Source organism: Gymnoscopelus microlampas, assembly GCF_963454915.1.
Source record: "Gymnoscopelus microlampas genome assembly, chromosome: 11".
NCBI classification, from domain to species: domain Eukaryota; kingdom Metazoa; phylum Chordata; class Actinopteri; order Myctophiformes; family Myctophidae; genus Gymnoscopelus; species Gymnoscopelus microlampas.
Window position 1 is genome coordinate 51,394,106 of NC_139948.1, and position 72,089 is coordinate 51,466,194.

General features: G+C 40.7%; 3 protein-coding genes and 1 pseudogene across 4 annotated transcripts in view; 1 reads left to right on the plus strand and 3 right to left on the minus strand.

The window, feature by feature from the left end:
• Window positions 1-13,668: 13,668 nt before the first annotated feature.
• On the minus strand, window positions 13,669-30,264 carry LOC311054854 (annotated as a pseudogene). The gene is made up of 8 exons (XR_014602907.1): window positions 30,015-30,264; window positions 27,870-29,278; window positions 25,412-25,482; window positions 23,142-23,231; window positions 20,894-20,983; window positions 20,755-20,780; window positions 16,327-16,630; window positions 13,669-15,137 (listed from the first exon to the last, which is right to left on the minus strand). The product of XR_014602907.1 is annotated as an uncharacterized misc_RNA (transcript).
• Window positions 30,265-34,984: 4,720 nt separating this feature from the next.
• On the minus strand, window positions 34,985-49,180 carry pex12 (peroxisomal biogenesis factor 12). The gene is made up of 5 exons (XM_084071195.1): window positions 49,073-49,180; window positions 47,561-47,718; window positions 43,258-43,559; window positions 40,169-40,423; window positions 34,985-35,856 (listed from the first exon to the last, which is right to left on the minus strand). Exons 2-5 carry the CDS (start codon window positions 47,684-47,686, stop codon window positions 35,463-35,465), a joined length of 1,077 nt encoding a protein of 358 aa, XP_083927321.1. The 5' UTR covers window positions 47,687-47,718; window positions 49,073-49,180; the 3' UTR covers window positions 34,985-35,462.
• A 12,421-nt stretch (window positions 49,181-61,601) lies between these two features.
• LOC311054855 (uncharacterized protein) lies at window positions 61,602-63,306 on the plus strand (the record flags this gene model as incomplete). Its single annotated transcript, XM_084070853.1, has 2 exons — window positions 61,602-61,747; window positions 62,889-63,306. 2 exons carry the CDS (start codon window positions 61,602-61,604, stop codon window positions 63,304-63,306), a joined length of 564 nt encoding a protein of 187 aa, XP_083926979.1.
• A 6,531-nt stretch (window positions 63,307-69,837) lies between these two features.
• ube2z (ubiquitin-conjugating enzyme E2Z) overlaps window positions 69,838-72,089 on the minus strand; it is an 18,930-nt gene continuing 16,678 nt past the window's right edge. The window contains exon 9 of the mRNA XM_084071186.1: window positions 69,838-70,968. Within this exon, the coding sequence (XP_083927312.1) occupies window positions 70,759-70,968 (210 nt within the window). The 3' untranslated portion in view covers window positions 69,838-70,758. The remainder of the gene's footprint in view (window positions 70,969-72,089) is intronic.

Genomic DNA, 72,089 nt, shown 5'->3' on the forward strand with positions numbered 1-72,089 from the left:
ATGCATATGATATGAATGATGGCCCTACATCTCTCCCTGTTCTGACCTACTGTAAACAACGGCGTGTACCTCGCCTAAAAGAAAAAATTGCCGACCGATGTGAATGACGAGCCATCCGCAAATGTTGTGAAATAATCACAAAATCACATAAATCCACATCACATATAACCCTAACCCTACGACCAGTAATGTGATGTTATTATTATTATTATTATTATTATTATGTGATGTGGATTGACGTGATGAAGCTTTACTCGCAAATAGCCTGAAACGGTACAACGGCAATACAATTACGCGAAACGACACACGACGTAAAGGACGACATGCATCACATACCTCCACATATGTTCATATGTGACGTGGAGTAACGTGATGATGTTTTACCCGCATATGTTGTGAAATGACACAACACAAGACATACATCACATCAATGCACATCACATACGGCCCCCGTGTACGGTCATATGTGATGTGGGCTGACGTGATGAAGACTTACCTGCATATGACGGAAGCGACGTGAAATCAAATGTAATTTTTACCCGCATGTGTTGTGAAATGACAACACATACATCACATCAATCCACATCACATACTACACTACACTACACCACACCATGGACTTATGTGATGTGGGCTGACGTGATGAAGACTTACCTGCACGGATATGACGTGAAATCCTGAGACGCGACGCAAATCAAATCAAAACGCAAATGACGTGAAATGCTACGAGATTTAAATCACACAAACGCTGGCTGTGACCCAATAAAAAAAAACTGGTCCAGTCCCTTACATATTCTTCACGAATGACGGGCATTGAACGCAAACGACGCAAACCGCTGGCCCGCCACCCGTTAAATGACGCAACGCAAGCGGCGCTGATAGTGCAAATTTTACAGTTAAAGCTAAAAAAATGTTTAGTTGATACTATGACAGGGCAAAAAAAAGCTATATTTTTAACTTTATCAAACATAGATAAAGCACAAATAGGTTTAACTATGTGAGTTTGCTATGTGACCAAGAGCCACATATACTATATTATACAACCTAGTATACATATACTGTACCCTGTCACTATATTATACAGCTTAGCGTAAGCCTACATATACTGTACCCTGTCATTACATAAACAGCCTGGATACGTATACTGTCAGTACTACAAATAGAACCAAATGGACCAGGGTCCATTTGGTTCCATTTGTAAAAAACTCAAAGACACACTAGAAGGAAAAAAGTTATAACTTTATTCAAGCAAATAATGAAGAGAAAAGAGGGGAAGTTAAAGTATGGAGGTCAGGCAGAAACCTTGTATGTCCAAAATTGTTACTTTTTAAAATAGACACAAAATAACCTGTGTGCCAATGGATCCAATGTAATTATCATGATCTTTTGCGTTGTGAGCTTGTAGATCGGCTGTTTGTACTGCTTTAGTGTGTGACACCGTCACACGGTATGACCAAGTAAAGAAATGTATTTACGACAAAAAAATAAATTATATATATATATATATATATATATATATATATATATATATATATATATATATATATATATATATATATATATATATATATATATAGATATATATAGATAGATACAAGGTTTCTGCCCGACAACCAATGATAGACCGTGTCACTACTATCACTTACCTCGAACAGCAGCCACGACTCAGACAACAGCAAATGAAATTGAAAAACACTAAGAAAGAAGCAAATGACACGTCGCACATCATTTGCTTTCTCTTTTAGTTTGCACAGACCTACAGCATAGATGACTGTAAACACAGTGTTAATGGGGCTACATGCTACCATAATGATACCAGACATAAATCACATAGCTCCACATCACATACATTTGTACACACAAACCACTAGTGAAGAACTAGTGCAATAGACAGGCAAGAAGAAAGAAATGTGTTTGTGAAAAGAAAGATAGACAAAAATAAAAAATCGATCAAACAACTCAGACACAAAAGTAAATAAAAACAAATAATCTTGTTATTGCTTTATTAAAGCAAAGAATAGAGAAAAAGAGGAGAAGTTACGACCACATATGGTCGTATGTGATGTGGACCGATGTGATCAAAGCTTTGGGTGCAAATTACGTGAAACAATAAATAAAATCACATTAATCCACATCACAGAAAGGCACATGGTCCTATGTGATGTGGACCGACGTGATGAAGCTTTACCCACAAATGACGCGATGCAAATGACATGAAACGATAGACGACGCAAATGACCACATACATGGTATATGGTAGCATGTAGCATGTAGCCCCCTTAACAAGCAGCAGCTGCAATCAAAAGGTTCCTACCTTCCTGCCATCTTCACTTACGGACGTCTTCTTCTTGTCATCTTCGTGTTCTGTAAAGACACAAAAAAGAAAACAAAAACGTTGAGTTGAGCAGGCCTTACAGGGTGACATTTTGGAAGCCAAGATGGTCTGTAGAGCCATAAGCTGGTAACTGACAGGGCTGTGTCACCATTATGGCATTTTACTTGAGTAATTGTCACAAATAATTGTGATAAAGGATTTAATTGTATTGTACATGAACATTGAACATGTTTGAAAATAAATCAACATTTTGTAACTAGAAGAGTGGGCACCCGGGAAAAGTGGGCACTTCAATGTGTAATTGGCCATTTCTATTCCTCAAAGTAAGTAATTAAGTAACTTAAAGGAGTAGTTCACCCACAAAATTACTTATTTTCTATCAATTGCACACGCCATGAAGCCTTGAATTCATGGATTTGTTTTTGTCGCATTCCTATGCCAATAATTAGATTCCCGTCTCCTACCGGCTAATGTATCCGGTAGGAGACACAAAGTAAATTATTTGTGTCTCCTACCGGAAATACACCCCGTCATCAAATTATTGGCTTAGGAATGAGACAAAAACTAAATGATGAATTCAAGGCTTCATGGGGTGTGCAATTTATAGAAAATAAGTCTTTTTTTGGGTGAACTACTCCTTTAAGTACATCTTTGAAGATGCTTGACTGGCCTACAGCCACTGTGGGCATAAAACAATATGTTTTAGGACTGATAATGATGTACCCACCCATACATGTTCACATCATGTATACTTTACATTACTTAAAAGGGGATAGTTCACCCAAAAACACACTTTTTTTCAATCGATTAGTCACCCCATGAAGCCTTGAATTTTTTGTAATAAAAATGTCAATTTCCTGTAGATTTTGCCATTTTTAATAAGTAGAAAACCCGGACTGGATCGGCGGATCCGGATCCAGATCTTCAAATAGTAAAATCAACAGTAAGTTGACATTTTTATTAAAAAAACAAACAGTACTGGGTTTGGTGATGCTCTATATTGTCTGAATCAACATAGAGCTGTTTTACCGTACAATGTAAGTCAATGAGGAGCATATTTTGAATTATCAATTTCTAATCAATGGAGCAATTATTTTTTATTTCTTGCCCACCTTTGGAGTTACATCATGGCAAGGTAAATACACAACCCAAACCTCTACCAAAGTGGTCTTACCCTTAAACTATCCCTTTAAGACAGGGGTCTTCAACGTGTTCAGGCCAAGGACCCCCTAGCTGAGAGAGAGCTGAAGCAGGGACCCCCTCTATATTGTATAAAATTATGTTTGAGATAAACTTTTGCTGCTATTTTTTCCCTCTACACCTATAACTCTTTGCTAAAAAATAGCCGATCTACAAGCTCACAACGCCTCGCAGCGCGAGGTGTTGTGAGCTTGTAGATCTGCTATTTTTGGCTTAAGTTTTCCTCAGCAAAGGGATGCTAGGGTTCAAGTGGTTAATGTAAAAAAAGATTTGGCGGACCCCCTGTAGTAACTCTGGGTCCCGGACCCCCTGTTGAAGACCCCTGCTTTTTTGCAATTTTTTTATTTGCTTTACATTTTGGGAGAAACATTGCCAATTTAGCAAAGAGGTGCCGTCTATTCCTGTATCAAACACCATGTTCAAGTAAAGTCTACAATGCTTATCATTTCATCAAGTTTCAGAAACAACTAAAGACATTGGCTCTCAAATGTTTTCATATCAAGGACCCCCAGATGAATATTCATTTGGCCAAGGGTTACAGTGAAATTGGTGACCTTCAGAAAACATGCGACCATCTCGTGGACTCCACAAAAACATCACCATGTCCAAATGTAAATAACAACCGTTTGTTTATGAACAGAGCAACTCTGTTCATAAACTAACAGCAGTGATTTACTTTGGATGTTTGACATGTGATGGACACGATGGACACATCTTTTGTCAGGTCACCAATTTCTCCATAACACTGGAGGAGGCAGAATGTTGAGGGTTGGGATTCGGCTTGAAAATAAAACCACAGACGTCTTGGTTCAGCTCTGAGCCGCTAGACCAGTGGCTCTCATACCAGTCATCAGTTACCATGAGTATAAACCCTAGGGTTTATACTAGACCGGTCACAATTATTACGCAATAGCCTAATTGCAATTATTTGAATTTGCAATTATGTTTTGCATAATCGTCATAATCATTACCATGTTGAAAATGTTCATATATTTTCAAACATTTTGTGGAAATAGCAGATCTACCAGCTCAAAACGTGTTGCGATGCGACACGTTTTGAGCTTGTAGATTGGCTATTTCCACTCTGCTAATCCCACTATAAATGTATTTGTTGTAATTAAATGATGTATATTATGTGTCATATCTACCTTGTGCAACTTTTGTTTACGAAGCCCTAAAAGCCAAAAATAAATTACATTTGTATTCATAATGTTCCAATGCTCAACGTCAAACACAATTCAATCTTTGATCACAATCAATCATGTGACAATGCATCGTCAACTTCCATTTTGTAATGGTGACACAGCCCTAGTTTATAATGGCCAGCAGTGGTGGAAGGAAATACTGATTTGTTTTTACTTAAGTAAAAGTATCACTACTGCAATGTAGAAATACTCTGTTACAAGTTAAAGTCCAGAATTCAAAATTCACTTGAGTAAAAGTACAAAAGTACTGGTATCAAAATGTACTTGAAGTACCAAAAATAAAAAAGTACACATTATGTAGAATATCCTGTTTCACAAGTTTTCAAAATATATTAAAATCTTTTGAAAATAGCCGATCTACAAGCTCACAATGAGTCGCATCGCATTGTGAGCTTGTAGATCGGCTAATTTCAAATGGCCAAAATGTATGGCTGAAGTGGTTAATACATTTTTTGTAATTATAGTCAAAATCTACAAAGTAACTAAAATAAAGTTTTCAAATAAATGTAGTGAAGTAAAAAGTACAATATTTGGATCCGAGATGTAGTGGAGTAAAAGTAAAAGTATTGAAATTTGGAAATACTCAAGGAAAGTACAAATCCCTTGAAATTGCACTTAATACAGTACTCAAGTAAATGCACCTAGTTACTTTCCACCACTGCTGGCGAGGTGTGATCCAGGTACGTACCGTGCGGGGCCTCCCGCCGCTCGGTTGAAGATAGCCGGTATTAATAGAGCCGCGTAGGTTGTATGGCACCACGTCCCGAGCACCGTACGCCTTGTATCTCAAACGGAGAGCGTTCGTTGGCACCGTTATACGTTTCAGCTCTCAGGGCCTCGTTGCTGCGTCGACTCCATCGAGGTTCCATCTTCAAGCCCCTTGTCCTGAGTTACAGACACTCTATTACCAGCTATCTCCTGATGACTCCATCCATCCTTTGAACCTTCCCTGAAGCGTTCATACAGTGAGTCAAACGCTGAGTCATAGCTAGGAGTCATGACTCAGCGTTTTTAACTCACTGTATGAAGTAGATTTAGTCCACTCTGCAGAAGGTCACACGATTAACCTGCAAGACACAGATATATACCAACATTAAATTTAATATATTGTATAATAATAACAATAATAATAGAAAATACAGTTTTTAAGTAGGCTATAGCAGTGGTTCTCAAACTTTTCCGTGCCAAGGACCCCCAAATAGACACTTATTAGCCTGCGGACCCCCATTTGAAAAGATAAGCCAGGGACCCCCATAATAGAAGATTTTTACGGCGTCTCTAGCAGTGATTTTCAACCATTTTAATTTCAAGGACCCCCAGAGTGACATGCATTAGGGCTACGGACCCCCATTTAATGGCATGTATGTCTCTGGGACCCCAATTCATATTGTAAAATCAATGTTAATTTAACTCTGAGAGTGTACAAATGGAACCAAATGGAACCGGGTCCATTTGGTTCCATTTGTACGCTCTCAGAGTTACAGACCCATAAGGGTCCATTTGGTGCCTAATCTATCATTTAGCTGGGGACCCCCTGGAACTCCCTCAAGGACCCCTGGGGGTCCCCGGACCCCACTTTGAGAACCAATGGGCTATAGTGCAGGGGTGATGCAACTTTGGTGGTGTAGAGAGCCACTATATTTCCACACTCACTCCAGACGGACACATTGCATATTATTGTTGCTGTCGCGGGCAGACACGTCTTATCTCCATATTTTTTTATACTTTTTTTGTAAATTAAATTCGTCATTCTAGTATGTCACACAAAAGTAGCTGAGCTCAAAACGCGTCGCGTTTTGAGCTTGTAGATCTGCTATTTTGGAATTGGAATCCTGAAGTTTTTTTTAAATTTAATTTCAAATGGATTTGCTTATAATTAAAGGTAGGTGATTTGCGTTGGTTAAAATAAGTGCTAAATAGCTCTATATTCTGATAGTACTCATTGCTATAGAGTGTTTGTTCAGTATTAGGAGTCTCCTTGTCTCTCCAGCTCTTTATAAAACAGAAAATGCATTTTCGTTTCAGTTTCATTTCCAATTTTATCCAACCAGGACAGAGAACTCAATCAGGATACAGATTAAACAAGTGAAATTGGAAGTGATGACACTAAGAAATGAGCAGACAAAATTGGAACTGAAACACTATACAAATTAAGCTTAAAAATTGGTACTTTATCCTGATTGGCTGAGATTTTGACACCTACCGGAAAATGTATTTTCTGTTTATTAAAGAGCTGGAGAGAGACAGGGAGACATCTGTTACTGAACAAACACTCTATAGCAATGATTACTATCAGAATATAGTATTTTAACCTTTTAACAAAATACTTTTTGTTTTAACCAAAAAATATCACTTACCCTACCTTTAAGTTAACTTTATGAACTTAAATACAAATACATTGGATATAAAGTCATTGAACTAATAATATAGACTGAAGTAATTAAAGCGGGTCATGATTGTATGTTTGGAATTGGAACAGCTGAAATCAATAATATATATCACCATTAACCTGCGGGACGCATTAAGTTAAGGTGAGGGCCGCCAGTTGCCCGTGTATGCTATAGTGTTAACCCTTTAAGATCGGGAACGCGTCAGTGTAAACACTTTAACCATTATCTTATACTTTGGCTATTCAAAAATAGCAGATCTACAAGCTCATAGCGCGGCACCGTGTGCGGCGCTATGAGCCCGCATATCTGCTATTTTTTGAAAAATTGTGAACATTTCTGAATTTCTTTTACTCAAATGTTTGCTTCTGGGGGGTCCCTGGAACAAATATACATATCATTTTTGGGTGGTCCTTGTCCTTGACATGAAAAAGTTTGATTATAGCAACATACGTTTTTTTCAAAAAATGTATGATTTAGAACATTGGTTCTCAAAGTGGGGTCCGGGGACCCCCATGGGTACTTGAGGGGGTTCCAGGGGGTCCCCAGCTAAATGATGGACAGGAACCAAATGGACCCGTTAGGGTCCATTTGGTTCCATTTGCACACTCTCAGAGTTAAATTAACATTGATTTTACAATATGAATTGGGGTCCCAGAGACATACATGCCATTAAATGGGGGTCTGTAGCCCTAATGTATGTCAAACTGGGGGTCTTTGAAATTAAAATGGTTGAAAATCACTGCTAGAGAGACGTAAAAATCTTCTATTATGGGGGTCCCTGGCTTATCTTTTCAAATGGGGGTCCGCGGGCTAATAAATGTCTATTTGGGGGTCCTTGGCACGAAAAAGTTTGAGAACCACGGATTTAGAAGACATTTGTAGAATCCCCCCAGAAGCAAATATTAGTGTTAAAAATGTTCGCTTTAAAAAAACAAATTGAAAAATGTGGACACATTTTCAAGTAGTACCATCAACAGTAGCAGATCTACAAGCTTGAAACGTGGCACAAAGCAACACATTTTGAGCTTGTAGATCTGCTACTTTTGCCATTGTTTTAATCCTGAAAAGTAACAGTTTGGGACATTCTATGGTTTCCTCCCGATAGTAGAGACGATATTATAGTTTCATCTTAGCCTTCGATCAAGACTCAGATTTCTTATCGATTTTGATATCGATATTTAGTCTAGATTACTTATTATCCTGCCTGAGTGTTATTTATCTTATGTTACAATTTAGCTCAGTTTAATCTCTATCCTTAGGCTTTTACATTTGTTTTATTTCATGAAAAGTATGAAATGTGAAAAGTGCTGTACAAATAAAATGACATTATTATTATTATCCTATCTTTGACATTCTTAACACTCTCCAAAAATAGTGTTTGTAGTTAGTTCCATGTTAAAGTCTCAAACATCTTGATAAATGTATGTTACTCTAAATATAACGTGTTTATCCCAAACCCACAGATGTTATCCCACCATACAGACCCTTTATGTTCAGTAATATTCCGTATTATTCAATAAATAAATGTTTCAATCTGGTCTGTCTGAACATCACTGTATATATCATTCAATGGGTGTAAGTGGCGCTGTTGCAGGTGAACACCGGTATTACACCCCATGTAATCCAGGAAATACAATGTCGTTCATCCACAGAGGGGATTAAAACACTTATTTATTAATCTATACTGAACATTAACTGAACACTAATACCCCGTATGTACGGATAACATCTGTGGCTTTAAGATAATCACTTTATATTTACAATGCATACATAAGTATAGACGCACGAGCCTTAAACACAGAACCACAAACTATTTGGTAAAGTGGCGCTGTTACAGCAGGTAAATGTCCATGTAAATGTGGAACTAGAACGGCGTTCAGACACACACGGGACTAAAACGCGTCTTTATTAAACTCTACGTAATATTACGGAACACAACAGACCCGTATGGACGGGTAACATCCGTGTCTTTGTGTTTAAACACTTTATATGTTGGATTGGGTTCATTTATGGGGATTTATGATCCGTTTAAAACTACCAACAAACATCAGACTCGATCACCATAAATAATACAATCCCTGACGGGCCGTCTTGGTCCAAGGCTAAAGTAGATTTATAAACACACATAAACATATGGCAGGGTTAGATCTACAAACCCCCCACACAGTGAGTGTTTAAACTTTAGATATGAATCAAACATTAGTTTACCTTCAGCAGAGGAGCGCGACATGTTGCAAGCCAATATGTTTGAAAGCACTGCCAAGCAGACGTTGTGCGCGTGCGTCTATTTTAAATCCGTATTCACATCCGGTCTAAAGCCCCGCCTACTGGATCCGGTGCTTTGAACACGTTCACCCCTAGACGTTCACCCGGACGTCACATGGACAAACCATTTCCGTTTTCTGACCGGATGTTTATCCTGCAGAGTGAATAGATCCACAGACTGCTTTTCACTCATCAACACTAAATCATCTTCACCTGTGCAGAGCAGCGGTGTAAAGTAACTAATTACATGTACTCAAGTACTGTACTTAAGTGCAATTTTGAGTTATTTGTACTTTACTTGAGTATTTCCAATTTCCAATACTTTTACTTCTACTCCACTACACCTCAGAGGCAAATATTGTACTTTACTTCACTACAATACACTTTAGTTACTTTATAGATTTTTAATATTATTACAAAACACAAATTAACCACTGTCCTATGTATACTTAGGCTATTTGAAATCTTGTAGATCTGCTGGGGTTTTTTTCTTTTCAAAGCATTTTTACACATTTGGAAACGTGTGAAATGGGATATTCTGAAAAATGAGTACTTTTACTTTAAAGGTTCAACTTTATTAATGTCCCAAAAGGGCAAATAGGTTTACAGCAAGAGTTAGCAAAACATATTACATACATTAAACATATCTCACTGCCGGTCGCATGCGCCCTGTTCCCTCATTGCAAGCAGAGGGAATCCTTTTATTTTTACTTTCAGCACTTAAGTATATTTCAATGTGAATACTTTTGTACTTTGCATATGTGAATCGTGTATATATAATGAGATCATTTACATATTTGAATAAATTGTCTATTTAAAACCAGTATGTTTTAAAACAAATCGATTCAATTTAAAATACAGCATCACAATCATTTAACCACTTTATCCATATTTTATACTTTGGCTATTCAAAAATATCAGATCTACAAGCTCACAGCGCGTCACTTCGAGGCGGCGCAGCGAGCTTGTACATCTGATATTTTTAAAAATGTTTTGAAACATCTTGAAAATGTTTGGAACATTTTGAATGATGTTGAATTTCTTAACATAACTTTTCTCTTCTGGGGGTCCCTGGCACTAAGTATTTTCAGATGGGGGTCCCTGGGCCAGGTGGTCCCTAGGGGTCCGTGGCCATAAAGCATACGTTAAAGTGGGGGTCTCTACTGATTTATAGCATCCATAATAATCTTCAGACACATGACATGTAGTGTCTGCTAATGGACACTAGATGGCGTCCAGAGTTTTCCAGTCGGTTCATGACATTGATTAAATAGTAGAGGACCTGGCTAAGATATGTATGCATTTAATTTAGGAGAGAATATCTCAACTGTTTTTGGCTAATATGACCCCAGGGAACAACTTGGGAACTATGAGAAATTCTCTATCCGGGGCGAAATACCCGAACATGACCGCGCCCTTTTTAAAATGACCACACTTCCAACATGGCACTATCTTCTAAACCGTTGGAGCTACAGATTTTCTGAGGTGCTCAAAATGTTCAGAATACTCATGTTTGGGAAACCCGTGCCCGAGCCAGCAACCCTACAGGTCATCATATTGGCCAAATCCAATATGGCCGCCACCTGAAAAAGGTTTTGTTTATAACTTTTGAAACGGATGAGCTGTGAATGCAAACTTGGTGTCTAAATCATGTTTTTTGTCAATTAGAAACATGTTGGAACGCTTATCTTTATCACTGGGTGTAGCCTGACCTCTATTTTGCATATTTCAAAGATGACGACTATCTGACAATTAGTTTTACTTTTTTACATTTTTTCAAACTTGGTGTCTATATTATACTTTTTGAGCATTAAAAACACATTAGAATGCTCATATTATTATTATTATTATTATTACACTTATTATTATTATTATTATTATTATTATTATTATTATTATTATTATTATTAGCGATCATTATTATTATTAAAGTTTCATCCAGATTTGAGTGTAGAGTTGTTGGAATGAGTTAAGATCAAACTGAAGAAAAGAAACAACCTGTGTACAGATGTTGAAACAATAGAATATGAGTTGAACCAAAATTATACAGCAACAGCCAGTACAGTAAATGCAGAGCAATGCTCAGTATAAATTGAATAATATCATACTAGTCAAAGGTGTATAGAATTTTAACAATATTATGTTCAAATTAGAATCACAGATTTGTTTTGTTCTAATCATACAACTTCTATATCGAGGATATCCAACGAACTCCAGCTTCGCATAATTTGCTTTATGTCCACTACATGACTTTTGAAGCCACAGTGGAGGAGGATGGTGCAAGCTTTACTAGCATCTGCAAGATGGGTCCAGTAAGGTTCCCAAGTCTTAGTCATGGAGTCCCAATACAAGCCCAACGTACTGAAATCTGGGATGTACAGTAATGGCCTTTTGACATGCTGAATGTATTTATCAGTTCTGTTGTTGTTGTAACACCAAGACAATTATGTGCAATAATACAGATTGTTCAAATTCTATACCTCCTATGATAGGATTACATTTATGCTGTGCATTGTTGCACGTACTGCACTAGCTGTAGCTGTATAATTAGGAATGAGTTCTACTCTAAATCATTCTATTGTTTCAATAGAATTACATCTGTAAGATAAATTGGTTGTTTCATAACATAGTGGCCATATATGTGATATGCACATTAGAGTCCTCTAGATAGATTAAATCATTAAGATAAGCATTCCAACATGTTGCTAATGGTCAAAAAACATGATTTAGACACCAAGTTTGCATTTGTAGCTCATCTGGTTCAAAAATAGCCAAAACCTTTTTCAGGTGGCGGCCATGTTGGATTGGGCCACTATGATGATCCCGAAGGTTGCTGGCTCGGGCACCCTTGCTACATCATCAGAGCATACCCTGGATTATATCTGGGACACATTTGGTGCTTTTAGATTGATTCACGCAAAAATATTCTTAGGGCCTGGACTGTAATAAGTTGACCGTTTTAGCCGTTTGTTTTAGCTGTTCTGTAATAAAATATAAAATTTGACATTTTACACTTTTCTATTTTTCACTAAACATGAGTATTGTGAACATTTTGAGCACCTCAGAAAATCTGTAGCTCCAACGGTTTAGAAGATAGAGCCATGTTTGAAGTAGCGGTCATTTTAAAAGGGGCGTGGTCATTTCCGAGTATTTCGCCCCGGATAGAGAATTTCTCATAGTTCCTAAGTTGTTCCTTGGGGTCATATTAGCCAAGAACAGTTGAGATAATCTCTCCTAAATTAAGTGCATACATATCTTAGCCAGGTCCTAGACTAAAAGTGGTTTCATTCATTGAACTAGATTAAAAGTGACTGCGTCAACATTTCTACACAGACTGTTAGAATAGAATGTTTGCTTTGTTCATCTTTAATGTCACTTTATTCACAAGATTATTTCATTGGTTATACTTATAAGTATAAGTGTATACAGGGTATCTGCACATTTATGACAATTGTCATAAATTGACAATTGGAGGAATTTTAAGACCTTATTAATATAATAAAATAAAAAGAAGCATTACTGCGTCAAAAGTAATCAACAAACTATACTTAAAACATTTTTTGTAAAATTGGCCAAATTGTGAATTATTAGCTAAGAAACAGGCACACATTGTGAAAATAGCCGATCTACAAGCACACAACTCCTCACATTGCAGTTCTATAGAATAATATACACACTGATACACTAACATTTACTCTACCATTATTATCATGTTGGTTACTTTGTATGATTTATAATTGAATTGTAATATAATAATTAATTCCAACAGGTCTGTCACATTTCATGTGTAATGTTTGTTCTGTGAATGAGTTGAAAAATAAAATCAATATTTCACATGGAATATCTATCAAATCCATAAAGTAATGATTACATCATAACAAAACAAATGGTACCAAGGTGTATGAATACAAGATGAGAAGCTGATCTACAAGCTCACAAGGCATCGCGATTTGTTGTGAGCTTAAACATAAAATTGAAGATTTTAGAAAAGTGTTGAAAATCTGTTAAAGAATATGTGTATATTTTGATCTAAATATAATTTTATTATTTTAAAATCTGATTTCTCCTATTATGACTAAAATAGGGTTATCAAGTTCAAATCGGTTAACAAATCATACAAAATCTTCCCATCAGAAAAATCAAATAAACCTGATTCAGGTTTAGGAACAAATTTGTTTATTTCCCCTTAACAAAAAGTTGACATTTTTCAGGCCGAGAGAAAAACAGTCCTACAATAATAAAGAAACTGTTCTGGACTCATAACATGAGTGATCTACTTGAGGTCACACAATTCAGCAGCACTTCCTGAATAATTAAGCCCAAGTCCAAGCCCAAGTCCAGCATGGAGGTTGTGTGTGAACGTGGTGTGGACTGTGTGGAGGAGAGTCATGGTGTCAGACACACCGTAGAAAGACAGAGTACCTGCACTGTGGTCCAGGTACACTCCTACTCTGGAGAACCTAGGATACCTCAAGCTCAAATCATCAATGTTTCTGTGCATGAAACAACAACCATGTTTGTTAAACAGTAAACACCACGATGTATCTTTGAATCCAAATCTACATTCATCACCAGACCACTGGTAAGGGACATCTCTGCAGATATCTTTATATGAGACTGCTATCATAACCAAGAGTCCACTCCACTCTACCTCCCAGTAACAGTGTCCAGTCAGACCCTCTTTACTCAGAACCTGATGCCATCCTGTGAATCTCTCTGGGTGATCAGGATAAGATTGTGGTTGGTCCATCAGTGTTACTTTTCTGTTCCCTTTAGACAGAGACAGATTTTGATGAGCTGTGTTTGGATCCAGTGTGAGTGGACGTGAATATTTTAAGAAGTCAGCTCTGGTCTTGGGTTCTGGTTTAGATTTTTTTTTCTTCTTTTTTGATTTATTCACTCTGTTCACTGTCTCTGAGACGTTTGTCCCTTCCTCTGTAAGAATGGCCTCTAGTCTGTCTCTCATCTTGGACACGGCCACAGTCACATCTTCATAGTATCTCAGAGGACGGACATTGCTGCTGACTGGGTGTGTAGATTCACTGATCGTTGAGAGAGAGGAGGTGTAACGCTGTAGAAAATGGATGTGATCCTCTGTGAGCGAGAGCTGCTCCAGCTCAGCATGTCTCCTCCTCAGGTCAGTGACCTCCTGCTCCACACGGCTCCTCAGTTCTTCAGCACGACTCACTTCACGTTCCTGCTGGTCTCTGATCAGCTCCCTCACCTCAGATCGTCTTCTCTCCATGGAAGAGAAGAGCTCAGTAAAGATGGTGTCACTGTCCTCCACTGCTCTGTCAGCACAGTGGTTGATGGACTCCACCTCCTGGTGAAGCACCTTCACGTATATCTCTCTCTCCTTGATTCTCTGGTGGATGTTCTGCTGACTCGTATCGAGCTCTTTCTGTCTCTCAGTACGTTCTGCTGCAGCTGAGATCGTAACGTGACCTTTGTGTTCTTCCACAGAGCACATATAACAGATACACTGCTGATCGGTACGACAGAAAAGATTCTTCACCGCGTCGTGACGAGAGCAGATGTTCTCCTGAAGCTCGCTGGAGGCTTTGACCAGCTTGTGTTTCTTAAAGGCAGGAGACTGATAGTGAGGCTGGAGGTGAGTGTCACAGTAAGAGACCAGACACTGAAGACAAGTCTTCACAGCTTTCAGTCTCCTCCCAGTGCAGAAATCACAGGCCACATCTCCAGGTCCAGCGTAGCAGTGATCGGGAGGAACATCTTGGAGTCCTGTTGATAGATTGATACATAATATGTATTTATCAATCTGATAAACATGCATTTCATTTGTATGTGCCTGTATATACCCTCATATTTGGTAGCCTAAAGGAGCCAGCATGTTTCCGATGCTACTATTGTTTTTGTTACTGTCTATCTGCCTTCCAGGGCTGCCAACACTCATGGAACTTGCAGGAGTCTCCTGGATTTCAACCATGTCTCCTACCAATCTCCTGGATTTGGGGGAATCCAGGAGTAACTCCCACAATTCACCAGAACACAGGAAATTACATCTACTATGTTAAAAAGTTACTGGTGGAGGAGTGGACCCCCAGACCCCCCGCTTGGGACGTGTGATCGGCGCATGCAATCATACTGATTGTCCCTTATGAGCTGCCATTCATGCAGAGAAACGTGGAAGCTAGTCCTCGGTGTTGCCAGATTCTGTGAGAGAAACAAGCAATCAGCTCCATGTCGTTCTGCATGAATGGCAGCTCATAAGGGACATTCAGTGCATGTTTGAGTGTCAGGACACTGCATAATGAGGATTAGTGGAAAAAAAACTTTGGAGCTGCTAAAATAGGCGAGTGGAAGGGGTCTCCACAATGGACAACAGGGGCTTCTATTAAAAAAGTCAACTGCCCCTGGTATGTTGGTGAGTGATTAGCGACACATCAAAGCAAACATCTAATATGACTGGATCTCTCCTCTAAGTAATGAATGGTTATTATTGGGTTTGACATTGCTTCAGTCATCAAATCAATCTCTGTAGACCTATTATTATTACTATTGCCGTTTTAATGGATGAAAGTGTACCCATCATTCCTTGATTCTCACAGTCCAAATATTGTAATGTTTATTTTGTTACTGTTGACTCTGTTTTTGATCAATGTAATGCAGTCAGACAGAGTCAGTTAATAACAAACACTGTAAGCTTTGTTGTAAACCCTTTTCAGTGGAAGTGTATAATGTTTTTTCCAATGTTGACAATGCAATGTTATATATTGGTGTGTGGTTTGTGAGGGTGTCACCCCCACATTTCTGTACTCACTGTTTATCTGGAAGCTATACTTCATCATTCCCGATGCTTGCAAGATATTTTTTCCTTTTAATATTTTTATAATAAGACGTTTCATCTCTTTATTGGTTTAGTATCTGACAGACAGTGAGCTGTATTTACAAGAGAACTTAAATGTCTCACCTGTCTTCTTCAGGCTCTCCACCACATCAGCCAACATGGTGTTCTTCTTCAGAACAGGTCTTGTGATGAAGGTGTGTCTGCACTGTGGACAGCTGAACCTCCCTCTCTGATCATCCTGGTTCCAGTAACCCTCGATACACCTCCTGCAGTAGCTGTGTCCACAGGGAACAGTCACTGGATCCTTCAGTAGATCCAGACAGATAGAACAACACAACTGATCCTGATCCAGTTGAACTCCCTGTTGTGCCATTTTAGACAGCATATCTGTCTGTCTGTCTGTCTGTCTGTCTGTCTGGCCTTCTGTCTGACAAACAGATCGAGTTTAGTTTGGTGTAATTTCCTCAGAGATAACATGAGATGAGTGATCCTTTCTGGTTGGTTCCTCAGAGATCACATGAGATGAGACATCCTTTCTGGTTGGTTCCTCAGAGATCACATGAGATGAGAGATCCTGTCTGGTTGGTTCGTAAAAACAAAGCCACACTGAACCTCGTGCCTTGTATTGTGCTGATAAGAACAGGTTTGGCAGGAATCAGCTGACACTCAGGTGAGGTTCAAGGTCCACAACCTGCACAGATACTCTACAGCCGCGCCCACATGGAGGCATATACAAACACACATACCTTAATAGCAGCACTTTTACTGAACAACACCACTTCATGTTCTGGAGCCTTGAGTAAAATACATAAATCATTAACCCCTTTACGGCCCTGAAAATTCACCTTTCGGGAAGCCAGAAAAGGAGGTAAATGTAGTACCATTTTCCTGTTAGACAGAGACCCGCCCTAATTGTTGTACATATAGCATTTTTGTTTTTGTTTGTACAGGGTTAGGGTTTAGTGTTATTTTTGAGTTTTTTTTTGTGTTGATATTTGAACTGTTGGTGCCACTATATATGACTATGAATGAATTGAATACCAATGACCTCAATGGAAACAAGACCGCAAGGACTTTTTTTGAACGGACCTTTTATACAAAGTATTTTAAATGTAACTGTGATGTTTTACATTTTTGCCTAATAACATATTCAATCAATCAAAAAGAAACACCTGGCATCTGTTTTGGGTGTGTTACTGTATGTAGGCAAACAACATCCAATTTCACATTAGTGGTATCAATAAAAGAAAAATGCGATTGATTCATGTTTTGTGTCACTGAGCCTCAGGGCTTGTATGGTGTTCAGATGACAGTAAAGTGACAATTTAAGGACTTTTAAAACCTTTTTAATACTTAAAAATAATAATAATAATTAAAAAAAGACCATTGCTGCGTCAATGGTAATCAACAAACTATAGTATAAAAACTGAGAACTGAAGATCAGCATCTCCATAACGCTTGTCAACGTATGGAAACACAAAGTGCTCTAAAGTCTCCTGGCAGATGGCTGTGTTGACTCTGGACTTGATAAAACCAAACCCATCTCACCCCAACACGGTGAAATAACACGGACTGCAATTCCGTAAATAGACGACTAGAAAACGCCAAAACCCATGCATATGGAGCCGCGAATCCCTTCCATTGACTTTGTTAAGTTTTGGACCATGACGGAGGCGCGCAGTCTCAAGCGAACTGGAGCCACGTGCGTGAGGGACCACCGAGCGAGCTAAAGCGAGCGAGTTGCCGTGGCGAACATTGCGTCGTTCGCTTGACAGATAGACGCAGACAGATAGAACAACACAACTTTTCCTGGTCCAAATGAACTCCCTGCTGCGCCATTTTAGTCTGTCTGTCTGTCTGTCTGTCTGTCTGTCTGTCTGTCTGACTGACTGACTATCAGACGAGTTTAGTTTTGTTGCATTTTCAAAGAAATCACATGACATGGGAACTGGCTATGTGTGTGTGTGTGTGTGTGTGTGTGTGTGTGTGTGTGTGTGTGTGTGTGTGTGTGTGTGTGTGTGTGTGTGTGTGTGTGTGCGTGCGTGCGTGCGTGCGTGCGTGCGTGTGTGTGTGGTTTTGTTTGTGGTGATTCATGGGGATTCACTGCTAGAAAATGCTTCCACTCTGTTGAAACATGAGTCAGCAGTTTTCTTCTTGCGTTGTATCTGTAAAATAAAACCTCAAGTTAAACTTTGATGAACTTTTAAAGACAGAACACACTGAAACTTTCTCTGTTTCTCTTTCTCTAAATATGTCTAATAGAACTATTAATACTACAACCATATTACTATATAAATACTTATAATGGAACTGTAACACAACCGGAGAAAAGAGAGAAAGAAAACACACACACACACACACACACACACACACACACACACACACACACACACACACACACACACACACACACACACACACACACACACACACACACACACACACACACACACACACACACACATACACAAAAGAGGCCGTCCCATAATAGGAATGGGCCAATGGCAGCACACACAAGAAGCTTCGCCCCTCGATAAACCCACACTGTAGCTGTGATCCACAGTCAGTTTGAAAGAAAAGATGAGAGAGAGCAGAGCTCACAACAGAAAGACAGACAGACAGACAGACAGACAGACAGACAGACAGACAGACAGAGTAGAGGAACAGCAGCACAGCTCACAGGAGGTCCAGGGCCTATAGGGGGTCCTTAGTGTTGCTACACTGGGGGCCTTCATCTCTCTCTCAGCTAAGGGTCCCCTGACTTTATCTATAAAGGTTTATATGATAAATACAGTTTATATTATAAATGTATAGCTTCCTACAGTCTATAAAGTGAACATAATCCTTTCAAAACACACATTTAAAGTAAACATGTCTTCATTCACACGTTAAATAAGAGCTCGCTCTGTCTGTCTGTCTGTCTGTCTGTCTGTCTGTCTGTCTGTCTGTCTGTCTGTCTGTCTGTCTGTCTGTCTGTCTGTCTGTCTGTCTGTCTGTCTGTCTGTCTGTCTCTCTCTCTCTCTCACTCTCACTCTCACTCTCACTCTCTCTCTCTCTCTCCATCCTATAGACAAAGTGTTTCTAATGTGTCAATGAAATGAGGGGCTGATACAACTGGTGACGTCAGACCGGTGACGTCAGCAGAAAAACAACACAACAGCAGACATATGTTTTCTCACAGGTGCTTTGAACAAAAACCACCACCAGAGGGCGACCTAACTCCTTTAGAATGTATGTAGAATCCACTGGCAGCTAAGATGTCTACACCAGGGGGCCTGTTCCTCAAAAGGGAATTAGAGTTTAAGCCTGGCTTTAACACCTATCCTGGCTTAATTTAGCCAGGATTAGGGCTGAATCGGTTCCTCAAAAGCTGAATTAGCTTGAAGATTAGTTTAGCCAGTTCACCCTGGCTAAGTTTAGCCATGACCCGATTCCTCAAAAGAGAATTGAAGCAAGCCTACCTTAGTTACCATGGCAATTTAGCTGTGAAGTTAGCCTGGTCAGGAGCAGGCTAACAGCCAAGCTTACTTAATCCAGTGCTTTGTTCTTCAAGTTTTTCCACAGTTAATTCAACACATGTGTTTGAATATGGACTCATTTTAATGACCTTGCATTCAAATAAAATGAAATAAATACAATCAGATATAATCAAATTAATTATATTACTGAAATAGTGTGTGACCATGAATCATAATTGTTTCACAATGACTCATGTGATGTCATTGTCACTCTGTTAACACTATAGTTCATATTGTTGTTAGATGTTTGATAATATATAACAGATTTTTTTTTTATATTATAAAAAATGTCTCTCTCTATATATATATATATATATATATATATATATATATATATATATATATATATATATATATATATATATATATATATATATATATATATTATTAGTTACGGGTTTAAAAGAGCCTCTTCACTGAATGTAAGTCAATGAGGAGCATATTTTAAATTATCAATTTCTAGTCAATGGAGAAATTATTTTTTATTTCTTGTCCACCTTTGGAGTTACATCATGATGGCAAGGTATAACTACACAACCCAAACCTCTACCAAAGTGGTCTTGCAAATGTGGGGTTATTGCGTGTCCCGCCCCCCCCCCGTCCCCCGTCCCCCGCTCATCCCGTCCCCCGCTCATCCCGTCGCGGCCACCAGTCGCGGTCAACCCCCCCTCCCGTCCCGTCGCGGCCCCCTGTCGCGGTATACCCCCCGTCCCGTGCGTCCCGTTGCCGTCCCGTCGCGCGCGCGCGCACACACACACACACACACACGCACGCACGCACGCACGCACGCACGCACGCACGCACGCACGCACGCACGCACGCACGCACACACACACACACACACACACTTATAATACATTTTTACTTCCTTGTATGTGTAGTAAATTGATACACATTTATGGACTTATAGAGCCCAATCTGAACACACACAGGGACTTAAGTTTGGATACTGAGTGGTCTAGTGCACATTCCAGAGAACACTAGATGTCCAGTTCAAAGGAGGCTTCCCAGAGGGCATCTGACCTTAGCTGACCTTTAGGGTCTTGGGGTGTTGTTCTTCTGCACAATGGACACACACACACACAAAGAAGAGATGTAGCACACACACCTAGACGTGCACATCCAATGTATGCAAGTACCCACACACACATGTGAAGTCTGGCTATATATACTGTGGGGACAAAGAAACCGTCCCTTCTTCTCCTTCTTCCCCTTCTTGCCCCTTGCCTCCTTGTCCTTGCCCTCCTTCTTCTTGCTCTGTTCTGTTCCGGCCACACCATGTAGCAGCAAGGCTGACATGTGCTCCTGTGCTCTGTACTCTGTTTTGTCCAATAAATCGACTTGAGGAACATTACTGGTCTGGACCTTTCTCCTTATTGTAATAGACTACAATTGGCGAACCAGCAATATACAATACTTTGGCGAACCAGCCAGGACGTGTAAATGGTTTGGTCTTCTTTAGACAACAGTGCTGGACACTGGAGTGTCTGTGACCGTTCCACACGAGAAGAACTTGAGAAGAGGAGTACAAGCTGTGATTTTCTTTTGGGAAGAAGATTTTTTTGAAAGCTCATCCGGACCAGAAGCAGACCATCTTCCTACACAGATGCAGACCCACCAGAGGAGCAGGCTATGGGAAAATTGACAAGAACTGATTTTCAACAGATCTACGATGGGACCTCACAGCACTAACCCTGTGATGACACTAGAACTCAGCCTCACAGCATCAACCCCTGTGACGACATGGAAGAAAAGAAGTAAAAAGAGGGTTACAGGAAACCTTCAGAGTAGTATGGACAGAGGACAGCAGCATGTTGGCTTGCTAGCTGCACAGACAGCTGCAGCAAGGATGCAACCAGGGAACAGCACTCAGCACTGAGGGGCACAGATGGCCCCCACCCATTCTTTGCCTATGCCACAGGATCCATCTCTCCTCCGTGTGACTGGACTTTATGTTTGTGGACTGGATGGAAGGTTTAACATGTTTCAATGTTTGTCTGTCTTTTCAACAGGTTGTTTGTTGATGTTATATGTTTGTTGATATTTAGCTGACTAAATTGACATGAGGAGTATTAGAGGAAAGTTGACGTGGAATAAAAAGAGTCAACGAGGTATTTGCCACGAATGTGAAGATTATTTGTTTTTATGGCCTAACCTCTGGCATTTTAACATTTCAATTGAGCGGGTCCGACAGAGGTTCGGAAGCTCTTGGCCTTGGAAAACAGAGATTTAAAGTACAAACAGATGTATTATCTTACATATCCTAAATTTGAAGATTGGGGAGAGTTTTTACACACAAACCAGCAGATCTATTATTCTGTAAGTGAGTGAAGACGAAGCTGTATCAACTAGTGTTTTGTTGAATGAATGTACGTTGGTTCTATGTTTGTGATAATGGTGATTTAAACTGCGGAGTGTTTGGCTGCCGTTTTATTGCAGTGTTGTAAAGGATTTTGTTTCACTCTCTGGTCTCTTGTATCAAATGTGGAGTTTTTTATTTTCGTTGTTGAGCTACTGGGAACTGTTGAGTTGCGGCCGAGGGCTGCTACTTATTCACTGAAAACTGTGGTTTTCCGTGAGATTGTGATGTTGTGAATATGTTTAACATTTTTTCCTAGAGTTTAAGGAACAGAGAGACCTGCACACTGATTGGAAGGGGAATGCATTTTGATGCGACGTGAGCATCCTATGTATTTTCTGTGAATAAGATTTTCTGAGTTGTTTTATTTTTAAGCTTGTTTTATTGGGAAATAAGTTCCAGTGTTGCCGGTTATCGTCAGACGAGCGTCATGTGATCCATGGCTACGCAGTGATCGTAAGCCGACACGTTTCTAAATACTGATATTCTTGCATGATTTGTGGAACAGTTTGTCTAGTTTTATTTTGAAATTGAATGTGAATCACCTTATGACAATACTGTGTAATCTTAATGCCTGTTTTTATGTTTGTCTGATTGTGTCCCAGTACTTTGTCTATCAAGGGGGGCCAATGAGATGATGTGGTGTGATGAGTTCTGTCTTTTTGAGGTGTATGTTTTTGAATTATGGTTTTCTTACTTGTGTTTTGATTTTCTTCATTGTACCCTTGTTTACGAAGGACCAATAGGGCCCTCCGTAGGGGGGAATGTAGTAAATTGATACACATTTATGGACTTATAGAGCCCAATCTGAACACACACAGGGACTTAAGTTTGGATACTGAGTGGTCTAGTGCACATTCCAGAGAACACTAGATGTCCAGTTCAAAGGAGGCTTCCCAGAGGGCATCTGACCTTAGCTGACCTTTAGGGTCTTGGGGTGTTGTTCTTCTGCACAATGGACACACACACACACAAAGAAGAGATGTAGCACACACACCTAGACGTGCACATCCAATGTATGCAAGTACCCACACACACATGTGAAGTCTGGCTATATATACTGTGGGGACAAAGAAACCGTCCCTTCTTCTCCTTCTTCCCCTTCTTGCCCCTTGCCTCCTTGTCCTTGCCCTCCTTCTTCTTGCTCTGTTCTGTTCCGGCCACACCATGTAGCAGCAAGGCTGACATGTGCTCCTGTGCTCTGTACTCTGTTTTGTCCAATAAATCGACTTGAGGAACATTACTGGTCTGGACCTTTCTCCTTATTGTAATAGACTACAATTGGCGAACCAGCAATATACAATATATGATTTCATGAGCTGCTGCAATGCTGCTGTTCAGCCACAGAGAGCAACGCCGCTCTGGTTTTGGACTCCATGATTGGTCAAGTTCAAGGATTCTGCTATCGACTTTCATGGTCTTTTATAGAAATACGTGAAGCCTGGCTTCATTATCCTGCCTGGACATAGCCTGGCTTGACAAGGCCTAGCTCGACAAAGTCGCTCCTTTTCAGCCTGGCTTTGCTTCGAGGAACGGAATGAACGAGGCTTATATGGACCCGACTTTGTCAAGTCTGGATTTGGCTTAAGGCCAGGCTTAGTTTATTCACCTTTTGAGGAACAGGCCGTCCTGCTCCATGTAAACCACTGGTCCTATAAAAAAAAAGAAAACAAATATATACATATACATTTATATATATATATATATATATATATATATATATATATATATATATATATATATATATATATATATTTTTTTTTTTTTTTTTTCTTTTTTTTTTACTTAAGCTTCATGACAATGGGTGGCAAAGCATCTATATGTAGATGATCAAAACTTTATCTATCATCTTTAAGTGGTTTCATTCATTTAACTAGATTAACTAGATTAACTGTGCATTTTTAGATTTGAGCTAAAAAGCATTATCTTACACTTTGGGCTGTTCAAAAATAGCAGATATACAAGCTCATAGCGCGGCAGCTTGAAGATCTGCTATTTTTGAAAAAATCGTGAAAATGTGTGCCAATCTTTGAATATATATATATTTAAAGCGAACAGTTTTTAACTCAAATCTTTGCTTCTGGGGGGTCCCTGGAACAAAATATTTTGATGAGGGTCTGCGGCCAAATACATATAATGTTGGGGGTCCTTGACATGAAAAAGATTGAGCACCACTGATATAGAAACATACGTTTTTCAGAATACTGTTGGGATTTAGGAGACATGTAGAATCAGCTTCAGGTCTCAATGGGTTAAAAGTTACTGAGTCAACATTTCTACACAGACTGTTAGAAAAGAATGTTTGCTTTGTTCATCTTTAATGTCACTTTATTCACAAGATTATCTAATTGGTTATACTTATAAGTATAAGTGTATACAGGGTCTCTGCACATGTATGAAGTGACAATTGGAGGAATTTTAAGACCTTATTAATATAATAAAATAAAAAGACCATTACTGCGTCAAAAGTAATCAACAAACTATACTAAAACTTTTTTTTTGGCCAAATTGTGAATTATTAGCTAAGAAACAGGCACACATTGTGAAAATAGCCGATCTACAAGCACACGACTCCTCACGTTGCAGGTCCCCAGTTCTATAGAATAATATACACACTCATACACTAACATTTATTCTACCATTATTATCATGTTGGTTACTTTTTATGATTTATAAATGAATTATAATATCATTATTAATTCCAACAGGTCTGTCACATTTCATTTGTAATGTTTGTTCTGTGAATAAGTTGAAAAATAAAATCAATATTTCACATGGAATATCAAATCAAATCCATAATAAAGTAATGATTACATCATAACAAATGGTACCAAGAAGGTGTATGAATACAAGATGAGAAGCTGATCTACAAGCTCACAAGGCATTGCGATTTGTTGTGAGCTTAAAAATAAAATTGAAGATTTTAGAAAAGTGTTGAAAGAATATGTGTATATTTTGATTTAAATATAATTTTATTATTTTAAAATCTGATTTCTCCTATTATGACCAAAATAGGGTTATCAAGTTCAAATCGGTTAACAAATCATACAAAATCTTCCCATCAGACAAATCAAATAAACCTGATTCAGGTGACAACGTTTAGGAACAAATTTGTTTATTTCCCCTTAACAAAAAGCTGACATTTTTAAGGCCGAGAGAAAAACAGTACAATAATAAAGAAACTGTTCTGGACTCATAACATGAGTGATCTACTTGAGGTCACACAATTCAGCAGCACTTCCTGAATGAAGAAGCCCAAGTCCAGCATGGAGGTTGTGTGTGAACGTGGTGTGGACTGTGTGGAGGACAGTCATGGTGAAAGACAGAGTACCTGCACTGTGGTCCAGGTACACTCCTACTCTGGAGAACCTACGATGCCCACTAATGTGAGTATCAACGTTTCTGTGCATGACACAACAACCATGTTCGTTATACAGTAAACACCACGATGTATCTTTGAATCCAAATCTACATTCATCACCAGACCACTGGTAAGGGACATCTCTGCAGATATCTTTATATGAGACTGCTATCATAACCAAGAGTCCACTCCACTCTACCTCCCAGTAACAGCGTCCAGTCAGACCCTCTTTACTCAGAACCTGATGCCATCCTGTGAATCTCTCTGGGTGATCAGGATGAGATTGTGGTTGGTCCATCAGTGTTACTTTTCTGTTCAGTTGATGAGCTGTGTTTGGATCCAATGTGATTGGACGTGAATATTGTAAGAAGTCAGCTCTGGTCTTGGGTTCTGGTGGTGTTGACAGTAAAACATCCACTCTGTTCACTGTCTCTGAGACGTTTGTCCCTTCCTCTGTAAGAATGACTGGTGGTGTTGACAGTACTGTCTGGCCCCTGTGAATAGTTTTTTTCTTCTTCTTTTTTGATTTCTTCACTTTGTTCACTGTCTCTGAGACGTTTGTCCCTTCCTCTGTAAGGATGTCCTCTAGTTTGTCGTTATCTTTGTACATAAAAGTGTGTGGAAAATTATTGTTACTAGAAAATGATGTTACCAGAAACACACAAACCTTTACAGGTCTGTAACTCTGAGAGGGTACAAATGGAACCAAATGGACCCATAGGGTCCATCGCAGCGCGGCAAGAAGTGAGGCGCTGTGAGCTTGTATAAAATCTAAAATGACACATGATGCTTTCCCGGTGTTAATGGGTTAATACATGAACCTACAATAACAGCTCTTTGTCTCATAATCCACCTCAGGCTCAGATCAAAGATCTCAGGGCGTTGTCTTATTTATCGCTGACAGTTTTATTCTCCTTTTCCACCATTTTACACCAGTTAACAATACCTGTTATCAAACCTACGATGACGACATGATGGATGATTAACTGGTCTTTGAAACACCTTGAGAAACATTACACCTGCTGCCTCTGTTCACCTGCATATGATGCTGATTAAGCAGTATTAGCCTAGATGAGAGGGTGTGTGTGTTACCCTATATCAACATTATGTTTAATTTTGACACCACATTGATTGTTCATAAATAAAACCACCTTTCTTTAAATATTGTAATGATCATTAGGCTCAGAGAAATAAAAACACCTAATCTCCCAGACTGGTCCCTGGTTCAGAAAATAGTTGGGATGACACATGAGCGTGTAGATAGGCATTTTAGATTTATTTTACAAAACGATAAAAGATTGTTTTTGTATAAATGGTCAAAAACAAACCAAAAAGAGATCAAAAAGGTCATCACATATCTTGTGACTCATAACAATGGGTGTCAAAGCAGCTATGTAGCCTAGTAAATAAAACTTTATCTATGTTTTTAACCTTTAAGTGGCTCCGTTCATTGAACTACTGTAGATGAAACCTTTCTACACAGACTGTTAGAATAGAAGAACAAAGAAGAGATCAGAGATGTTTGCTTTGTTCATCTTTAATGTCACTTTATTCACAAGACTATTATACTGTGTCTTAGAGCAGTGCTGCTCACACTGTGGGTCTGGACCCCCAGGGGGTCCCACACATCATTATCTGAATGTACAACATTGTTTTCTCACTCAACAGTAAACAGACCAACATACAGTATAAGTGTATAAAGAGTATCTGCACATTTATAAAGAGACCATTTAAGGACTTTTTAATACAGAAGATAAAATAAAAATAAGACTGTTACAGCGTCAAAAGAAATCAACAAACTATACAATAAAAAATGGTCAAACATTTGCCAAGTTGTAAAATATGAACTAAGAAAGAGGCCAAACATTTATAGCAGATACAGTACATGCACACAACAGATCGCATTTGTGAGGCGTTGTAAGCTTGTAGATCTGCTATTTTCACAATATTTATCTGTGGAACCGGGTCAAACTAAATGTAATGCCTCAACCCCTCAATTTCAAGTGCTTGTCAGGGTGGGGGGTCCCCAGTTCAAATATGATTATTTTGGGGGGTCCCCAGTTAAAATATGATTATTTAGGGGGGTCCCATGTTCGAATATGATTATTTTGGGGTTTTGAGAACCAGTGTCTAAAACATAACAAAAATATAATATTTCACCAGGAATATAAAATCCATAAAGTAATGATTACATCATAACAAGTCAAATGGTACCAAGAAGGTGTATGAATACAAGAGGAGAACAACATATTAATATAGATAATTAACCACTTTAAGCCCCTATTATACTTCATACGACGCGTAGCAAAAATAGCTGATCTACAAGCTCACAAAGCAGGCTGAGAGAAAAACTATAAAATAATGAAGGAACGATTCTGGACTCGTGACATGAGAGACAAAACAGAGTGTGATCTACTAGAGGTCACACAACTCAGCAGTTTCTCCAGTTGAATAAAGCCTAAATCCAGCACGGAGGTTGTGTGTGAACGTGGTGTGGACTGTGTGGAGGAGAGTCATGGTGTCAGACACACTGTAGAAGGACAGAGTACCTGCACTGTGGTCCAGGTACACTCCTACTCTGGAGGACACACGGCCTGGGATGTTAGTATAAATGCCTCTGTGTCTGAAACTATAACCTTGTTTGGTACAGTCTAAAGACCATGATTTATCATTGAATCCAAATATACATTCAGCACCATACCCTGTTCTGCTGATATCTTTATATGAGACTGCTATATCAACACCGTATCCACTCCACTCTACCTCCCAGTAACAGTGTCCAGTCAGACCCTCTCTACTCAGAACCTGCCACCGTCGAGTGAATCTCTCTGGGTGATCAGGATATGATTGTGGTTTGTTCATCCCTGTTACTTTTCTGTTCCCTTTAGACAGAGACAGGCATTGATGAGCTGTGTTTGGATCCAGTGTGATTGGACGTGAATATTGTAAAAAGTCAGCTCTGTTCTTGGGTTCTGGTGGTGTTGACAGTAAAACATCCACTCTGTTCACTGTCTCTGAGACGCTTGTCCCTTCCTCTGTAAGAATGGCCTCTAGTCTGTCTCATCTTGGACACGGCCACAGTCACATCTTCAAAGTATCTCAGAGGACGGACATTGCTGATGACTGGGTGTGTAGATTTACTGATCGTTGAGAGATAGGAGGTGTAACGCTGTAGAACATGGATGTGATCCTCTGTGAGTGAGAGCTGCTCCAGCTCACCATGTCTCCTCCTCAGGTCAGTGACCTCCTGCTCCACACGGCTCCTCAGTTCTTCAGCACGACTCACTTCACGTTCCTGCTGCTCTCTGATCAGCTCCCTCACCTCAGATCGGCTTCTCTCCATGGAAGAGAAGAGCTCAGTAAAGATGGTGTCACTGTCCTCCACTGCTCTGTCAGCACAGTGGTTGATGGACACCTCCTGGTGAAGCACCTTCACGTCTTTCTCTCTCTCCTGGATTCTCTGCTGGATGTTCTGCTGACTCGTATCGAGCTCTTTCTGTCTCTCAGTACGTTCTGCTGCAGCTGAGATCGTATTGTGACCTTTGTGTTCTTCCACAGAGCACACATAACAGATACACTGCTGATCAGTACGACAGAAAAGATTCTTCACCGCGTCGTGACGAGAGCAGATGTTCTCCTGAAGCTCGCTGGAGGCTTTGACCAGCTTGTGTTTCTTAAAGGCAGGAGACTGATAGTGAGGCTGGAGGTGAGTGTCACAGTAAGAGACCAGACACTGAAGACAAGTCTTCACAGCTTTCAGTCTCCTCCCAGTGCAGACATCACAGGCCACATCTCCAGGTCCAGCGTAGCAGTGATCAGGAGGAACATCTTGGAGTCCTGTTGATAGATTGATGCATATGTATGTATTTATCAATCTGATAAAGATATATTTCATTTGTATGTGCCTGTATATACCCTCATATTTGGTAGCCTATAGGCACCAGCATGTCTCCGCTGCCTGATAACTATTGTTTTTACTACAGCTTATCTGCCTTAACACGGATATGTGTTAGAATGTGTGTCTAACATATGTTTGAGTGGTTCCAGCTACTCCATCAAGTGACCGAGTGTGTTTGTCCATGTATGTATGTATGTATGTCTGTCCATATGAGCACGGCAACAACAGCTGCAGCTGATTGCAACACAAAGATGGAACCAGTTACATTAAGTAAACACAAACAGGAGACAGTGCAACACGTGCGGCAGTTAAAGACACACGTGCATACACGCGTGCACACACACACACACACACACACACACACACCATTGCTCCACCCCCTCTGTTCTCCTATTGGCTGGGCTTTAAACAGCCATAACTCCAGTTCCCAGCATGCTAAACTTCCCAAACTTGGTAGGTGCTCTTAGACAGCCAATATGGATAGGCTGTAATTATGTGTTATGCTATGTAGATGAATTGAATATACAGTATAAGACCTCAATGGATTTTGTGTTATCCTTTTAGACCAAATGTATGACTCTACTCGTGCCGTTTGCATTTCTGTCTAATACAATATTCAATCAATCAAACAGAAAGGCAGTGAGCTGTATTTACAAGAGAACTTAAAGGTCTCACCTGTCTTCTTCAGGCTCTCCACCACATCAGCCAACATGGTGTTCTTCTTCAGAACAGGTCTTGGGATGAAGGTGTGTCTGCACTGTGGACAGCTGAACCTCCCTCTCTGATCATCCTGGTTCCAGAATCCCTCGATACACCTCCTGCAGTAGCTGTGTCCACAGGGAACAGTCACTGGATCCTTCAGTAGATCCAGACAGATAGAACAACACAACTGTTCCTGGTCCAGTTGAACTCCCTGCTGCGCCATCTTAGACCACTGTCTGTCTGTCTGTCTGTCTGTCTGTCTGTCTGACTGACTGACTGACTGACTAACAGAGTGAGTTTAGTTTGGTTTAATTTCCTCAGAGGTCACATGAGATGAGAGATCCTTTCTGATTGGTTCGTACAGACAAAGCCACACTGAACCTTGTCCCTTGTATTGGGCTGATAAGAAAAGGCTTGCCAGGAATGTGCTGACACTCAGGTGAGGTTCAAAGTTCTTCTATGATCATGTGTATACAGGTACATCCCATTATCGGTCCCCAAGGCCAACACGGAGCTAGGTAAAACAGCCTTCAGTTTTAGCGCTCTCTTTACCTGGAATGAATTACGACGCACTTTAAAAATGGATTCCATGGTCTCACTGGATCAATTTAAAAACTTGCTCGCTAATTCTGCCGTTTTAAATTGTCACTGTTTTAATTAAGCTGTCTTTATCACTGATGTTATTCTTTTGTTTTCACATATTGTTTTATCCTGCTGTTCTTATTTTAATATTATTTACACAGTTGTATTATGCTTTCTGTAATCTCGGCATCATTGAAAATGAGGGCTCTGTCCTCAACGTATTTGCAAGAAAATAAATAAAGGTTGAATGAATGAATGAACATGAGATTAAAACCAATTTATTATGAGCTTGTGTAGAGGTCAGGGCAGGAATGTCAGGGAGGCCACGAAGGCCATGGCCGTCGTTGCCCCTCATTTTCACCTTGTGCCCCTCAAAAAAATGGCCTGCCCTGAGGCCACAGTGGCCTTAATGCCCCAGATGACTGTAACACTATCCCATTCATATCTGCTTAACCCTGTCTTCTACCCTGAGCCATCCCAGACTAGCAAAGTGTGTTGGAATCAGGCGGGTCACTGGCTTTAGGCCGAGTATAGTAGTCATCAGTTTGTTTAGGGAGGTCTGAAGCTAACAGCAATAAAATGTCAGGCAGCAGGTTGAAGTTCACTCATAAAATAATGATAATATCTAACAGAGATGTGCTGACATTTGCTGCTCTGTTTGCATATCAAGCAATTTGACTCCGATGTAAGGGACCATGCGCGCGCGCTCACACACACACACACACACACACACACACACACACACACACACATACGCAACATAAGTTCAGAATAAATAAATAAACTGTTAGGATTTAGAAGACATTTGTAGAATCCCCCAGAAGCAAAGATTTGAGTTACAAATGTGTGCTTTAAAAATAAATATATATTCAAAGATTTGCCAAACTAGCAAAGTGAGTTGAATTAGGCAGGTCACTGGCTATAGTAGTCATCAGTTTGTTTAGGGAGGTCTGAAGCTTAGTTTTTAGTGACATTGAGGTGTTAGCATAGTCAAAATGACATTGAATGAGGCTCCAGACAGTCTTTAGTGCACTAATGTAAGAAAGAAAAAGGACTGAGGTACGATCCACTTTACAATGACAGCAATGACATGTCAGGCAGCAGGTTGAAGTTCACTCATAAAATAATATCTAACAGAGATGTGCTGATATATCAACCAATTTGACTCGGATGGAAGGACACGCACACACACACACACACACACACACACGCACGCACGCACACCTAGAAATAGCCTATTCTGTCAACAGATCACGTATGACCACGTGTCCTTTGTTTACATATTTGGTTTGCTTAACAAAGTCCTGGGTGAACGCTAACCAGACCAAATGTAAAATGCAGCAACGTAAACATTTGGACACACACACACACACACACACACACACACACACACACACACACACACACACACACACACACACACACACACACACACAGCTTATGAGAAAGTAACACAGTGTTCAATTTTTAGAGACCTTATTTGCTATACAATGTATATGTTTGGCATCAGACCTCCATATCATAAGTTGCAGGTCAATTTGGAATAGTTCAATACTTTGTTAACACTTGCTCATAAGGTACCCGTAATTAACTCTTAATTTATGATTACTTAATACATTATTTAAACATGAATCCATCATTAATTCCTTGTAATTCATGTATTAAGTAACTTTGCTTAACTAATGATTAACTAATGATGTCAATTCATGATGAATTACAATGAATTATAATGCTTAATTAATGCTTTAATAACGTATTAAGTAATCATAAATTAAGCGTTAATTACGGGTACCTTATTATGACGAACACGTCATACGATCAGGTATAAACACACTGCAGAATTATATTCAGTGTTAATCCGAGAGACTGAATTGTTGGAATTGTTTTATACAATTGTTATAACATTACATAACATCAATCCATCAACCACTTATCTGACATGGTGTCACATAACATATCATATCATAACTTGGGCTGTCATGATTACAAATTTAAGTTGAAGATTAATTGTCACTCAAATAGTTGCAATTAACAATTTAATCGTGTGTTTGGTCGTTTTGGCCTTTTAGGCTTCATAATCGAACATTTGACATGGCAGATATGACAAATAACTGAAATATACAAAGAAATTATTGACATATTTAATCATTTTATACATGTAAAAAAAAAAGCAGAAATAGCAAATCTACAAGCTTAAGCTTGTAGATCTGCTATTTCTGCTTTTTTTTATATTTGCAAAAGTGTTAACATTTCTCAACATGGAAACGATTCTGACGATTATACAAAAATATCAGCGATTATCTCAAATAATTGCGATTACACGATGATGTAATAATTGTGACAGGCCTAATCATAACATATCATGTTAACACATCAAGTGTTTTTTTCCCCCCCACAAGGGGCGCTCTAACGCAACTTAGGAATGATCCTAGGACCCTATAAATCAGGGGTCTTCAACGTTTTCAGGCCAAGGACCCCCTATAGCTGAGAGAGAGATGAAGCAGGGACCCCCTCTATATTGTATTAAATTGTGTTTCAGATTCAACTTTTTTTGTTTACTAGGTCTGCTCTTGTTTCCCTCTACACCAAACACCTCTTTGCCAAAAAATAGCAGATCTACAAGCTCACAACGCCGAGGCGTTGTGAGCTTGTAGATCTGTTATTTTTTCGCTAAAGTTTTCCTCAGAATAGGGACGCTAGGGTTCAAGTGGTTAAGGTAAAAAAAAATCACACCCTGTGTGAAGATGCCTTCTTCACACAGGATGCCTTTGATACATTATGTCATCGATATGTGTTTATAATGTGTGTATAGCCATGTGTCACGTGAAGCTTGACCAATTACTTTGTTGACGGGTCTGACCAATCACTTTGTTGACGGGTCTGACCAATCAGAACGTTGACGGGGCTGACCAATCAGAACGTTGACGGGTCTGACCAATCAGAGCGTTGACGGGTCTGACCAATCAGAACGTTGACGGGTCTGACCAATCAGAGCGTTGACGGGTCTGACCAATCAGAGCGTTGACGGGTCTGACCAATCAGAGCGTTGACGGGTCTGACCAATCAGAGCGTTGACGGGTCTGACCAATCAGAGCGTTGACGGGTCTGACCAATCAGAACGTTGACGGTGAACACGGACAAAGTCAGGTATAGAGCAGGATCCGCTCTATACCTAAAGGTATAGAGCGGCTAGCGCCGCTAAAAATCACACCCAGTGTGAAGTGGGCGGTGTGGTCACAGTGGGTGATTCACTTAAAAATAAATATACTAGTGTCACATCAAAGTGGTTTTAGATTCATTTCATCATGTCTCACTAGCCAATCACAGCATGTAGAATTGGAGCACTATGTCACTGTTGTTATTTAACAGTGGTCATCACAGTGATGGAAGTGATTCACTTAAAAAAAACATAAATGTGTTTTTTTTAAGTGTTTCTTGCGTATTTATAGGGCTATGCACATGTGTCATGTGTTTCTAGCCAATCACAGTCCTGAATAGAGTCATGGTGGCCAATCACGGTGCAGGGTTAGGGGGGTACACTGGTGGCCAATCACAGGTTCGGGGGGTGCAATTTGGATCAATGTCCAAACCTCACATATAGGGGCGGTTGCACCGCCCAAAAAAAGTCATATCACACAGAGATTCGGCGGACCCCCTGTGGTAACTCTGAGGACCCCCTAGGGGTCCCGGACCCCCTGTTGAAGACCCCTGCTTTAAATGGAATGGACGGATGTGACGTCGGCCCCAAAAAACGTCACTTCCGTCCTCTCCAATGATGGGATCTGGAGAAAAAGGTCCATATCTCCATATCTTTTTTTACAGTGGTGAAAACCAGCCATTGTCGACGCGCGATCTCTCTGCAATGGCGGATCGCGTCAGAAATATTATCGTTCCAGTCGTTAGACGGGACCCTCGAACCATCGCCCAGACACCGTTTGTTTACCTGCGTGTCCTCGTGGAGGCGTCTACAGCTCTAAAAACATCGGCGTAAACGGTAAGAAGCGCTGGCACTGGATGAACACCTCTGGCACTCGATGTGTTAACCCATTAAGACATGGAACGCATCTGTGTCACTTTTTGATATGAGCTAAAAAGCATTATTTTACACTTTGGCTATTCAAAAATAGCAGATCTACAAGCACCGAGTGCCGAGCTTGTAGATCTGCTATTTTTTTTTTTTATCGTGAAAATGACTTCTTTTTTTTTAAAGTCGTTTTAGTCGTTCTAGACAGGCATGGCTTATGGAACAGAAGTCGTTTTAGGCAGGGAATGAGTTAACGAGGCGGTGGTCAGGTGTCTTAACGAGGCGGTGGTCAGGTGTCTTAACGAGGCGGTGGTCAGGTGTCTTAACGAGGCGGAGGTCAGGTGTCTTAACACATTGACTGCCAGAGGTTAATCTCATAATGTACTCACCAGTGCCAAGGTTTTATTGTTGTTTTTTTGTTTTTTTCACGTCGCCATAGACCCCATTAAAATCCTTAAGAATGCGCGTTGCACTGTTTGTAAACATGACGCAGATGTCCCTTTGTCTACTAGTGAAGACCACGTGTCAAACGGAGCCGCCATGTTGTAGTTAGAACGGTTTATGTTAAACAGTAATCGACGAGGAGAAAAACTACATGGAGAAAATGACGTTTAAAACTGGATCCCAGACAGGAAGCGGATGCGATCGAAAAAAACTGAACCCATATAATTCTGTTTCCGGTCGTCCCACCGGAATTGGAAATGGTTAAAAAAAAATCGGAAAGTGCACTTTTTCGATTTAACATGGATTTTCATAATATCAACAGTTCGCGTAGATCTACGCGACTGGCACGCAATGTGTTAACGAGGCGGTGCTCAGGTGTCGGGTTCGTAGATCTTAACGAGGTGGTGCAGCTGGGTGGGGTAGGCTGTGATTGGACAGCGCTGGTGGCTCTTGACGTAGAGGAACACACAGCCGTAGCAGAAGACGAAGCCGGACGTAGAGACCACGGTGGGGTTCGTCCTCACGCGCCCGCACAGAGGACACAGGGTCACGTGACCGGTCACCTGACCCGCCGCGGAGGAGGAGGAGGGGTGGAGGAGGTGCAGGGGGGGAGGAGGGGGCGTGGCCAGGGAGGTCAGGGCGCTCACGGAGCTCCTGGTGTCCGAGGAGGAGAACCACCAGTCCAGGAACTGAAGGAGGAATAGTCCCAGAGACACGGAGGAGGACAAGAAGATGGACAGATGACTGAAGAGCCTCTGGAACACACTGGGGGGGGGGGGGGGGGTGGGGAGAGAGAGAGAGAGAGAGAGAGAGAGAGAGAGAGAGAGAGACAGGGAGACAGGGAGAGAGACAGGGGGACAGAGAGAGGGAGAGAGGGGGAGAGAGGGAGACAGACAGACAGAGAAACGGTCATTTTCATATATTCAATAACCCAATATTTCTTAATTATTTCACCCAATACCAATATATATTGACATACAAATGATGCTGTCTATCAATTATGTTACATCAGGGGATTCAGTGACCTATTTATGTTTTTATTTAGACATTTATAAACCTGACCTTTACTAAGGATTTCTGGAGTAATAGTGACTTCCTCCAAACGTAGGCACATATGTGTTGGCCTCACCCATTCAATACGAGAACGCATCAGTGTCATTTTTGTGACATAGATGCCGCACTATGAGCTTGTAGATCTGCTATTCTTGAAAGAAAACCGTGAAGATTTGTGCAAATCTTTGAATATATATATATATAGATTTTTTCACTAAAATCATTGCTTCTGGGGGTCCCTGGAACGAAATATTTTTAGATGGGGGGGGGGGGGTCCGTGGACAAATACATATCATTTTGGGTGGTCCTTCACATGAAAAAAGAGAAGTTTAAGAACCACTGATATTATAGCAACATAAGTTTACACATCCTTTGTTTGTCTACCTGGTTCGCAGTTTTCCACCCCCGTTCTGTATCCCCATAGACGTGTTTAATATCGCGTTAAATAAGAACGTGTTCCAAAAATAAACAAATGACCCCGGTGTTTTTACTCTTATGGATATGAAGCATCAACTGACGGTGAGAAAACGATAATGTTTCTTCCGCCGAATTAGTTACATTTTCGCCAGAAACAGAATGTATGAAATATAAGTGACTGACTATCATAAACGATACAGAACCTCCTCCCTGACAATATCGCAGAGACAGTTTGTTTATTTTTGGACCACAGTTCTTATATGAGACGATTCTATGATGACCCAATGTTATTCTCCATAGAGAGATGACCTTACGACCCAGGGGATGAACGAGTGACGTCAGGACTTCTGTACTCTATTTTTGAATAGCCAAATAAATCTAAAAATGACACACAGATGCGTTCCCGGTCTTAAAGGGTTAAGCCATTATTTTAGGAAGGTGACAATGTTTCTTATGTTTGTTAGTATATCAACAAATCAACACAACACAAACCTAATTGTTTTTTTTTTCAAATAATCATCCAAATTGCTCAGTCTGATTAACCACCACTTTGTTGTACATGCAAAAGCAGTGAAAATAGCAGATCTACAAGCTCTCAAGGTGTGCACATCAGTGCAGGATACTGATTCATCGCTGATAAGTGTTTTTTATGTTGTTTAGTTCAGTTTTTGACTCCTGGCTATTGTGTCGCTGCTCTTAACACATTGTGTGCCAGAGGTTTATTAAAATAGGGTACATCTAGTGCCAGCATTTCTTCCATCCACTTACGTTGATATGTTTCGTGCCGTAGAAGCCCCGACGCGGAAGTGCATGTAAACAGAACGTGCGTGTTTGTTCATTATCTCTGGAACAGAAGGTCCAATCTGCTCAGTTCAAAGCTTGTTGGATGCGTGACTTTGAGGACATTAAGCACATAATGACATATTTTCGGGGTTTTCGGGCCTAAAAGTATGGTAATTGTTTGGGCCGAGCCTCGGGCCAGCCCAGTAGGGCCCAGCCTTATTTTTCAGGCCTGTTGCGAACTGTAGTCCATGGAACTAAATATTTTGAGATGGGGGTTGGTGGCAAAATACAACATAATTATTTTGGGGGTCCTTGGACATGAAAAAGTTGGAGAACCACTGATATAGAAACACAGTTTTACAGAAAACTGAAGACATTTGTAGAATCGGCCTCAGTTTATAATGGGTTTAAGTTCTTGTTTTACTACAGTATGTATCTGTACTTAACCCTTTACTATGTATCTGTACTTAACCCTTTACTATGTATCTGTACTTAAACTGCTGTGCCTGCCAACTCTGACAAATGAATCCCTCCTGTCTGTGTGTCTGTCTATCTATCTGCTAGTGTGCGTGTGTGTGTGTGTGTGTGTGTGTGCGTGTGTGTGCGTGTGCGTGTGTGTGTGTGTGCGCGTGTGTGTGTGTGTGTGTGTGTGTGTGTGTGTGTGTGTGTGTGTGTGTGTGTGTGTGTGTGTGTGTGTGTGTGTGTGTGTGTGTGTGTGTGTGTGTGTGTGTGTGTGTGTGTGTGTGTGTGTGTGTGTGTGTGTGTGTGTGTGTGTGTGTGTGTGTCTGTCTGCAGGGGTACACAGACGATGTGGTCGTATGTTCCCGACACAAAGGAGTCATAAAAGACATGCTTTCCAGGACTGACTCTTTTTTGGAGTGGTCTGGACTACAGATAAAACCATCTAAATGTGCTGTCTTTTATGAGAGGAGGAGCGGGGGCAATCAAAACATTTACAATAAACAATGTACCAATCAGGGTCTTTACGCCATGAAACATACAGCTACCTCGGCCATGAATTTAATATCACTGGGGAGTGGACAGCGCAAGTGGACGAGATTGTCAAAGATTACACGGCCAGGCTAGACCTAATAAACTCCTCTCCTCTTTCACTGGTTATGAAGCTAAAGGCAATTGGGCAGGTCGCCCTATCCAAAATACACCATCTCTTCTCTAACGTTCATATACCGAAAAAAGTACTGTATGACATTAACAACAAAACTGTACAGCGAGTGAGAGAATGGTTCGGCCTGAGCACACATACAACCAGTGACCTCATATTCCACAGTAAGCGAGAAGGAGGGCTGGGGATAGCAGATATCGAATGGACATATATATCCACACACCTTTCCCATCTATTAAACATGCTTAACAGTGACGATCAGACAGTCAGAGAGCTAGCCAGAGCCTCGCTTATTCTCGGTCTGGAGCGACGCAAGGTCCCAAAAACTAGCGCCCCCCCCCAGCTTCCTTGGGTTTAAAAAGAAGCCCAGTGGGGAATTGGACACCAACGCAGCCGGTTTTGGCGTAAACTCTGACTGGCCCGATCTGAACGATCTGTGTAATTGGACTGATGTCACTCTGGAGTGGAAAGGAGCGGACGACAACACGGTGAGCGTCTCTCAGTCTGTGATCACTGACCTGTCAATCAACGTGTGCGCAACAGTGAGCCGCGACGGAACATCAAGCGCGCTCCCCACCATCGGCGCGCGCACCTTCTAACGCTGAGAGCGCAGCAGAGGAAACAGCGATGGACTGGACTGCGGCTGCAAGGGAAGCTCGCTTGCCTGCAGTCAGTTGATCACTCCGTGTCCCACTCAATTCTTAAAAACGCAGCGATTGATGAGGAGATTCTCATCTTCACGGTAAAGGCACGCCTCCAAGTGCTGCCAACTAAAACTTAATCTGTCCATCTGGTATCCCAATAAACATGACTCTTACTGCCTACACCATGGACAGTAACAGACCATAGAGTCCATGTCCCATATATTAAACGGTTGTAATTCTTACAAAGGACTGTACATAGCCAGGCACGACAGAATTGTTGACATTATTACCAAAGATGTGTCACCCACGTTTGATTCCTCTGTTGTGTTTTACAAAAATTCTTGTGTGAAACCAGAAATGTTTCAATGCAATGACCCCCATGTGTTTACAAATATAACTGCAAACACACCAGATGTCATTGTGATTGAACAGCACTTCCTATTGGAAGTTGGCTGTACTTTTGATTCAAGTTTAGAGGAAGCTTTCCTTACTAAGCAAGTAAAATACCAGCCATTAGTACAAGCCATCATACATCTAGGCTACAAGTGTCAGCTCATTGTTTTTATATTTGGCAGCTTGGGCCATGATGTCCACAGGCTGGTGGTCAGGGGGGGCTTGAGGATTATGAGGTCGTCCAAGTGTAATATAAAGGCAAAGCAGCTTGCAAAAAACGGCTCAATCTCCTCCATTATAGGCAGTCGATCTATTTGGAGGAGAAGGTGCTTCCTGTACCCATAATTATTCTCCGGTGTTGGTAACATGGCAGACTGAAGTGTATGACCAATGTTAACTGTGAATACGTTCATGCGCATTTGTTGTTTATATTCTGAACTTGTTTGTATTGAAGCACTGAGACACATGTTGTTTCCAGTGTGTGGGACATCAGAAGCAACTGAAAAATATTTGTGCCTCTGTAATGTATTTTATAAATGTGGACTAAAATAAAGAAATTGAAATGTGTGTGTGTGTGTGTGTGTGTGTGTGTGTGTGTGTGTGTGTGTGTGTGTGTGTGTGTGTGTGTGTGTGTGTGTGTGTGTGTGTGTGTGTGTGTGTGTACCTCAGTGCGTGTGTGTCAGTGTGTACTCTGGCCTCCAGCTGCTGCAGGTCTCTCAGGGTGAGGTGCTGCAGTGTAGTTCCAGACAGCCACAGCAGGGGGCAGTGTGTGGCGGTGCGTCCCAGCACGTACAGCATCATGTGGGCGAAGCGCCAGCCGCCCCACACACTGCTCAGGTAGGTTTGAATCCCCAGCAGACGCCTCACCGCCCGCTGAACCCTCGAGCTGTGCACGTGGATGGAGAACTCCTCCTCCTCTCTGGCAGTGAACACAAACAAGAACGATCACAATTCAATCACAATAACAACCGGGGGGTCTTTCAGATATTTTTCATACATTGGCTATTCAAAAATAGCAGATCTATCTACAAGCTCATAGCGCTATGAGCTTGTAGATCTGATTTGACAAATCATTAAATATATGAATATTTTTTAAGCCTGAGGTTCCGATTCTACAAATATCTTCAGTTTTCTGAAAAACATATGTTGCTATTATAATCAGTGGTTCTCAAACTTTTCCATGTCAAGGACCCCCAAAATTATATGCATTTGGCCGCGGACCCCCATCTGAAAATATTTTGTTCCCGGGACCCCCCAGAAGCAAAGATTTGAGTTAATGTTTTCTTTAAAAGAATATATATATATTCAAAGATTTGCACACATTTTCACAATTTTTCAAAAATAGCCAAAGTGTAAAATAATGCTTTTTAGCTCAAATGAAAAAGTGACACAGATGCGTTCCAGGCCTTACTGGGTTAAAGCTTTGCTTCTGGGGGTTCCTGGAACTAAATGTTTTGAGATGAGGTCGGCAGCCAAATACATATAATGTTCAGGGTCCTTGACATGAAGAAGTTTGAGAACCACTGATAATATAGTAAAATACATTTTTCAGGATTTAGGAGACATTTGTAGAATTAGCCTCAGGTCTTCATGGGTTAAAATCACAATGTAAGAATACTCTGAAGATTCTTGTAGGGGCCCTCATACAAGGTCATTATGATTATGTATGCATTTCATGGTATCACAACACCTCCAAGGCCTTAAAAGCAAGGCTCCAAACATCCCAAAACAAACTTGTAAGGCTACTTCTTGGCCTCAATCACAAACCCCATCTAACCCCTGCTCATTTTGCTAGGATTGGATGGCTTAGGGTTGAGGACAGAGTACAGCAACTTGCTATGGGCCTGGTCTTCAAGATACACCACAACATTGGGATCCCCCTGTATTTGTCAAAATACTTCCAAAATGTTAATGAAGTCCACGATCATAACACCAGAGGAAGCTCCACAAATCATGTTCAACACAGATTTGGCTCAACAAAGGGAATGAACTTGTTCTCATGCTATTCATCAAAAATGTGGAATGCCCTACCAAAAGGAGTAAAGGAGTGTAAAACCCTACTCACTTTCAAAACTGCCTTAAAGATCCACCTTCAGGAGGCTGCAATTCAAAAATGGCCCGTGTCCAAGTCCTAACCTACCCCCCCCCCCCCTCCTACCCCCCCCCCCCTCTCTCTTTCTTCTTTTGTACATATTTTTCACTCTTCATACCAGTAACCTGTAAACTGATTGTATGACATTCTGTATAGTAGTGTGTATATCTGTCATTCTCTTTCTCTTATATGTCATCATGATTTGTGTGAATGGGGATCTCATCTTAAACAAGCTCAGTGCTTAATGAGTCTTCCAGTTTAATAGACCTTGTATTGTGAATTTGTACTTCCATGTACTGTTATGTACTGTCTATATATAAATGAAATGAAAACCCAGCGAAACAATTCTTTATAAAAAACACTATACAGCCTAGACTTACTTTTCATAAAACTAACAAAACATATAGCAGCTTATCTGGATTTCTGCAAATAACTAAAATAAAGGTATTTATTTGAATACACCTTTTAAAGTGAACATTTGTAACTGAAATCGTATGAAAAAAACGTATGTTGCTGTTATATCAGTGGTGCTCAAACTTTCATGTCAAGGACCTCCCAACATGATATGTATTTGGGCCGTGGACCCCAATCTGACAATATTTTGTTCCATAGCGCTATGAGCTTGTAGATCTGCTATTTTGAATAGCCCGAGGAAATCTAAAAAATTACACAGAGTAGTCCATACCCGGTGACGTGCGCGGGCACAAGTATTTGCAAACGGACCCGCGACCCACGCGGGCGAACATCATAATTTGTGTTAGCTCTTTGTCATATCTGCCCTGTGCAATTTTTTATTACGAAGCCTAAAAGGCAAACAGAAATAAAACATGTATTCATATGTTCCAATGTTCAATGTCAAACACACAATTAAATCGTTAATCGCAATTATTTGAGTGACAATTAATCGTCAACTTAAATTTGTAATGGTGAGGAGACCCTCAAACATGTAGTAAACCTAGTCATTATACCGCCTCCCCCGTGACAGCCGGGGCGCCTGATGGAGGGGAAGGGAACTGGTTGGAATAACGTGTTCCTTCCACACGCTACGTCCTACCGGGGAAACTCCCCCCTGTCAGGTGATAAGAAGCGGCCTGCTAGCTCTCATGCATTGAAGGAGGCATGAGCTCAGCTCTGAGCTGGCTCTAGGTTGGCAGAGGGAGTGTAGTGCCCAGGATTACTTAGACCAGGGGTCTTCAACGTTTTCTGGCCAAGGACCCCCTAGCTGAGAGAGAGAGGAAGCAGGGACCCCCACTGTATTGTATAAAATTGTGTTTCAGATTCAACATTTTTCGTTTACGTGGACCGCTCTTTTTTCCCTCTACACCTATACCTCTTTGCCAAAAATAGCCGATCTACAAGCTCACAACGCCTCGCAGCGCGAGGCGTTGTGAGCTTGTAGATCGGCTATTTTTGGCCAAAGTTCTCGTCAGAAAAGGGATACTAGGTTTCAAGTGGTTAAGGTAAAACAAAAAATCATATCACACAAAGATTTGGCGGACCCCCTGTGGTAACTCTGAGGACCCCCTAGGGGTCCCGGACCCCCTGTTGAAGACCCCTGACTTAGACAATTGGCACTGGGTGAAAAAAATGGGGTTACAAAAATCGTGGGATAAAAATGTAACAAAAAAAGAAAAGATTGTAATGGTGACAGCCAGGCCTACTTGATGCGGGTCAGAATCTGCTCCAGTTTGATCTTCAGGTAGGGAACCAGACACAGCAGCAGCACAGAGCGCCAGCGGCACTTCCTGTTCAGCCTCAGCGGAAATGGGCTGTGATTGGAAGAGGATGAGGAGGAGGAGGAGGAGGAAGTGGAGACTCTCTTCAGAGCGTAGAAGTTCTCCGAGAAGGAAGCGGCCGTGCGGGACAGGAAGTGGTTCTGGACCAGCAGGTCAGCACACAGGAAGAGCTCATCAAACGTTCTCCACAGGAAGCCCAGACGACCCGGGTTCCACTCTACTAGAACCTGGAAGAGACAGAGGAGCAAGGACCAAGATTATAGACAGACAGACAGACAGACAGACAGACAGGCAGACAGACAGGTAGATAGACAGGTAGATAGACAGACAGACAGACAGATTAGATAGATGTAACGGCGAGGAATCGAACCAGACGGGGAAAGCCAACATCTTATCCACTAGCCCAGGGATCTTCAACAGGGGGTCCGGGACCCCTAGGGGGTCCTCAGAGTTACTACAGGGGGTCCGCCAAATCTTTGTGATTTTTACATTAACCACTTCAACCAAGCATCCCTATTCTGAGGAGAACTTTAGTAAAAAATAGCAGATCTACAAGCACACAACGCCTCTGCTATTTTCGGCAAAGTGGTTCGGTATAGGGGGAAAAAAGAGTGAAAGTACAGAAAGTACAGAGTAAAAGGTCAGGTTTACTAAGTATTGTTTTTAGTGCATGGTTAAATGTCTGGAAATACACATTAACATGAATCCAACATGATAGTGCTGTGAAACAAGTCTATGAAGCTGCCTATGAAATCTATGAAAATAAAAAATACTTTATACAATAAATAATGGGGGGTCCCTGCTTTCTCTCTTGATTGATTGATGTACTTTATTTAGTAAGACATGAGAACAGTACATGACAGTACATAACAGTACATGGAAGTACAAATTCACAATACAAGGTCTACTAAACTGGATAGCTCATTAAGCACTGAGCTTGTTTAAGATGAGATCCCCATGCACACAAATCATGATGACATGTAAGAGACAGACAGATATACACACTACTATCTCTCAGTCAAGGGGTCCTTGGCCTGAAAACGTTGAAGACCCCTGCACTAGCCTAAAGGAAAATTCCCCCCTTGACCATTGGATATATTAGGCCATACATGGGCAAAGGCAGGTACACACTGTAGAATATTTGGTCCGGTTATGCTGTCGGGGACCTGTTTTTAGCACTCGCCGACAAAACCTCCCGATCTGACGCAGATCGGCCTTTGATCGGCGAGATAATGCTCGCTGTGTGTGAAAGGCTCTGCGAGAGGACCTGGCCACGATCATCGCGCTCTGCGATGGCTTCCCGACCGTTTTCAAATATCTATCTGGTTAGATATTCAGGTCTGTCCCAGACTGGAATTTAGACAGTATCCTACAGTATGAAAGGAGCTGAGACCACTCTGCGAGGAGATGCACGCTACAGCCAATGACAGCACATTACAGCAGCCACCGTGGCTAGGAGAGGATCACTGGACCTGACCAAACAGTGTGTGTGTGTGTGTGTGCGCAAGCGTGTAATATGTGTGTGCGTGCGCAGCGTGTCTGTCACCGTCTAGCCTCGGGAACCTGTGCCTTTTTTTGTTGTTGTTGCCAGATTTTGCGAGAGAAAGATCTATGAAAACAAGCCCAACAAAAGCGACTATAGGGCAGGCCATATGAGCACTTTAACCCTATTTACAAATATATTGCATGTTTTAAAATAGACGATCTACAAGCTCACAACGCATCGCAGCTATTTTAAAAGAAAAATATTGAAAAAATGAGAAAATTGTGGAATATTTTCCAAATCCACACAAATCTTGTATGAGGGTCTATGGCAGTAATGGCACACATTTTCAGAAGGGGGGAGGTCTGCAGACAAATATTAATTTGGGGGTCCTTGCCATGAAAATGTTTCAGAACAACTGGTTCAAACAACATTAGGAAACAAGACCAAAAAAGCAACTACAATTTTTTTCACCCGGTGCCAATTTCCTAAGTGATCCTGGGCGCTACACCAGCCCTACACCAGTCCCCCATAGCCTAGGGAGGCCAGGGCCGAGCTCATGCCTCCTTCAATGCATGAGAGCCAACTGACCTTCTTATCACCTGACAGGGGGGAGTTTCCCTGGTTGGACATAGCGCGTGGAAGGAACACGTTATTCCAACCAGTTCCTTTCCCCTCCATCAGGCGCCCCGGCTGTCGTGGGGGAGGAGTTTAGTGACCAGGATTACTACATGTTTTTGTGAGGGTATTAACTACCCTGAGAGACACGGGGAGAACATGCAAACTCCACACAGAGTGGGCCCTTTGGCCAACCCCACCTAGGGTATGGGCGCTGATGACGCGGAGGAGAAGACACGCCCCCAGCGCCCACAGCGTCCCTGGCGGGAATCGAACGCTACCGACTGCGCCACCATGCCCCCAGCAACTACACTTTCAAGCAATTTCACAGAAAAAAACACTTGTCGAGAGAGAGAGAGAGAGAGAGAGAGAGAGAGAGAGAGAGAGAGAGAGAGAGAGAGAGAGAGAGAGAGAGAGAGAGAGAGAGATGCACATATGTACATCACGGAAGACGTCTGTTAAGATGAATTGGAAAAAACAAATGTATGTACTGTAGGCCTATTGGGTCTGACTCTGGAGATAGCATCCTAGTGAACTATCCTACAGTATGTAATAACTGGTCGGGGATCAATCTATAGGGTGAGAACCACAACGAAATATGACAGCCCATTTCAAGAAATAAACTCCAGCAGTGTGTAATGCTTAACGATCAGACGACTCCCCGACCACTTTAAAGTCCTACAGTGTGAACCTGCCCTTAATGTGGCCCGCAGGTTAATATGGGAATACTGATATATTATTGATTTCAGCTGTTATGATTCCAAACATGACCCGCTTTAATTACTTCAGTCTATATTAGTAGCTTAGTGACTAGTATTAAAATTCTGTCATTTTTAATGTCCAATGTATTTGTATTTAAGTTCATAAAGTTAACATAAGTATAACTAAATGCATTTTGGAAAAAAAAAAAAAACTTCAGGATTCCAATTCAAAAATAGATGTGTATATATAAGTCAGATAATGGGGGGAGAGGGACGCCTGTGATCTTCTCTGCTGCTCTCACACTATGCTCTAGGGAGGGACTTCAGGTCAGCACACTCGGAATTACGCGGCGCCTCACTCAGGGCGGTCAGTGTGTGCAGGTTACAGCGCTTCCATAATAACCCATTAAGACCGGGAACTAGTGATGCGGTGCGGTGGTGCCGTGGCGCGGGTGGGTCGAGTCAGAATTTCAGAGGCAATTATGCGGGCTGCTGGTAAGCGGGTCAGCCGCTCTCACACGCAAAAAAAATAAAATAAATCACACGCTCTTGTTCCTAATAAGAATAACAATAAAACAGTTTGAATACACTTGGGGATTATTTTCTGACCATGATTTTACAGAATTATAGGTACGACCCGCGGGTCGCGGGTCGGGTTGAGCCATAGATTTATATATGGGTTCACGGGGCGGGTTGAGCCATAGATTTATATATGGGTTCACGGGGCGGGTTGAGCCATAGATTTATATATGGGTTCACGGGGCGGGTTGAGCCATAGATTTATATATGGGTTCACGGGGCGGGTTGAGCCATAGATTTATATATGGGTTCGCGGGGCAGGCTGAGGCGGGTTGGGTTCCGTGGCGGGGTGGCGCGGGTCATGAAAAAACCCGACCCGCACATCACTACCGGGAACGCAGCTGTGTGATTTCAAGATATCGTTGGCTATTAAAAAATAGCAGATATACAAGCTCATAGCATTTTGTGCAAATCTTTGAGTATACATATATATCTTTTAAAGTAAACATTTGTAACTCAAATCTTTGCTTCTGGGGGATTCTACAAATGTCTTCTAAATCCTTGAAAAAAACAGTATGTACAGTATGTTGCTATAATCAGTGGTTTTTCATGTCAAGGACCCCCAAAATGATATGTATTTGGCTGCGGACCCCCGTCTAAACATATGTTGTTCCAGGGACCCCGCAGGATCAAAGACTTGGGTAAAAAAACATTTAAAAAATATATATATTCAAAGATTTGCACAAATCCTCAACGATTTATCAAAAAATAGCAGATCTACAAGCTCATAGCGCGGCACTCTTGTAGCTTGTAGCTATTTTTTCAATAGCCAAAGAAATATTAAAATGACACCCGATGCGTTCCCGGTCTTAATGGGTTAAATAACAATAACAACAACAACACCCACCTTGACGGCGTGTTGCAGGGCGGGGCGCACCGCGTCCATCAGACTCTCCTGGGCCAGAACCTCGAAGACGGACGGCGTGTCGTCCAAGGACACGCCCCCACTGACATGAGCCCCCGCCTCCGCCATCCCCGCGGCCTGGGAGGTCAACGAGTGATGATCTGAGGAGAAAAAAAACACATCAAATTAATACCATTCAGACATGTCATATAAGTAGCAATAGAAATGCATAAAACAATGACATGGTTGCAGAAAATGCATGGATATTTTTCTGTTTTTGTGTCATTCCTAAGACAATAATTTGATGACCGGCAGCGGTTCCGGTAGGAGACACAAAGAGTCTCCTTTGTGTCTCCTACCGGTCCGTTGGTCATCAAATTATTGTCTTGGGAATGTGACTAAATATATATATATACCTCTTTCTTACGTAGTATTGTGTATTAAAAATAATTTTAAAACATAATTTGGGGACCCCCTTTGAGGGGTCCTGACCCACAGTTTGGGGACCACTGCTTTAGGGTATTATCCAAAAATGATATTACATCTTAAGACATATAAATTCCTTCCATTAACATCACTCACAATGCTACTGCGCACGCACGCACGCACGCACACACGCACACACACACACACACACACACACACACACACACACACACACACACACACACACACACACACACACACAATTTGTTTACAAATCATGTGTCTTTGTTGATGACATCTGGGTCTGCAGTATCCTTAGATCAAGACTCTCTCAGATGTATTGTTTATTTTTTAGTCTTAGCGACCGCCCCCCTGTTTTTCCTGTAATGTCACCAGTAAAGCCCTTTTTTCTCCAAACATGTACACATGCTAAATATAAGGTGCTTTACCCGCTTTTCCCCAAATGTGTTCGGTGTGTTTGTGTAATGTATTAGTCCATATCATATGTTTCAATAAAGAAGTGTTTTTAATCCCGTCTGTGGCCGATTCTGTCGGTTCCCTATGGGCGGTAGTGACGGGGCGCATCTGGTGAAAGCAGGAATTACACTCAATGCTAAACAGGAAGTAAACGAGGAGGAGAAATGGCGTTCGGCCACAGACGGGATTAAAAAACGTATTTATTGAAACATATGGACTAATACATTACACACGTACTCCGGACACCTAGTTAACATGTGTGGCCAGCGGGGAAGAACCTTATATTTAGCATTTGTACATGTTTGGAGAAATACGGGCTTTACTGGTGACATTCCAGTGGAAACTGGGGAGGTGGAGCTAAGACTAGTAGGTATTATTTTTAAAAAGTAAAAATCGATCAAATACATCTTGATCTAAGGCTATGTCTGCAGGTTTGATGCTGATGTGTCCAGAAATATTATAAATTAAAAAAACAGTGAAACGATCCTTTATAAAACAATATAAACTGTACTTTTAATAAAACAAATAAACACAGCAGCTTAACAGGGTTTAATAAGGTCATTATGTAATCATTAAGTCAGTACATATGGTACATATTTAAGACATAATTACCTTAGCGTTCATTCATTAAAACATCTTTATTATTGATTGTTCTTTATGTTTTGTTTACTTGTTATTCAACACCACCAGAGCGCCGTGCGTCCACTTCCGTGTTCACGCCGTTACGGCATGACGTCATGACGTACACTTCTTCTTCTTCTTCTTCTTTCTGTCTTTTTACGGCGGCTTGCATCCAGACTAGTGTGGCATTACCGCCCCCTTGTGATATTGTGGATCACACACACTCTAAATCCCATACACACTCTCATTCACACTTTACTACTCTGAATTCTTTCAAATATTCCTATATCCCTCAAAAAACCTAACAATACTTTAACCTGTGTTCTTTTACTCATACCTAAATTCCCTCTCAAAGAAAACTACTGCAATCCTAAATCCCTAAGTTTGTTCCTCATTATGTCCCTCTCTCTCTCATATTCTCTACACTCTAACAGTACATGATGCACTGACTCCTCTTCATCCTGACACCCCTCACATAACCCGGTCTCATGTTTCCCTATCATTTTCAATGTTTTATTTAGTCCACTATGCCCTAGCCTTAACCTAATCAAAACCACATCCTCTCTTCTAAGTCCACTTTCTAGCCCTGTGACTCTAGTATTATATATTGTAACTCCAAAGGTGGGCAAGAAATCAAAAATAATTGCTCCATTGATTAGAAATTGATAATTCAAAATATGCTCCTCATTGACTTACATTGTACGGTAAAACAGCTCTCAAAGTCACTCTTTTAGTACATAAATGAACCCAACCATAGCTGATTCAGACAATATAGAGCATCACCGAACCCAGTACTGTTTGTTTTTTTAATAAAAATGTCAACTTCCTGTTGATTTTACTATTTGAAGATCTGGATCCGGATCCGCCGATCCAGTCCGGGTTTTCTACTTATTAAAAATGGCAAAATCAACAGGAAGTTGACATTTTTATTTAAAAAACAAACAGTACTGGGTTTGGTGATGTTCTATATTGTCTGAATCAACTTTGTTTGCGTTCGTTTTTGTGCTAAAAGAGTGACTTTGAGAGCTGTTTTACCGTACAATGTAAGTCAATGAGGAGCATATTTTGAATGATCAATTTCTAATCAATGGAGCAATTATTTTTGATTTCTTGCCCACCTTTGGAGTTACATCATGGCAAGGTACACAACCCACACCTCTACCAAAGTGGTCTTACCCTTTAAGTAATAAATGTGAGTAATTTTCCCACCACTTGTTATTTGATTGTCTGAAGTATAATAAGGTAATTATGTAAACTATAAAGACAATAATAAGTCGGTATACATGGTATATATACAGTACTATATTTAAGACATAATTACTGTTTCCACTTGTTACTTGATCTACAAGCTTGGCTATTTTCAATTAGAAATACACATTTCCAATTGAGTGATTGATAAGCTTTTATTTTCAAAGAACAGGTCATTATCATGTTTTCTTTTGGTGGATTGATTGGAATAAAAATAAATCATTTCTTCTATTTGTGCATGACATTCAACACTGAGGATCAGAAACATTACACTGCTGGAGTACAGAATCATGACATTGATAAAAATAATACTGTGACGTTGTGGGGTAGCTAGAAAGACGAGACGAGGAGACGATGTGCAAGTTGCCAGCTCAAACACACTGAGCCCAGATTTATTCCCTTGCCGCAGCACCAAGCAAACCCGAGGTTGAGGGTCACTGAACATAAAACAATAAAGAGGGTGGCTAGCCCAAGGCTAGTCATAATGAGGACGTGTGCTGTCTCTCAGTTAACTCAGTCCCGCATTACAGCACCCCACAACAGCCCAACTTAAAGGAGGAGTTCACCCAAAAAATGACTTATTTTCTATCAATTGCACACCCCATGAAGCCTTGAATTCATGGATTTATTTTTGTTTTTGTGGCCAATAAGCCAATAATTTGATGACCGGTAGGAGACACAAATAATCTACTTTGTGTCTCCTACCGGATACATTAGCCGGTAGGAGACGGAAATCAAATTATTGGCTTAGGAATGCGACAAAAACAAAAATAAATCCATGGATTCAAGGTTTCATGGGTTGTGCAATTGATAGAAAATAACATTTTTTGGGTGAACTACTCCTTTAACTCTTTTCCCTCCCCAGCGCACATGTAGCCAACACCTAGCCTCGCGTAGCCAGACAATATCACACGACACACTGCGTGGATATTAGTCTGGTCCCTATCAACGGTAGATTTTCTTCCAAGGGGCGGTTACAAAAAGATACAAACGGACTCTATTGGTTAGACCTAAACCAATCAGAGCAGCGCTTCCTTGAACGAACCAATCAGAGCAGTGCTTCCTTGTACGTCATTGCTCCAAATAAGGTGATAAGCCCGCCCACATTTGGATACTGGGCCCTGGTTGGTTCCGCACAACTGCGGAGGGAGAGAATTTAAATCTCTATGGAGGGGGGCCAGACCTAATCTGCCGAGGGCTAAAGTGCATGCAATTTTGCAAAGGCAGATTCGTCTGGAACCAGGCTAGCCAACACCCAAATCAGTGACACCTCCCTCAATAAAAGCAACAGGACAGTGAGGACACACATGCGTAATAGTACCCCAGCGTTACAATACCTAAAAATATGGACGCTAGGGTTCAAGTGGTTAAAATATAAGTCCTTCCAACGAGAGGTGACATTTTCACAATTAATCAGGACTGATATGGTTTACACCAGGGGTTTTCAACCTGTGTGGTCCGCGGAGGTATTGCAGGTGGTCCCTGGCAAAAAAAAAAAAAAAAAAAAAAATTTTTTTACTTTTAATAACTTACAGGAGTTCTTACTGTATTGTGTGTGTGTGTGTGTGTGTAATATGAAATGTGAGCTTACCATAATCACAGTAATCCTTAATCATATTCCATCATATTCAAACAAAATCGCTGTATTTTATTAGATATTATATTGATATTATAGCTATTTTCTCCAGCTCCCTGTGGTACATGAACCCCCCACCACTATTGTGTGGGGTGGGTCTATGATGGACCCGCCACGCACAATAGTGGTGGTCCCCAGGTTGCTTTTAGTCAGGATGGTGGTCCCTGGGTCGAAATCAGTTGAAAACCCCTGGTTTACACGTTGATTACAGTCATCAACGTGGGAAGAAGCTACAGACTTTAAACTAATAAACTTATAAACAGACCTTTGGTCCCATTGTTGATCAAGTTACTGAACAATAGGAGGACTTCACTTTGATTGATTGTATACTTTATTAACACAATTAGGTTATGCTAAAAGGATAACACAAAAAGCCCCAGAGGGTTGTTTCCATTGTGATCAATTTTACTCAATTAATCAGTAAAACATATAATACAGACAATACAATACAACATTTACTACAAAAATATCATAAAGCAGAGTAGAATCATAAGGTATATTGGAGGGGAGGGGGCGGGTCAGAGGATTCTACTATCAAGGTGTTCAAGGAGTTAAACTGTGTTCACTTTGTATTTTGAGGACAGGAATTATTTTAGGTTAGTTTTGAGTTTGGTCAACTATTGAAGGAACTGTGCATCGCATAAAAGTGTCACTTAAGGATAATATACATAGCCTTCCTCTTAATTTTAGATTTATTTGGCTATTTTTTAATAGCCAAAGAAATCAAAAAATGAATTGCCTGAATGGAATCTGACAGAATCTCAGCTGTCTAAGCCAAAACATTTAATCATGTCAGAATGTCTTTCACCAACTGGGTTACTCATCTCAATTGTCATAAATATCCACTATCATGACGGGTGTGAAGCTGTTTGTCAACTCCCTCCTGGCTGGCGCTCCGGCATCTGCCATCAGACCCCTGGAGCTTGTTCAGAAAGCTGCGGCTCGTCTGGTGTTCAACCGCCCCAAGTTCTCTCACACAACTATCCTTCTCCGTTCCCTGCACTGGCTCCCCGTAGCGGCTCGCATTCAGTTTAAAACCCTGGTGCTAGCCTATAGGGCAGCGAAAGGAACAGCTCCCTCTTACCTCCGGGTATTGGTCAAAGCCCACAACCCTTCCCGACCACTCCGGTCGGCCACCAAGGGGCGACTGACTCCCCCGCCACTCAACGGTCCTTCTGGTCGATCGACACGGTCACGACTTTTTTCTGTTCTGGCCCCACAGTGGTGGAATGAACTTCCCACTGATGTCAGGACAGCAGAGTCACTGCCCATCTTTCGCCGCAGGCTGAAAACCCACCTCTTCAGGAAACACTACCCTTCCTCTTTGCCTGGCCTACTTGTTGTTAACTAGTTGTACGAATGCTTGTTTTATTGTTGAATTGTTTATTGGATCTTGTTTAGTCAATACAATTATTTGTTTTTAGCTCCTGCTCATTTGACTACTTTGTCTCATCTGTTTAAGGAAATAGGTAGCTGATATATTGCACTTTTACCTTAGCGCTAGGTATGCTCTTGGTTGCTTGTTATTGCAGAAAATGCACTTATAACCTCTGGTGATTAGTAGCTTTCGTTCCCTACCTTTGTTGATTGCACTTATTGTAAGTCGCTTTGGATAAAAGCGTCTGCTAAATGACTGTAATGTAATGTAATGTAATGTCATGGAGGCTTTGATTGTGTATGTGCTGATCGTATATGTGATGTATTGCTCTGCTCTGCGTCGGACAAACGCATTGTGGTTCTCGTAGTACATCGCATAATAAAGATTGTAATTACACTTTTGTCCCATTCCGAAGAATCCCGCCGCAAACCAGTTTTTGTGAAAGGTGAAGTCATAGGGCACGGAAAACATCAAACCAAATTTCACTGCGTACGTTGTGCTTGGGTCCTTCATATCGTAGGTGAAGACACCAACAGCACCACATGCAGTATCTGGGGTCTTGATGAACTCCACTACGGTCTCCTTATCGGGGCCAATATCATGTGGTAAAGGTACGGAGCCAGAGCCACTCTCCATGTACAACCTTAAAAGTAGGAAGAGAATAAAATGTTAGAGCAACTGATTAGAAATGTTATAAAAACATTGGAAAAACACACACGCACGCACGCACGCACGCACGCACACACACACACACACACACACACACACACACACACACACACACACACACACACACACACACACACACACACACACACACACACAACCTGGTGGAGACAATATAAGGTATTATAATAATAAACAAGTACCTGGGGTTAGTGAGTGTATGGGAAGTACAATGATTCTTGATCTGAATGGTGACCTGGCGATGAGTTGGGAGGCCGAAGCCTGCAACGTTGTTGGCCAGGTTAACAGCTGTATCGGCTGCTCCAAGCGCTGTAACTACTCCCTTAGCAATTGTACCAGCACTTCCATATACAGTGGTGCTGACATATAATATATACATACATAGGTGTATGATAGACATGGTGATTGGAAGGGAAACACCTGGGAAGACAGAGTGCAAAGAAGTTGTTAAGCAAAGGTTCATGACATTTTGAATCCTTCTCTCCCAGTGACTGCCTGCTCACAGCTCATCATTATTTTATTTTTTTTACATGTTGATGTTGAAAACGATTCCAAGGTTCTATAGAGAACATGTCCTTGAGCAGCACTTTGTCATAAATAAAACATTTGCACTGAAGCCACAGGTCAGTCAGTGAAGTGTAGGCTAACTGGACTTTAAGATTTATTTCTGATTCACTTTATAGATTTGGCTCACACTTAATGAGTTCCTAAATATTCATTTAGGCTTCATGAAGAAGAACTATCTGATCTGATCTAATGCATGTTACTGTATATAAAAAAAGGGTAGAGATGCAGGAGTCCCGAGTTGGTGTTGGCTAGTCCACACACTCACATAGCATCACTAACTGTTACCACAATTCTCTGTTTACATGAAAGAAACAAATGTTCTTACCTGGAATCAGAATGCAGCCTCTGTATTCAGTTCTTCAACAGCTTCTTGTTCTTTGACACAAATGACAAGATATTATATAACACCATGGGGCAGGGCCTTTAACTAATAGGCTCCTCCCCTCTTTGATGAAGATGTTTTGATATCGAAAGAAAGAGATAATTCAGTGCATTGTGCCTCATTTAGAAACAGAAACAGTTCTTTGCCGACTACGCCTATTCCAGGAAAACCACTTAAATGCCAATGGCGTCTTGCCTAGTGTAGAGACCTTATATGAAAAAAATGCTTACGGCTCCAGGAAACCCCAAAAAAGTTAGAACAGGAGGCAGAGCATTTAAGTTTCAGGCACCTCAGCTGTGGAACCTTCTCCCAGTCTCAGTCCGCAAAGCAGACACACTCTGTATATTTAAGACTAGACTAAACACCTTTCTCTATGATAAAGCCTATAGCCGAAGTGTATAGACTCAGTCACCCTATAGTTATCCTCTCTCCCCTCCCCACCCTCCCCCCCTCTCTCCTCTCGTCCTCTCTCTTCTCGTTCTCCCTTTGGTTGTGTGGGTTTGTGTCCCAATGGTACAATCGTAATTAACCCTGTACGGATTCACGCTCTAGTAAGGCCTGCCACTAATTCTACAACCGGGGACCCGCTCCCCGGAGTTTCTTTTATTTCCCACGTCGCAGGTCCATGGACTGTCAATACGGACCCCCAGCTGCGGCTCAAGACTGTGACTGCGGACCGGGCCTCTCCATGGAGCACGACCGTGGATTTCTACTACACTGCATTATACCACTATACTATATATACTGTATATTATCTTAATATTCTTATATTATACCATCATATACTACATACACATTATTGCTGTACTATATTATACTATCATATATATCATATATTACACTATTATATGTGCTACTATTGTTACTGTTACTACCTGCACTGTATCTCTCTCTCTCTCTGTCTCTGTCTCTGTCTCTGTCTCTGTCTCTGTCTCTGTCTCTCTCTCTCTCTCTCCCTCTCTCTCTCCTCTTTCCCCCGACACGGTCGAGGCAGAAGGCCCCCGCCCTAGAACCTAGGGTCTGCCTGACGTTTCTTCCAGTTAAGAGGGAGTTTTTCGTTGCCACTGTCGCAAAAAAAAAAAATTGCTTGTTCAGGGTGGGATTGTCGGGTCTCTTCTCTACATGTAAAGTGTCTTGAGACAACTTGTTGTGATTTGACACTTTAATAAAATTGAATTGAATTGAATTGAATTATACATTATACTGATGCTGGAAAGTACAATTCTTGCTCTGTAGTATCCTGCAGAGTTGAAAATAAAATATTATTATATTAAATCACTTGATTCCTTATTATTGTAATATGGTTTTAATAGCTGTTTAGATTAGACATCAACCACAGAAGAGCCATATTTGATGTTCTCTAAACTGAATAGGAAAACCTAACAAGTCACTAACCTAGTCCAGCAGATTAAGTCAATATTTCTGAAGAATCGTTCACTTTGTGATACAAGCACCAAATTTGTCATGAATAATGCCGACCTACTTTTTCAGAGTAGCCCGTTAGCTACCTGAAAAGCCAAGATGGCAGCCATTTCTGAAGATGGATGGCATGTCAATTTTTTTTTTCAATGTAGAACTTGAATGTCTGAACATATCTTTTTTTAATTATATTTTATTTTTCATTTATCTTAATAATCCAGTTATCAAAGTGTATGTATTTTCACATGATAAATTCAATGGTGCCAATACAAATTCAATATGGCTTCTAGTTTTCAAGATGGTGGCCTTATCTGTCGTAATTTGATCAGAAATCTAAGCAGTCTTTCTTGCAATGTTGTAATGAATATCAATTAGTTGACATTCTTTTTTTTTATAAGACAGTGATGTCAAAGCACAACCAGGCACACTGGTGACATCATTGGTGTGAGACTCAGCATGGGGTTCAGTGTCGGCTAAGTTTGGTACACATTGTAGTTGCAGTCTACTAACTGTAGTTAAATAGTATAATTTAGTGTCCCAAATGCTATATAATTGGCCCTGTATAAACACCAACTTTAGTTTGTTGTTGTATTGTAGTTAGATAGCCGCACCTGAATTGACAGGATGTGCCAGCGTGGGAAAGCCGAGCCAAGGGTAATGGGGCTAATTACATAATGGTGTACAGATCACACCGGACTTAATGGCACGTGATGAACGATTGGGATAGGTGTTGAGCACTTTGTTTGAACCTATTTGTAGTATCCCATACCTGAATGTGCTTACAGTAGATATTCTGTATGAATAGGTGGTAAAAGCATAGCCCCTCTGTCTAAACCGTTACACAAAATGTCCACTTCTAATCCACTGAGTTGTGCAGCTCAAACTGACTGGAAAACGTGTTGTCTCATGTAGAGTACATGTAGAGTTGAAATGTCATACAACTCATTATGCATGTCATCCTGAAAACACAAATGTACCATTATTTAAATAAATTAACCAGCTGCCCACATATCCTGATTGGACGATGGAGGTGGCATTGAAGAAACTCTTAATAATGCAAATTATCACCAAAGATGTCGTGTTCAGTAACAGCAAGCTTGAGCGTGCTAGAAAAAGGGCTGCTGACATCCAGAATGACCCTGTTGAGGGACACTCAAAAGCGTACAGGACTGGGGCGCCGGTGGCCTATAATAGACTTCCATTCCAAGTCTATTTTATTTCTTCAATTTCTTTCATCGATTCCTGTAATTGATTAACTCATTATTCTCTTCCTTGCATTGAATTAAAAGGAGCGGGAAGAATACAAATCTTTAGTTTTATAGTCAGTGTTATTGTTTTACTGGAGGTTGTCGTCCATATCAGTCCAAAGTAAAGAGACTGTAAAGAGAGTTGAAATAAAAATCATTTTTTAAGGTTTTAACCACTTAAACTCCAGCATCCTTTTTTTTGGGTAAAGCCTTTGCTGAAAATAGCCGATCGTCAAGCTCACAACGCGGTGCAGCGCGTCGCGTTGTGAGCTTGTCGATCGGCTATTTTCAGCGAAAGCTTTACCCACAATAACAGAAAACAGAAAATACATTAGTATACAGCCCTGACGGACTCCGCTCACCCATATGGTGTTGAAATGGTTGATTTCTTGATGTGTGTATTCATGTAGCCTGTGTGGTGGCAGAAATCATGCAAACTGCTAAAGAGATATAGAACAGCACAAATGCTGTTGACATCTGTACGATATCAAATTACTCGTTTCCTGTGTGAGAAGTCAGCAGAGTTAATTGCACACCAGATGTTGGGGAGGCAAAGAGGCGCCACGTTTCAGAAAGGTGGGGGCAAGATAACAGTGAGAGCATAGCCTATATATATATATATATATATTTATTTTTTTATATATTTTTTTTCACGTGCACATGCACTTTAGTTTTTATGTCTGGGAAGCACTTTGTAAAGTGTCATATAAATAATGTCTTTTTATAGTTCATTATGTCCACAAAGTCCATAAATAATCCTGGCTGCATCCAACACCATCTTAATTATTGCCCTGCATTTCAACAGCACAGTTTACATTAAAAAAAAAGATGACAATGAATGAATGACACAAATTGTCTCTTATTCATGCAGATATTTAAAGGGATAGTTCACACCAAAATTTCCTATGGATTAGTCACCCTATGGAGACTTGAATTCATGAATATTTTTTTGTTTTTGTCTCATTCCTAAGTCAATAATTTGATGACCGGCAGTGGTTCCGTTATAGGAGACACAAACAGTCTCCTTTGTGTTACCACTGCTAAAAATAGCACCCGATACACAGCACATGCTCATTCCAGTGGCTGATAAGAGCCTACCACAGTCTCCTGGGAGCAGGGACGTGCACAGAAAGACTCTAGGTGGTGCTAGAGCACCTGCCCTTTGCCCTCTTGACCAGAAGTGCCCTTTTGAACAAAAAGGAAAAAACAGTTTTTTTTTTTTGTTTTTTTTTTGTTTACAGCAGGGGTCTTCAACAGGGGGTCCGGGACCCCTAGGGTGATATGACCTTTATGTGATATGATTTTTCTTTTTACCATAACCACTCGAAACCTAGCATCCCTTTTCTGAGGAGAACTTTAGCCAAAAATAGCAGATCTACAAGCTTGTAGATCTGCGAGGCGTTGTGAGCAGATCTACAAGCTCACAACGCCTCGCGCTGCAAGGCGCGAGCTTGTAGATCTGCTATTTTTGGCAAAGAGGTATAGGTGTAGAGGGAAAAAAGAGCAGACCAAGTAAACAAAAAAAAGTATAATTTATTTGAGCACCTGCCCCTCAAAATGTCTGTGCACGCCACTGATACTTTTACTTCTACTCATTTGCATATCAACAACTCAAGAACTAGCAAATTAACATGAATGGCCGTGACTGCATATCAGTAAGGGGAGGTCTTATATGGGCCTTTGACACATGGGTTGCCACACAAAACAGGAGAAAAACAGGAGAAATGGAAGAACAGGAGTCGGCCAGGAGAAATGGTCCAATAACAAGAGTCCCCTGAAGAGGCCAGTAGGGACCTACCCCATGGTTATGGGCTGATAACAGTGATAAGAAGCCCATTCCATGCAGTGAGAACGTGTGTATGGGGGTATGAGGCACAATGCACTGGAACCGAAACTGAAGTATTTAAGTCATCTCCGTCGGTAGGTCAGTAGCTCCTGATTACGCCCAATGAATGGTCTGATAAATCGCGGGCCCATTCAATGGTCTGATAGAACGTGATAATCTCCCATTCTATGCATTGATAGCATCCGAATCAGGTGCACCGGAATAACTCTCATTCTTTACATATCAAAACATCCTCATCAAAGTGAGAGGAGGAGCCTATTAGGAAAAGGCCCTGCCCCCATGGTGCTATATATATAATGTCTTGTCATTTTTATAATAATAATTCATGATAACAAGAAGTTGTTGAAGAGCTGCTTTTTGATTCCAGGTGAGAACAATTATTTCTTTCATGTAAAAAAGGGATTGTTTGTAATCAGTGGTGGAAAAAGTATTCACATTTTTTACTTAAGTAAAAGTATCAATACTGCAATGTAGAAATACTCTGTTACAAGTAAAAGTCAGGAATTTAAAATTTTACTTGAGTAAAAGTACACAATTATGGGCATCAAAATGTACTTAAAGTACCAAAAGTAAAAGTACTCATTATGCAGAATGTCCCATTTCAAGTTATCAAATGTATACAAATCTTTTGAAAATAGCAGATCTACAAGCTCACAATGCGTCGCATCGTGAGCTTAGATCGGCTATTTTCAAATGGCCGAAATGTATATACACTGTAGGGCTGAAGTGGTTAATGTATGTTTTGTCATAATAATCTAAATCTACAAAGTAACTAGTAACTAAAGTTTTCAAATAATTGTAGTGGAGTAAAAGTATAATATTTGCCTCTGAGATGTAGTGGAGTAGAAGTAAAAGTATCGGGAATTGGAAATACTTGAGTAAAGTACAAATACCTCAAAATTGAAATGAGTCAAAATTGTACTTAAGTACAGTGCTTGAGTACATGTGTGTGAGCCAAATCAGAAATACATCTTAAAAGTCCAGTTACACTTCAGTGGCTGATCTGTCACTGTGAAAATTATTTATTTATGATAAAGTTCTGCTCAAGGACATTGTTCCAGAACATGGGTGATGCAACTTTGATGATGCAGAGGGCCACTATATTTCCACACTCACTCCAGAGGGACACATTGCATATACTGTCGGGCCATTCTATGGCACACAAAAGTAGCAACAATAGCAGATCTACAAGCTCAAGGCAAGGCGCGTGTTGAGCTTGTAGATCTGCTATTTTTGAATTGGAATTCTGAAAAGTAACATTTTTATTTAATTTCAGATGCATTTAGTTATACTTATGTTAACTTTATGATCTTAAAGGACGACTTCACCCATTTTCAACCTATCTTCATATAATTGGTCCTCACTAATACTCATGATAAAATGGTACAATTTTTTTCTACTTGGTCTGTGTCTCATAGGAGCTGTGGACAGTCCAGAAACCCAGTCTACCAGTGACATCATCGTTAAGCAGGTTTTATTTTCAAACAAGATTTCACATTTTTTTATTTAGATTTTTATTAACACGAGAACAATGGCTTCTTTTATTGCATTGCAACTTTCCAGGAATAGAAAGCCTGCAATTTCTATTAGCTTGGATTCCCCATCGATGATGTCACTGGTAGACGGGACTCTGAACTGTCCACAGCCCTCCTCTGAGACACAGACTGAGTAGAAAAAAAATGGTACCATTTTATCATGAGCGTTAGTGAGGACCTATTATATGAAGATAGGCTGAAAATGGGTTTAGTCGTCCTTTAAATACAAATACATTGGACATTAAATTAGAATTGTAGTCATTAAGCTACTAATATAGACTGAAGTAATTAAAGCGGGTCATGTTTGCATGTTATGAATCATTATATATATATATATATATATATATATATATATATATATATATATATATATATATCATTTACATGTTTAAAATCAGATTATGACTCTATAGGCACTATCAGTCACTGGGTGAGAAGAATTCCAAAGGTCATGAACCTTGCTTAACATTTCATTGCACTCTCTGTTCCCAGGCTGTTCCCTTCCCATCACCATGTCTATCATCATATACATCTGTATGTATATGTTATATCAGAGCAGCACAGCACACTGTGAAATGGCTGAAGGAGTGGTTACAGCCATCGGAGCGGACCATTCAGTGAACCCGCTGAACAAAAAAGCTGCCGGCGGCTCCTTAACTCATCGTCAGTGCAACATTCAGATCAAGAATCTGTGCTCTTCCCACACACTCACTAACCCCAGGTACGTATTTACATTTTATTATCAGCTTTTAAAATATATTCTTTTAAGGTAGGGTAAGTTCTTTTCAGTGGTGGAAAAAAAAACTCTAATTATTTACTTAAGTAAAAGTATCAATAGTGCAATATATACTCTGTTACAATTAAAAGTCCAGAATTCTAAATTGACTGAAGTAAAAGTACTAAAATGTTTGAAAATAGATCGGCTATTTTCAAACAGCCTTCGTATAAAATAGGGCTAAAGTGGTTAATGTATGTTTCATAATATCATAATGTGTATCTGAAAAGTAACTAGTAACTAAAGTTTCAAATAATTGTAGTGGAGTAAAAGTAGGCCTACAATATTTGCCTCTGAGATGTAGTGGAGTAGAAGTAAAAGTATTGGAAATACTCAAGTAAAGTACAAACACCTAAAAATTGTACTTAAGTACATTACTTAGGTAAATGTACTTTCCACCACTGGTGCTTGTCTTTGTTTAAAATAAGTTAAATAGCTCTATATTCTGATACACTCATTGCTATAGAGTGTTTGTTCAGTAACAGGAGTCTCCATGACTCTTCAGCTCTTTATATAAACAGAAAATGCATTTTCAGGTCTGGATACTATTTTTATCCAATCGGGATAGAGAACTCAGTCAGTGTACAGATTAAACAAGATAAATTGGAAATGATGACACTAAGAAATGAGCTGAACAAATTGGAACACTATAAAAATGAAGCTGATACATCTCTCCTGAAAATGTATTGTCTGTTTAACAAAGAGCTGGAGACACACTCTATAGCAATGAGTACGCTATATACAATATAGTGCTTTAACCAGGAACTGGTTGGAATAACGTGTTCCTTCCACGCGCTACGTCCTACCGGGGAAACTCCCCCCTGTCAGGTGATAAGAAGCGGCTTGCTAGCTCTCATGCATTGAAGGAGGCATGAGCTCGGCTCTAGGCTCTCCTTAGCCTGGCAGAGGGAGTGTAGCACCCAGGATTACTTAGACAATTGGCACTGAAATGAATGGGTTACAAAATCGTGGGATAAAATAAAATAAAAAAACAAACAAACAACCTTTTGTTTTAACCAAAACACATCACTTGCCCTACCTTTTAAATAATGTTTCTCTAACATTTTATTCTCTTCCTACTTTTAAGGATGTACGTGTCGAGTGGCTCGAGCTCCGTAGCTTTACCGCACGATGTCGGCCCCAAGATGGAGACCGCTGTGGAGTTCATCAAGACCCCATACACCACAAGGGGCGCCGTCGGCGTCTTCACCTACGACGTGAAGGACTCGCGCAAGACGTCGTCCGCAGACAAGAGATTCGCTTTGATGTTTTCCGTGCCCTTTAACTTCACCTTTCACAAGAACTGGTTCGCGGCGGGATTCTTCTCGACGTCCAAAGCGTGCGATTACGAGCTCTTCCGCGAGATGTACTACGACAATGAGAACAAGTTCGTCAGACGCAGAGCGGAGCAATACATCACACACAAAGAGCAGAGATACACGGTCAAGGCCTCCATGACAAACAGCTTCACTCCCGTCATGGTGGTGGAGATCTATGACAGTTGAGATGAGTGACTCATAGTGATGCGCGGGCCGACCCGTAGCCCGCAGGTCCCGCGGGTTGAACCGCGGGGCGGGCGGACGGCAGTGTTTGATTTAGTCGACTAAAACGATGACGAAAAATGTTGGTCGACTACCTTTTTTCACTGACGAAAACGAAATAAAAAATAAATAGAAACTAAGCTATGATGACTAGAACTACAAGACTAAATGTATTGACAATGTTGTCAACAAATAAAAACTAGACTAAAATGTTAGTGAGGAGAGCTCCAGTAGAACTAAAAGTCATTTTATGTTTGGTTGCGAGCTCTGAAAATAGAAAATCTACAAGATCTACAAGAAGACATTTACTTCTTTATTTCTCTTATCTTTGCTTTTAGTTTTTTTGTTGATTGAATACTTTATTAACAGTTTGCTAATAGTACAGTGGTACGATTATACAAAAAAAAAAAGCTTTCCATTGTGGTCCTGTGTATTCAATTCATTGCTACTTTCAGTTAAATCAACATGTAGGAAGGATAAGGCATAAATACTGTAAGCTTTGAGCTTCAGCCTATGCCTTTTCCATCAAACAAAATGAATCATTGGATTATTGTGTGGTACGTTTTGTGTAACTGATGTGGATCGAAATAAACTAAATTAAACTAAACTACTTCTTTATACTGCTGGTTAATTCTTAAAAGGAAAAAAAAAAACATGATAGGATAATTAGCTGTTCATCTTCCCTGAAAATAAAAACAAAAAATCAGTCACTTGGAAATGTGTGTATTTTTGTGAATTTGTGTACCGATTAATAATTGATATTATTACTATTATAGTATTATCCTGTTTCAGTTCATAGGACATTTAACATTATATGTATCTTAACTGTTCATAATAACTATAAAACATTGTGCTGTCCCCGGTGTCTCTATATTCATATTCGTATACACGTATTAGCCTGCTTATTTATATGCTCATCTGGTAGAGTATATTATCGATGTATCTGTAAATTATCAATATATCAATAAACTATCAATGTATCAATGAATCATCGATGTATCTATAAATGATCAATATCAATAAATTATGGATTATTGCCCAGCCCTGATAGGAACTCTATTTAGCTTGAATGTAACTGACCTCAAAGCAGTTAGAAACGGCCCCTTCCCACGCTGACTTCCTGTTGGTCAACCTCTAGAACAGCACTAACCAATCAGAACACTCCCCCCCCTCCCATTTTTTAAAAACTCTTTTAGAGCGCAGAGCACTTTTTAGAGCTCTAGAAAAGGTACAAATAGAGTCCTGACATCACACCCACTACCCCTGGGTCACAAAAGTATTTCTATTTATCTAACGCATCTGTGTCACCACTTGAACCATTACTTTATACTTTGGCTATTCAAAAAATAGCAGATCTACAAGCTCATAGTGTGGCACTCGGTGCTGCGCTATGAGCTTGTAGATCTGCTATTTTAGAAAAATTGTGCAAATCTTTGAACATTTTTAACTCAAATCTTTGCTTCTGGGGGGGGGGGGGGGGGGTCCCTGGAAGAAAACATTTTTAGATGGGGGTCTGCGGGCCAAATACATATCATTTTGGGGGTCCTTGAGAACCACTGATATAGAAACATACGTTTTTTTTTAAAACTGTTAGGATTTAGAAGACATTTATAGAATCCCCCAGAAGCAAAGATTTGAGTTACAAATGTTTGCTTTAAAAAATATATACACATACATTCAAAGATTTGCACAAATTCTCAAGATTTTTTAAAAATAGCAGATCTACAAGCTCATCGGTGCCACGCTACGAGCTTGTAGATCTGCTATTTTTGAATAGCCAAAGATATCTAAAAATGACACAGATGCGTGGGAAATACTGGGACCCAAGGGTGATTAGCGCCCTCTGGTGACAGTCATGTCACACTTCGGTGCTCTATATCTGCCCCAAATTTTTTTTTTAAAAGACACATTTTTGATTCAAAGGGGTTTTCAATGATTTTCTGCCTAGCGACAAACAGAAGCCATGAATCCGCAAAAGCATCATTTTATCAATTTAAATGAAAGAAAGAAAGAAAGAAAACGTCAGTCAGGCACAAACCTTGTATGTCCAAAAAAAAACTTTTACTTTCACTTCAAAACATCTTGCAAAAAAGTAGGCGATCTACAAGCTCAGAGCAGCGCGTGGTGAGCTTGCAGATCGGCTGTTGTTGTTTTTTTTTGCTACTTCTTCGCGACACTCTCGTAAGACGAAGCAGGGCATTAAGTTACACAAAAAAAAAAACATCAGAAAGGTGAAATATGGAGATACAAGCTTCCTATCCCGACAGCAATGGGGAAAAAAAAACAAAGAAACGTGACCCGCCACACAGATCGTTGTTGAGTCATGAATCACAACAAGACGTTTCTCAGAAACATTATGAAACTTTTCCCAAAATAATACAAAATAAAATATTCTGCAGTAAAATGCTTTTCTTTTTTTTTTTTTTGTTACAAAATGACTGAAAATAAACCTCCGGATTAAATGTACATTTTGAACAGTCAGGGACCTCTGACATCAGACAACAATAACAGCAACAACAACAAAGGCAGAGAGGTCAATTATTATTTTCTTTCTTTTTTTTAAACAATATCCCTTTTCAGCCAATCAGAATTCAAATCACACACTTCTCAAACGTCCAATGAAACGCTGGCGGCGTTCCTTCGAGAGAAAGAAAACGGGTGTGGTGGGTGGGTGGGGGGGTAGAGGGACAAATTGACACATATTAGCCCACGGACCCCCATTTGAAAAGATATACCAGGGACTCAACCATTTTGATTTCTTGGGGGTCTTAATCTACACTGTATCATCATAATTAGTGTTCATTTAACTCTGAGAGTGTACAAATGGAACCAAATGGACCCGCTAGGGTCCATTTGGTTCCATTTGTACACTCTCAGAGTTACAGACACATAAGGTTCAATTTGGTTCCTAACTATTAATTTGTCTGGGGACCCCCTGGAACCCCCTCAAGGACCAACCACTGGTCTACGGGCTACGGGGTTTGTCCAATCCCGTGCTTTGGTGCAGCTAAATGCTGGTCTTTTCAAACTTAAATAACGAACGAACGCTGAGGCAGATCTACGAGTTATTCGTGTACCAGCGTACCACCACAAACAGACCATCTACAAGTCGCTCGTTTCGGCACGTAAAAGGTCATCTGATGTCGACTGCCATGTGTTTTGTAAAGGCATGTTAACGCGTCTTAAAGAAGATCTTTAACCAATAATTTAACTCTTGCGTTCCTAATTATTGGGGGGGTGGGGCAAACATTCGCGGAAAACAGCTCACACTGAGCTTGTAGATCGGCTATTTTCCCGCGAAGGGATTCGGCGCGGAGGGGAAATACTAGCGGACCCAGTATGGGGCCCTGGGGGACACCACCAGGGCCCTCTATAAGGGCAGCTAGTTAACCCATTAAGACCGGGAACTTGTAGATCTGCTATTAAAAAAAAAAAAAATTGTGAAAATGTGTGCAAATCTATGTATATATATTTTTAAAGCAAACATTTGTAACTCAAATCTTTGCTTCTGAGGATTCAACAAATGTAGATTTTCTTTTTACAAAATGATATGTATTTGGCCGCGGACCCCCATCTCAAAACATATTTGTTCCAGGGACCCCCCAGAAGCAAAGATTTGAGTTACAAATGTTCACTTTGAAAAAAAAATGTATATTCAAAGATTTGCACACATTTTCAAGATTTTTCCCCAAAAATAACAGATCTACAAATGTGTCACAAGCTCTCTCAGCTAAAAAAAAAGTGTAGTTCGACTTCTGGGAGAGAGAGAGAGAGGAGCCCCCTCCCTCATCAATGTCAGAGGGTCCCAGAGACACGCCCCCCACCCCAGAAGAGGCGTGTCCTCCGGTGGGCAACTGAAGCGCCATTGGGTGCAAAAAGACAGCATCCCATAATAAAGTACTTAGGCAGAGGGTGCTTCCATCGCAAACAATGACTCGCTGTGTAAGGAAAAATAAATGACAATAAAAATCCACACATCAAGTATCTCCTGTTTTGCAGATCGTTTATTATGGTGAGTAATGTAAGCACGGACACTCTCCTCAAGACTTGTTGTGAATAGTGATGAATACTTACTAGAATAAACCCAACACGTACCGCCTTCCTCCAGGGGGTCCCCAGCAAAAATGTCGCAATAATTTGAACCACTTTTATACTTTTGAGCTATTCAAAAAATAGCAGATCTACAAGCTCATAGCCGAGCATAACCGAGTGCCGCGCTATGAGCTTGTAATGTGAAATTTTTTGGGGAAAAATCTTGAAAATGTGTGCAAACCTTTGAATATATATATTTTTCTTTTAAAGCGAACATTTTTAACTCAGGTCTTTGCTTCTGGGGGGGGGGGAGGGTCCTTGAAACAAAAATATTTTGAGATGGGGGTCCACGATATGAAAAGGTTTCGAGACCCCCCCCTGTTCTAGACGTGTGAGGAAGGCGAACCCTTTTTCTACCCCTTGTTTTTCAGTAGCGGGGGGCGGGGGGCGGGGAGCGGGGGGCGCCCTAGTCCCTACGTCACATCCTAGACGGATAGCTCCGCCCACACTGGGCGAGCGCTGTCAGTGCAGCGGAAGTCGATGCGCAGACGGCTTTGTTGTTGAAGCCCGACTGACGCACGCTCATGAGAAACAGCAGAAATGAAATCTGGCGAAAACAGTTGCGTGCATTAAACTTTAAAGGAAACATGCAGTCTAAATATATAATAAATATCCATTTGCCTAATTCACCACTACTTTTGCGACTGTGTCTCAACGTGAAACAGTTGCGTGCATTAAACTTTAAAGGAAACATGCAGTCTAAATATATAATAAATATCCATTTGCCTAATTCACCACTACTTTTGCGACTGTGTCTCAACGTGTTTTTACTGGTTAAATAAAGGTTAAGTAAAAAATAAAATTTGCGTTTGAAACTTAGTATTTCTCTAAATATTACACTTTCACGACAGCCTAAGTATAAACTGTTATATTAGATGAGTGAAACAGCTGTCTCGCCACTACTTTTGCGACTGTGTCTCAACGTGGTTTTACTGGTTAAATTAAAAATAAAATTTGCGTTTGAAACTTAGAATTTCTCTAAATATTACACTTTCACGACAGCCTAAGTATAAACTGTTATATTAGATGAGTGAAACAGCTGTCGATACAGTCAATATAAGTAAATCATTATATGATGATAGCCTTATGAGTAACTTCTTTATAATTTCGGGACATTTTGTTATTTTGCACAACACCTTTGTACAACGAAGTATAAAATAGGGTTGATTAAAGTGTTTAATCAATGTATTTGATAGTAAAAAATCTATGAACATTCTTTTTTAAAGATAGATTTTTTGAATTAGGCAAATGGATATTTATTATATATTTAGACTGCATGTTTCCTTTAAAGTTTAATGCACGCAACTGTTTCACGTTGAGACACAGTCGCAAAAGTAGTGGTGAATTAGGCAAATGGATATTTATTATATATTTAGACTGCATGTTTCCTTTAAAGTTTAATGCACGCAACTGTTTTCGCCAGATTTCATTTCTGCTGTTTCTCATGAGCGTGCGTCAGTCGGGCTTCAACAACAAAGCCGTCTGCGCATCGACTTCCGCTGCACTGACAGCGCTCGCCCAGTGTGGGCGGAGCTATCCGTCTAGGATGTGACGTAGGGACTAGGGCGCCCCCCGCTCCCCGCCCCCCGCCCCCCGCTACTGAAAAACAAGGGGTAGAAAAAGGGTTCGCGTGAGGAAGTGGCCTGGTGGATCTGAAACGAATGAGAATGACTTGGTGTGTGGATTTGATTTATTTTCGTTACATAACAGAACATGGACACCACGTCTCAAGTGAGCCGCTGCTCAGAAAGAAATAACTAAAAAACAAACAACAAAAAAAGTCTTTCTGTGAACAACGCTGCCCCCAAACTCCTCCTCCTCCTCGGCTCTCCGTCTTAAAAGGGATAGTTCACCCAAAACATTTCTTCAATCGATTACACACACCCCTGCCAAGAAGCCTGGAATTCATGAAGGTATTTTTTATTTTTTTTAACGTTTTTGTCGCATTCCTGAGCCAATAATGTGATGAGCGGGTGTATTTTAATACTCCTACCGGATACATTAGCATCTTTTCGCCGGTCACCAAATTATTGTCTCAGGAATGCGTCAAAAAAATAAGAAAATCTCCATGTTGGATGTGTGTAATTGATAGAGAATAATTTTTTTTTGGTTGAACAACTCCCTATAAGCAGACTCAGTTTTTTGCCTGAATCACAAAGAACAAACAAAAACAAACGGTCTCTTCAGTTCAAACAATGCCGTCCTTTCATCTCCGTCACTCACAAAGCGTCCCTTTGGGTTCAACTCCCCCCCATGCCAAAAAAAGAAAAAAGTTCCACACATCACATCAGAGTCCCAGGACACGGACACTCCCTTATCGGACCTGAAGAAGTTCCTCTGAAGAGGGTCCGAGTCCCCCCCCCCCCCCCACCTCCTTTTCCTTCTCCTCCTCCACCTCTCCTAAAAATGTTCTTCAATCATTCCTCCTTCCATCTCTGTCACCCACAGAAAGTGTCCCTTTGTGTGCAAAAAAGAAAAAAAGAAAAAAAGAAGGAAAAAAAAGAGTCCTGGTCTTCCTCCTCATTCATCATCCTCCCCGAGTTCAGAGTCCGTTTTTTTCTCCTCCTCCACCCTTTCCTCCACCTCCTCCACATTAAATCCATTCAATCCGGGGAGAGGGACGCATCTCTGATGTCATAAGTGATAGGGAGGGAGGGACCGATTCCAAAAATAGCAGATCTACAAGCTCGTAGCGGGGCACCGATTTTTTTTTTGCAACTCTTTGAATGTATATATATTTTTTAACCCTTTAAGACCTGGAACGCATCTGTGTCACTTTAGATTTCTTTGGCTATTCAAAAAAATTTAGCAGATCTACAAGCTCATAGCGCGGCACCGAGTGCCACGCTATGAGCTTGTAGATCTGCTATTTTTTTGAAAAATTTTGAAAATTATGATTATTATTATTTTTTACCCCGATTTTTTTTTTAGGATTTAGATTTTTTTTTAGACGTGGTTTCAGGTCTTAATGGGTTAAAGGGAACATTTGTAACTCAAATCTTCAAAGCTTCTGGGGGAGGGGGGGGGGGGGGAGGGGAGGGGGGTCCCTGGAACAAAAATATTTGACAAATGCTTAAAAAAAGAATAGTATATATTTAAATATTTGCACACATTTTCACGTTTTTTTTTCTCCAAAAAAAAAAAAAAAGCTATGAGCTTGTAGATCTGCTATTTCGGTTGAATAGCCAAAGACTTCCAAAATGACACAGAGATGCGTTCCCGGTTTTGAATGGGGTTAAATAAGCCCCCCCCCACTCAAATACGTGTCCCGTCCTGTGTCTCTTACCCCATGGGGTTTGGGTGGGTGGGTGGGTGGGGGTCCGGTCAGGGCTGGGTGCTGCCCTGGCTGTCGGGGTCGGTGCCGGACGTGCTGGAGTCCGAGTCGGAGTGCTCGTCGTCGTCGTCGTCTCCGTTGTCGCCCGCCCCGCCCCCGGCCCCGCCCGGACACTTGTCGCGTATCCGCCGGTGGGTGGCGCCCAGCCGGGCCAGGAGGCCCTGGTAGTCGAAGCGGCCGCGCTTCTCTCCGAACGGGTCCTACGGAGGGGGGGGGGGGTTTCGTTAGGGGGAACATGACCACGTTTAGTTAATCAAACTAGTCCATTCAGCTATTAAAAAGTTATATTTTGTATTTTCATAGAACATAATTGCTTAGTCCAGGGGTCTTCAACAGGGGGTCCTCAGAGTTACTACAGGGGGTCCGCCAAATCTTTGTGTGATATGTTTTTTTTTTACATTAACCATTATTAACCTATTTTGCTATAGGTGTAGAGAGGAAAAAGAGCAGCAAAGGTTGATCTGAACACAATTTTATACAATATAGAGTAGGGGGTCCCTGCTTCATCTCTCTGTCAGCTAGGGGGTCCTTGGCCTGAAAACGTTGAAGACCCCTGGCTTAGTCGATAAGCAAGTCAAATTATTTTAAACTCAATGCCAAAAACAAGCGGGAGCCAGTGTAGTGAAGCTATAGAACTGGAGTAATGTGTTCTCTCTTCTTAGTTTTAGTTCAAACTCTGGCTGCTGCATTTTGAACAAGTCGTGATCTGTGAGTCGTTTTCTTTGGCAGGCCAGAAAAAAAGTGCATTGCAGCAGTGTTGATTTTGACAGCAAATTTTGATTTAGTTTTACTCAGTCTTTTGAACAAAATTACATTTAGTCATATTTTAGCCATCATAAGATGTTAGTCTTTGTCTAGTGTTAGTCGACTAAGTATCTTAAGATTATAGTCGACTAAAACTACAGTTGATTTAGTCGGCTAAAATGTATTTCGTGACGGTGCCTCGATGGCATCATAGTGGCTGATTTTACACTTGAAAAGTGTCAGATCTACAAGCTCTTGTGAGCTTGTAGATCTGTTATTTTCAGAGCTCGCGACCAAACATAAAATGACTTGTCTTTTAGTTCTACTGGATCTCTTCTCCACTAGATCCCTCACTAACATTTTAGTCTAGTTTTTATTTGTTGACGAATTTGTCAATATATTTAGTCTTAGTTTTAGTCATCATAGCTTAGTTTTTATTTAGTTTTTATTTAGTTTTGGTCAGTGTAAAAAGGTAGACGACCAACATTGTCCGTCATAGTTTTAGTTGACGAAGTCAACAGTACATTGCAGTAATCAAGCCGAGAGAATAATATCTAGAAACGATATAAGAAATAGG

Coding starts and splice junctions, on each gene's coding strand:
- pex12 (XM_084071195.1), bottom strand. CDS start 47,686: ATGGCGGAGGCGGGGGCTCATGTCAGTGGGGGCGTGTCCTTGGACGAC. Junction 43,560..47,560: donor CCCTGCAACACGCCGTCAAG/GTGGGTGTTGTT, acceptor TGTCTCTTCCAG/GTTCTAGTAGAGTGGAACCC. Junction 35,857..40,168: donor ACTGACACACACGCACTGAG/GTACACACACAC, acceptor CCCCCCCCCCAG/TGTGTTCCAGAGGCTCTTCA.